The sequence below is a fragment of the Rhinolophus sinicus genome, linkage group LG05, assembly GCF_036562045.2.
Source record: "Rhinolophus sinicus isolate RSC01 linkage group LG05, ASM3656204v1, whole genome shotgun sequence".
NCBI classification, from domain to species: Eukaryota; Metazoa; Chordata; class Mammalia; order Chiroptera; family Rhinolophidae; genus Rhinolophus; species Rhinolophus sinicus.
The window spans coordinates 176,809,432-176,881,520 of NC_133755.1; the positions used below are offsets into that span (position 1 = coordinate 176,809,432).

Here is a 72,089-nt window from a genome sequence, read left to right on the forward strand (position 1 = left end):
CCTTTCATATCTTTTACTTAGCTCTTAAGATACTACTTTGGGAGACCTCTGATACTTTTAAACTCATGTTTGTTACATTCTGTCTGGTTTTCTAATTGTTCTTGGTAGGAGTGTTGGTCCAAAAACAACTCAGTTTTGCCAGAAATGGAAGTTTTACCACCATTTTTAAAATGATTATTGATCTTACCTAAATTGCTTAGGCTGCATGGGAAATCCAAAGAGAGTTTATCTTATATAACAAATGAAATTAGAAAAGTAACGGTGCATACAAAAACAATGAAAAACTAGTATGTAGTTATATGAAAATGGGGCTTTGGAAACAAAATTCAAGTGGAATCTTTTTCAGGGGTGGGAGCTCATTTCACTTGACTACTACACCTAATCAATGGTTTTGTCTGCATAAGGAATTGCATTTCACAAATGTGAGCTGTTCTTTTACTTTTCTCAAAAGCAGAAAATCCACAATGACTTTGTTATCAGACAAGAGTATTTTCTTCTTCTAGAACTTTAGTAGAATTAAATTAACTCTAAACCAGAAAAGAAAAAAAAAAAACTACTCATAGTTCTGTGTGTTCTTTTAGAAGTACTGTGTCTTTACAGTATAAAATCCATAAAAGTGTAATTTGTATGCATAGCAAAGCTGTTGGATTTTCCAGGAAATCCCCATCTAAAGCACTTTGTCATATTGTCTGATTATACCACGGAGAATGTAGTCTTGGAATGTACATAATACTTTTCTTTTCAGTCTTCTTTCATCTGTAATAGCTGACCATAGTCAATAACATTTTTCATTAATGATTCAAAACGACAAAAAGAGATTTTCTATTAAGCAGTCAGAATCCTACAGCACTCTCTTTACAGCATTCCCCCAGAAGGCGCATTGCCACTAACACAGGATTTTGGGAGTGTCCGAACCTCAAGTCTAGAGAACGAACTGAAAACCTCATTTCTGTTTTTGCAATTTACTTTTGATTTCAGTTAAGTATGCTAGACCCACCACTTTGTTTATCAAAATCTATTGACTACTTCTCTTTTGTTAAATGGTACATTTACAAAATTGCTATAAAGCAAAATTATGGATTACACTGTCTTGTTGGTAAATGAGTCAAATTGATTCTATTATTTTTAAATCTGTAGAGACTTGCTTTTAGCAGAGCATTGTTATGTAATTTCAGAATCTTTGGTCCCAAAGATTTAAATGCTAGCAGCAGTCAGCTCAGTTATCTGTGTCCCCTGTGTCACTGCCCTGGGCCCCTCGGGCTAACATCCTGCGATCTGTGTTCTGTGTGACCAAGCAGGTAACTTATACTGGTTCTTTTGTTAACCTTACTCTGTAGATGAAATTGAATTCAATTGAGCAAACTATCTGAGGCCTCTTTCCCAGAATCTCAGAGACTCAGAAAAGGGGTTCAGGGTTGAGTAGTTCCCAGCCTCAGCCTAACTGCTCTGCCTCCAGACACTGCTGAGCTGACCTGATGCAGCCTCTTTGGTCTGAAAGAGTTAATGTGCCGATGGAAGGGCCTGTTCCCAGGGAGTGTTTGCTGCAGTCCTCAGGAAGTATCAGAATATTTTAGCAGGTGGTTTACAGTGTCTCTTACCGTGGATTCTTCAGTCAGTGAAGTATCTGAAGCCGACAAAAGAGCACTGGTGAAATACAATGCCTCCTCCCGCTGGGCTCTGGGGAGGGGCGCGTTTGTGGGTAATGCAATTAACAGCCACAATATTTCTAATCACCATAAAGCACATGCTCCCAGACTTACTGAGATACTAAACAGTAACCACGCTTCAAAAACTAGTCCTCTTTCCTAAATGAACTTATTTGTAAATGCTAGTTTTAGATATTTAAACAGTAGCATTTGACGTTTACAAAGTCTTTCCACTTTTTTTTTTTTTTTTTTTTTTTGCCGTCAGATGGACATACTTTTAACCTTACTACCACATTTAAACCCTCTGCCATTGTTAATTCAGTTCGAAATGCTGAATACTGGCTAAGTCCCCATCCACCCGCGCATGCCCCTAGTCGTGGCATTTGTGCTCAATCCTGGGCACGTTTTGTTTTGCAGGGAAACAAAGGTCTAAGCTCTGGAAAGGCAGGGACCCTGTCTGGCTCTTTCATCCTTGTGTCTCAAAAGCCTCGGAGCCCGATAAATGTTTGCTGAAGACATGACTGTGTGGAGAAAAGAAATTTATCAACGGTCTCTGACAAGTTTCAAGTAGATTAGACAGGCAAAAGTGGTTTTCCTTAAGACTCGTGTCTTCCCCTTGGTTCTCACAGACAGCAATTTAAAATATCTACTACGGTTTGCTTAATTTGGAAGTTCTAGATCAGGGGTGTCCAAACTTTTTTCAACGTTTTTCACCAAGGGCCATATGCGGTAAAATACACAAACAGCCGGGCCACTCACTCGAGGTGAAGTACGTATTGCCTCGCCTGGTTTATTTAAGTAAACTAAATATATTTTTGGAATTTGCTGCGGGCCAATTAAAAATGGATTGCAGGCCGCAGTTTGGACACCCCTGCTCTAGATAGAGATTCTATCTTTTAAAGTAGTACTATATTCTGCAATGAGTATGTCTTGGTATTTACAAAAGTTTTAAAGACATGATATGAGGTTTTCAGTCAATAAGCTAAATGTCAGGAGTGGTCAGGTCATACTATACACACCGTGAGGCTTTAGCACTGTCAGATTCATTACAGTGTTGGTGCATTTGCAGCTTAGAAGCTCGTAAACTATCTTTTATTAAAATTACATTTTCCACCAAAGCAAGTTATGGGTCATAAAAAGCATTGTAGGAATGATACGTATATTTTTATCACACTAAAAAATGGATCAATTAAAACGTGTAACTCAAACTTGAGGGTTTAATACTTCATTGATTTTCATTATATAATATTATTTTAGCATGACAATATTTGCTGAATATTACCTGAAAATAAATCTATGACTATATTCTTAATACGTATATATCACCTAAATTTCTGAATAAAAGGGATAGATTGTTGTTTTCACATAATGTTGTAAAATTATTTTTACCATTCACCAAAGTAAATAAGATACCATTTGGTTATAGCCATTTAATTATAAATAAGACACATTTTGGACATTTTTCCCCAATGGGCATGGACTCTCATCCGTGTTTTTTTTTTTTTTTATATAAATTTTTTTGGGGAATATTGGGGAACAGTGTGTTTCTCCAGGGCCCATCAGCTCCAAGTTGTTGTCCTTCAATCTAGTTGTGGAGGGTGCAGTTCACTGGCCCACATGTGAATCAAACCGGCAGCGCTGTTCAGAGCTCGTGCTCTAACCAACTGAGCCATCTCGCCACCTCTGATCCGTGTTTTGAACTGGACACTTAATGCAGCAGGTGGCTGGAGAAGGAGAGTGGGGTTAGTGATGACCTTATTCCCCTGAGTGCTGTGGCTGTGGCCCATGCTCCCCCAGCCTGTGTCCTCTGGGGGCTGTGAGAGCGGCAGGGATTGCTAGGGTCTGCAGCAACTCCTGATTCCCTGGGCCCAATTCCACTCTTTCTGTAATGTTGGGAAGTACATCCTGGGTCAAATGGCAACAAAGAAACCACCGTTTATGAAAGAGTCCAAAGAAACAATGCTCAGAGGTTTTCAACTTTCCACCTGTGTGTGGGTAACTGTACATCCCACTAATTTGCGAAGCTTTTAAAAAAATAGCAGCTGGGCGCTGCCCCAGACCAGCTGAATCACCATGCATATGCACTGAAAGAGGTTGTTTAAAGAAGTTCTTGTAGGTGTGTTTTATAATGATCCTAACGGGGCTGACCGAGTTTGCTAATTGAGGGTGGGCAGGATTTTATTTAATTCCAGGAGATGCAGAAGTGAGGGCAGCAACTTTGTCTGTTTGTTCACCATTGTTTCCTACTCACAGACCCAGAGCCTAATACACAGTATGTGCTAAATAAATATTTGTTGAATAAATCAGTGACAAAGGATGTTTTCTTCCCAAGCCATAGATATGCTGTCTAGGTTCTTCCTTCAAACATGCAGTGGGCCTCTCCCTAACCATTCTACCAATAAATTGTCATCTCTTTGACAGGAGATAGCTTAAGCCTTTTCTTATTGAATGTTATCTTTTTATGTTGTTTTTTCTTTATTCTGGAAGGATTAGGTAGTGGTTTTATGATTCTTCTGACTCACAAATAACAATGACAAAGGTAAAAGAAGCGTTTTATGACTAACCTATAAATTGGATAAATCAACCATAAAAATAGAAACCTTTACATTAGCATTTATGCTTTCTGCCGTCATCCAAAAAGTGAACAGATGATTCAAAACATTGAGGTAAGAATCTCCCTGATGCAAAGGATAAAGAATGATCTTGGATAAAGCAGGTCCCCTTGATGATTCATGTACAGTATATAAAAATCACGTTTAATATAAGGCAGTCATCTCACTGAAAACCTAGAACACTGACCACAATACAATTTTTCATGGAATCCACTTTTCAGATAACAGGAAGAAAGACCCAGCTAAGGGAGTCTGATGGAAATAAGTTGGCTGACACACCTCTGATAGGAGGAAATACATGATCCTTTCTTTAAGAACTTAATGAACATTACTAAGGTAATGACTAATACTTTACACATGAATGATATTGAAGCAATTAAAACACTGTAATCTCTAGATCTAATTTTATTTTATAATTTTTAATAGGTGTGCCATTATAAACATTTCAGTTATCTGGAATTTTGTTAGAAATATTTTTTTTTTTAAAGATTTTATTGGGGAAAGGGAACAGGACTTTATTGGGGAACAGTGTGTACTTCCAGGACTTTTTTCCAAGTCAAGTTGTTGTCCTTTCAGTCTTAGTTGTGGAGGGCGCAGCTCAGCTCCAGGTCCAGTTGCAGTTGCTAGTTGTAGGGGGCACTGCCCACCATCTCTTGCAGGAGTCCAACCAGCAACCTTGTGGTTGAGAGGATGCGCTCCAACCAACTGAGCCATCCGGGAGGCAGCTCAGCTCAAGGTGCCGTGTTCAATCTTAGTTGCAGGGGGGGCTGCCCACCATCCCTTGCAGGACTTCAGGAATTGAACTGGCAACCTTGTGGTTGAGAGCCCAAGCTCCAACCAACTGAGCCAACTGAGCCATCCGGGAGGCAGCTCAGCTCAGGGTGCCGTGTTCAATCTTAGTTGCAGGGAGCGGAGCCCACCATCCTTTGCGGGACTCAAGTAGTTGAACCGGCAACCTTGTGGTTGGGAGCCCACTGGCCAGTGTGGGAATCAAACCAGCAGCCTTCGGAGTTAGGAGCATGGAGCTCTAACCACCTGAGCCACTGGGCCGGCCCTAGAAATAATTTTAGCAGATACTACACAAAGAAGTGAAAACTATTAGAAATAACAAATTTGTGTATTTATGAGTCCTTTGTATAATTTGTTATATGTAGCTTAAAAATTTTAATTAAATTTTTCTAATTTTCCTTAATAGAGGAAATAAGACTTTCAAAAAGTGATCAGAAGTTGATGAGTCATTTCAGGCATCTTTAGTTGCCTCTAATAACTGAAGAATGGGAACCTGAATCTTCAGAAAATTTTAAATGATAAATTTCCATTGGGATTAGGGGCGTATTTGTTTATGAATACCTCTAGGAAAAATCCAAGCATAGCAACTTATTGCATACTACTAAAAAAGTAAATAAAAAAAGGTAACATACATTACATACATATAAACCAACTACTCTCTCTTGACATTCTGGAAAGACTACAATATTCTAGTGTCATGTAAACTGTTATCCCATTTTTAAAATTTATATGGAACTAGCTCTATAATTAATTAAATCCCGTGTTAAAGAAGTAGGATAAATACTAAGAAGTAAATGTAGACACTTTTTACTTTAAAGTGATGCAAACTTTCTGAGGTTCTGTGTGGTAGAAATATGACCAGAAAAGTAGCGGCAGTGTTAACCTGAAAACCCCCCTGCTGACATATCCCCCTCTTTATGCAGTGTCAGGTCTCTTGAAAAATTGGCAAGGAAACATAATTTCTGGAGGTCAGCTTCCTATTTCCTAGTTAGCTGGTAATTGTGAAGCTGATTGTCATTGGCCAGCTCAATGGGAGGCAATACCGGGAGGGGACCGCCACAGCCAGACTGATGGGTGTGAATCCTGGCCCTGGCTCTGAATAGTTGTGTGACCTTGAGACAAATTACTTAGCCTGTGTGGTCTTGGTTCCCAGGTATGGGGTGTGTGTGTGTTTGTGGGGGGGGATGATGACAGTGCTCACCCCGGGGTGAGCGAGGAGGCTGCGTCTGGGGCGTCTAGGAGGCTGCAGTCCCACACTAAGGGTGTGTATAGAGAGCTTAGCCTGCTCAGTCCTACCCACTTCAGCAGTTACTCTGCACACTTGGCGAAGCCTTACACACTTCTGGCTTTATGTTTTTCCGGGCACTTGGCACCTTTAAGTGTCTGTTACAGATGTCTAGAATGGCAGTGGCCAGGATCCTGTCGCATTTGTGCATGAAGTCCCACTGTGCTGCCAGTTCAAGCCCTGCAAAGAAGGTTTCTTGGAGAATGTTCAGGAGGCTTCGAGGCAGGTGATGTTTATATTGACAAAAAAATGGACATTTGAAGGAGGGTCACAGATGAAAATGGTGGAGGATTTTTGACACTGTCTTTTACATTCATCACTGAGCAGTAAACAAGAGTGAGCGGGACGCTGTCATTCACAGTAACTGGAAATTAGATTGAGTAAATAACTCATCTAGCTGAGGCCCTCACTGGACAAATGAAGGAAGCGAAATGAGAGATCTAGGGCTGTCCCCTTCCATAGCCACTCAGCAAGGGCTAGGACGAGGGCCCCGTGTTCCCGGCTGGGACTCACACTGCTCATTTACTCAACAGATGTGTACTGAGTGCCCACCGTGTACAGGCTGCGCTGCCAACGTGGGGAGCAATCATTGACATGTGCTTACAGTGGAATGGGTCCACTTCTTACATGACATTTGAACTCAGAAGAAGAAAAGACATCAAATGAATCTGAACTGATATGAACAGTAAGACAAATGCCAACACCCAAGAGTTTCTAAGCCACAAAGGCACAGAATTCTTGTGGACTAGACGGTGGGGGCGATCCCGGTGCCGTCAATAACAACAGAACAACAAGCACGTCAATTACCAACGTACTCTCGAACACAGGTTTGCTTTTTGTTATGTTTTTAGGTAGCCTATGCAAGGGATCCCTGAAGTTTTAGAAATTTAAACAATTTATTCATTTGACTTTGTAGGTCTCTCTTCCCCTAAAAATATTTGCCAAGTGTATAAGTTTCCTGTTGCTGCTGTAACAAATTAACGCAAATTTAGTGACTTTGGAATAGCACGTTTATTAACTCACAGCCTCCTCGAGGACGTTTCCTCACAACTCACAGCCACCATGTCCCTCCTCTGCAAGCTGGCAGCTCTTCTTTCTTCCTTGTTCCTGTCACAAGTACCACCATTCTTCTCGTCCTCCACTGTCTCTACTCAGAAGCAGGGTATGTCCCAAAGGTTGTCCCTATGTCTCTTGATGCTAGAGTGGGAGCTTTGTGAGGGCAGGGCTCTGGTCTGTAACCACTATGCCTAGCATGTGGCAAGGACGTGGTGTATATTTATTGCACAAATGACTGTTGGCTCTATCTGTTGGCGACGTACTTTTGCTTTGACACATGGGTTTTAAAAAAATCTATTACAGGGGATAATAATAACCAATATTTGTGTATCACTTTTGAAAGTACAAAGCCTATTTTATTTCTTACAAATACCTTGTGGTGAAGCTGAGGGAATGTATTGCTAAATCTCCATTTTAGAAATGTGAAAACTGTGACTCAATGAGTAATTAGTGTAATTTCTTCACCTGAATTTCATTTCATCTTCTCTTCCTTCTTAAGTGACAGGCTTTGCTTTGTGTATAATCTCTCAGCTGTGTCTCGCATGACGGTCCCTTACTTTCAACCCCCGCCTTCTCGATACCTCACTGTCTCTAGACAATTGGAATTGTACCTCCCTGTTTCCAATCTTACCAAAAATCTATTTTAAAGTTCTGCTAGAATTATCTTAACACACACACACACACACACACACACACACACACACACACGTCTGTGTCATTCCTCTCTTGAAAACTACTATTGCTCTCTCTTGCTCTCCCAGAATGAGACAATTTCTACAGTCCAGATGGAAGAGCAAAGAAAAAGTGAAATTGTATACAGAATTTTACTTAGCCTTCATGGAGCCCATAGCATGGTTTCAGTATCTTTTGAAAGTACTATGTTATTTCTCTGTATAATTATTTAAAAGAGGCACACTTCAAGTGGCATTCCCTTATATGTATATAATGGTATTAGCATAGCAACAGCAATACATTTAACTGAGTTCTGGTGTGTCTGGCTGAAGGCAATAGTTCTTATTCAGTACTGTCCTTACATTAAAAATGAACACTCAAAAAAAAAAAAAAAAAAAATGAACACTCAGCAGACACACACTATGTGCTAGAATGGTATTGAGCAACCCAGACTGAGGTCGCCCATTTAATAATGTTGTCTAATTCGTAGGCCTCGTGAAAGTAGGACTTGACTGTTTTGTTACTTCAGTGTCTGAAGTTAGACAAGGTCCAGCATAGCAGGCTAACAGTGGGCCATGTCATGCGTTGCTTGATACAGTATCAGTGCACTGATGTTGAGTTGTCAGATGTCACCGCCAAAGCCAGCGTGGTGGGGGCCTGTTGTGTATCTCCTCAGAACTCGCCGAGGCCTTTAGTGTGATTTTCTGTGGTTCAGCTGTCAAGGAACTCAAGCTTTAGGGGAGGGCCTTTTAGTTCTACTACTTTATATATACTTTTAAATATAAAATAGTAGAACTAAAAGGCTCTCATTTTCTGTTCTCTGTTCTCATTTTCTGATAGACTTTTAAAAACAAGATAACTAGATATGGCTTTTTGAAGATAAATATTTAGAACACTCTCAATCTAATTCAGCATTGTGCAAATGCTATGGATTCCTGTCACTTTGGGAAGCATTTAAATGTCTAAGGGGCGGCCAATTGGCTCAGTGGTTGGAGCACAGTGCTCATAACACCAAGGTCGCCAGTTCGATTCCCACATGGGCCAGTGAGCTGTACCTTCCCCAACGAGACTGAAAACAATGACTTGACTTGGAGCTGATGGGTCCTGGAAAAATACACTGTTCCCCAATTTAAAAAATCAGGGAAAAAACAATGTCTAGGGACTCTTCCTAAGAGGAATCAGAATACAAGATGTGAAGTCACTACCTTATATTTTCTATCAATGACGGTAGCTTCAGTTATAGTCACGGATCTGCTGAGACCCTGCTGGCAGCCAAAGTACTAAAATTTACCCTGGCAAGATGGCAACCTGCTCATATGTCTGTTTACAAACACCATGATCTATAAACCTGGATGTTGGCTTTCCCTTCGTGTGATGTTTAGAGAAAGATAAACCATTGTGCAACAAAACAAAAGACACTATGCAGCGTGATAATATCAGGAATTCACCTTCATAACATTTCAGGAATACGGTTTCCTCCTACACAGTGTAACTGGACTATTGTGCCAGCTGGGCTCCATGCGGCAGGCAGAACTCACCTTTAGTCTCCCCCACTGGCTTGTTAAGCCCACTCTGTGGACTTGTTTCCCCTCGGAGCTTGGATGAAATCTTGGGCAGATTCTCTAGCATGTCTGGTCACTCTTCAGGTATTTCAACCTGTAGTCTGATAATTAAGTGAGTCTACTGCAGTGCAGTCGTCAAATCCAGACTCTGCCTTTCAGTTTGCTAAGCAGGAAATGGCGCATCTGTCTGCCACTGGCCGACCAACACATGGTGCTGAATGTGGTTAGCACCAGTGCTGAGGAAGACAAATCTGTCTCCCACGTACAAGACTATGATGTGCCCGGGAACGCCGTGGACAGGCCTGGTACAAAGTGAAAATGTGGGGCCCTTGTTGAAAAATGATTAAAAGTTCCAAGACAGTGACAGCAGAGCATTAAATCAAATTCGGAGGCCCTATGAGCAGGGGGTCCTGTGCGGCTGCCCAGGTCCCACATCAGACACCTTGCAGCCTCTTTTCTTGGCTGGATCTGGATCCTGTGGCTCTGGTCTGTTCTGCAATGGCTCTTTAGAGTGGTGTCAAGCCTGCCGCCTGGACCTTGTGGTTGGAATGTATGAGATGCTGATGGAACACGAATGAGGTGCCCTTTGAATTTAGGGAGGTGAACTGAGAGGTAAGGATCAACTTGTCCAGGACCCACCATTGCAGATTAGCCTTCCAGAGATGGCGTTGGCCGGCTGGGGTCAGGACTGTGGGACATGGACTCTGCCCCACGGAAACTGGCCACAGCTGAACGCTTAGGGCAGTGCGGTCAATCCTGATAGAATGTTGAGCGGCAGATCAGGGCTGGAAGTCATCGGTCCTACAAGACGTGGGTCCCAGACCTGCTCATGCCTGGGGAGGACCTGGGAGTTGCCCTATTACGCAGCTGATCAGACGCCTGGAGAAATGCAGGGTTGAGGTTTCTCTCCTGGAGTGTAATGTCAGCTCTGCTCAATCTCTGTAAGCCACCTGGGTTGTGAAGGAGAATGGGGAAATTGCACTGTCTCTAAGTTTTCCTGGCATGTGTGCTGCTAGAATGCTGGAGGAAGGTTCATAGCGTGAGTACGTAAGGATGGGAAGTTTGCTGAGTAGACAGATGGTGGCAGTACGTGTCAGGGTGGGTGGGTGGAGGGGTGGGGATTATAGGCAAGAGGAACAGCAGGTGCAAAAGCAGGGAAGGCAGAAAAGATAAAAACCAGGAAACTGTTAGTAATTCGATTTGGTAAGAACAAAGAGTGTGTGGGGGAGAGTTCTGGGAAACGAGCCTGGCCAGATAGGAAGGGACCAGATTATAGAGAGCCGTTATGTTCTATCGAGGAGTTTGGACTTCTTACCTTGTACATAATGGTAAGAGAACATTTTCCAGGCAGCTTTCAGGGTAAAAGTAGCACAATCAGATGTAAAGTTTTGATGAGTTGCTGTAGAAGTGAGAGGACAGGAAGCCTGGAGGCAGGGAGTTGCAGTGATCTAGGGGAAAATGGTGAGGGGGAACCCTGCTGAGTTGGCTGGAGGACTGCACTTGGGACTGTCCAGCGAGACCCTAACCCCCAGATGGTGCAGCCACAGGCAGAAGCAGCATGGGTTCTTGATTTATTATTTGGAAGGAGAGTCAGCATCCCAGGAGCAGCTGAGCCGGGTCTGTATAAGAGTAATACAGAGTTTTATTGTGTTGAAGCCATTGAGATTTTGGATTTCTTTTGCAAGTATGTTTTCAGCTTTTAGCCTATATTGAGGTATAGAAGTAAGGAACTCCGTGGTAGTCCCACTGGGACAATGGAAGAGATGCAGAAGACAATGACAAATTTGGTTCAAGTGTGTATTGAACTTAAGAGGCCAATGGGATAGCAAAATGCTATCTGGCTCCAATTTACTTTTCTAAACCAATTTCACACCAGTTTCCAGCAGGAAATAGTAGTATATTAGGTTGGTGCAAAAGTCATTGTGGTTTAAAAGGTTAAAAATAATTGCGAAAACTGCAATGATTTTTGCACTAACCTAATAAATCTAAGAGATTTACTAATGCCATACTTCCCCAAAACATTTCTCTTATTCCTACCTTAATGCCTATACAAACCCCAACTACTGTTAAGACCCTATTAAAAATCTCCCTTTCTTTGTTAGGGCTTTCCCTGTTTCTTGCAGCCCGCATGGATCTCTCGTCTCTCTAACAATGCAGGCTCTTGTTGTCTGTATCTCTTTCCTGACAGTTCCTAAGGTATTTCCAGGTGTGTCTCAAATCTTGCAGTCCAAACAGATGGGTTCTTCCAGAGGCGGTATAGTAGAAGCAGTTGAGAGCCTGGCTTCAGCATCAGACAGAATTGGGACCAGGCACTGGCTCTGCTATGCACGAGCCGAGCAGGCAGACATAGGCAAGCCATCGGGACATTCTCAGAGTCTCAGTTTCCTCTACTGCAAAATGGAGATGCTCGTCTTACAGAGCTATGCTGATTGTCCAATCGGTGCACACAAATGGCTGGATGTGGCAGTGCCTGGCTTGAAATTAGTATGTAAGTTTGTCCATACAGGTACTCATAAACATCTGCTGAATAAATATTTAACTTTTTTGATCAAGAACAATTTTTTAAATAATTTTTGCTTTGAACAACCATATGACTTAACAGAATTTCCAAGGGGAAAAAGCAGAAGAAAACCCTGTCTTTCGCGTATCTCCAGCTATTATCTTTTCTCATCCTTTTTATTACTTTTTGAGGATCCAACTATCTCGTATCATTTCCCTTCAGCATGAAGAACTTCCTTTAGCATTTCTTGTAATGTAGGTTTCTTGGTGATAAGTTTTAAGTTTTCTTTTATCTGAAAACGCCTTTGTTTCACCTTCATTCTTGAAGAATAAAGAATTCTAGGTTGATCATTTCTTTCATTCTTTCAAGATGTTGGTCCATTCTTTTCTGACCAGAATAGCTTCTGATCTGAATTCATTTGTTAATTAAATCATTATTTCCCAGTATGTAATGTATCATTTTTCTCTACTGCTTTCAAGGTTTGCTATTTATTTTTGGCTTTCAACAACTTGACTACAATGTGTCCTGGTGTGAGGTTTGTTCTGTTTATTATTCTGACTCGTGTTCATTGACCATTTTGTATTTTTCATTTTTTCCTTTCAATTTTTATTGATCTCCAAGTACTTACTTTTTCCTTGTCATTTCCCTTTGCCTGATAAGTCTATCTAATAATTTTTAAACTTCAGATATATTTTTCAGTTTTAGAATTTCATTTTTTTTCTTTTATCACTTATATTTCTCTCCTGAGATTTCTTATTTTTTACTCTTTGAAAGCATATTTTATTTTACTTCATGAGAAGAGTTCTAATAACTGTAAAATGATCACCTGCTAGTCCCAGTATCTGGAATATCTTGGCATTGGACTTAGTTGATTTTATTTTCTCTTGAGAATTTGTCCCACTTTCTTGGTTCTTTATATGATAGTTTTTAAAATTATATCCTGGACATTATGACTGTTAAATTGTGGACGTTATAGGTTCTGTTGTTTTTCTCTCATAATTATTGTTTCTTTGTTTAAGCAGGGAATTACTGTGTCTGTGCTTGAATTGCAAAGTATTTTTTGGGTGACTGCTCCAATCTCAGTTCAGATACTTTTGTCTTTAGATACTCTGCTGAGTTTGTTTCACACATACATGGTTCAGGGATCACTCAGAAATGTGGGCAGACATATTTGGTGAAACCCTCTCCTGCTCTTTCCCTTCCAAGATTCCTCTACGCTCTTCAGTGGCCATATTTCCCTAGCTTTGAGTTTTTCTGGCCATCCCCCTTCCAAGCCCATGTACTCTGCACAGACTACATTTAGCCCCAGGCTTGAAGCCATGAGAACAGGGAACTGTTATACTTAGTACAGCTCCTCTCCTCTCCTCCTCTGAGCCTGGCCTCTCTACCAGGCTCTGTCTGCTCTTTTCTCTCCATTTCACTGAGATCGTTGCTGTTTGCATTGCGTCCAGGGCTTACAGTTGTTTTCTGTGGGGAATCCTCAGTCGGGTCTTATTCTGTCCTGAAGAGGTGGAAATTACTATTTATCTTTTAGCATAAAGGGCCATTTATTACAAGAAGTCAAAAATATAACTTATCCAAATGACCTTGATGGGAGGATAAAAGCTAGTACAACCTTTCTGGAAAGCAGTTAACATCAAAGTGTATTGAGAGCCTAAAATTCTTCAATGACCAACAGTAGGATACTGTTAAACTAATAATTGCACTTTAGGTACCGTTTGTAAAGAACACTGAATAATATGGGAAAATGCAAGATAGATTAAATGATAAAAGTGGAAAACAAAACTACGTTCAACATGATCACAATTTGGTGAAATTATAAACATACATATTCACATTAATATGTATTAATATGGAAGGAAATTTACAGGTGATAACCCATATTAACTTTTGGTGGTAAAATTATAGGTACTTTTTCCTTTTTAATAATTTTAATAACTTCCAAATACTCTCAGTGAAATAAAACTAATATAATCAGCAGTAACAAAATTTATTTTCAAATGTCTATCGATCTTAAAAACTGATATAATAGAAAGTAGATTTTCTATGCCTCCTCTCACCCCCAATAGAAAGAATTTTTGCCAGCTTCATTTGATAGGACAAGAATGATCAGGAATTAATATATGTACCCTAATCAAATGATGAGAGAGGTGTGGACATATATTCCTACATTCTTGAAATGCAGGAATGTAAGACCCATAACTTTTCAAAAACCTGTTTAAGAATGAACAAGTAGAGGGAAAACTCCCAGGCAATCACTCTTTATTATCTTTATTTCACTTTCTTATACCACCCCTTCCCAAACATAATTTCAGAATAAAAGAAAGTCCTGTAAATGGGATAAACTTACAGCATTGTCTTTATTTTTTTATTTCCGCCATGATTGATGACAACTTTTTGTGGACTGAATTAAAATTTCAGATCCACAAGGTTAGAGAAGTTCTCTCGAGTCTCTCTCTGTACTGTGATTACTGTACGGTCTTCAAGTCATATTCAGGGCCTGGAATCCAGACATGATCAGTGTCCTGTCATAAATCACTAGCTTTGTTTGCTTGGTGAATTTTGGTAGCCCCCCAAATTCTTTCAACTTGAAATGCAGGAATTCTGCTGGTAAGGTCACAGTGAACGCGTAGAACGGGTTAGAAATCATCGTGTGGTAAGAAGGATTGATTTGTAGAAAAGCTGTTCTTGTATCTCAGTCACCTCTAGCATTTAAAACTTTAATGTGAGTTTTTCTTTATTCTCTTGGAATTTTAATAATTCTGCTCTGATAGGTAATTTTCTAATGGATTTAAATATTTCCCAAATGACTAAGATATAGTCATATACCCTGAGGCAGGAGAGAATATTTGCAAAAAACAATTCTACTTGAAGAATATTAATGCATATGTTTGCTGTTTATTTTTTTCTATAAATATTTTGTTGTTTTATAGGAGAAAGCTTATTAGTTATTGGTTACTTACTAGGTGGTGGAAATATGCTCATTTGAAACTCATCCTGAGTTAGAAATGTTTTAAGGAGCAGTAATTCGAAAGACTGAGAGTATGTGCTCTCTTCATGGGATGACAGCAAAAACTAGTTTATCTACAGGAAGCTTGAATTACTGAACATCAAAGTCACACATTTTGGGCTGAAAAATAGAGTAACATTTCACCTATTCAGGAAGACTGAAGAATGAATTATTATGGATAGAAAAGCTGTGCAGTTGTCTGACCTCCTTTACATTTTTTTAAAATAAAGGATTATACACTGAGAGTCTTACATAGAATCCACTGAACATAATTTCACAAATTTTTGATGATTCAAGTCATCCTTATAAACATTAACTTTTCAATGACAGCTTTATAGCGACACAATTTACACATAATAAAACTCACCCTTTTAAAGTATACAATTCAGTTGTTTTTAGTATAGCCACAGAATTATGCAACTATCACATTTAATTTTAGAACATTTTCGTTTCTCATAAAACGAGTTCTGTGCCCATTGGCAGGCATTCTCCATGATCCCCTGCATGACACAGCTCTGGCTGCCACCAACCTACTTTCTGCCTCTAGGATTTGCCTATTCTGGTCATTTCATATAAGTAGAATGATGCAATGTGACCTTTATGACTGGCTTCTTTCATGTGGTTAGTTTTCAAGGTTCATCCATATTATAGCATATAGTACTTCTTTCTTTTTATTGCTAATAATATTGCATTGTTTGGATATGCTACATTTTGTTTATCCATTCATCGGTTGATAAATATTTAGGTTGTTTCCATTTGGGGTTTTTTATGAATAATGCTGTTATGAACATTCATGCACAAGATTTTGTGTGGATATGTTTTCATTTCTCCTGGGTACATATACCTAGGAGTGGAGTTGAAGCATCATATGTAACTATGTTTAACATTTTAAGAAATGGTCAAACTGTTTCCCAAAGTGGCTGTACCATTTTACAATCCCATCAGCAATAGTGGAGCTTTCCAATTTCTCCTTATCCTCACCAACGCTTGCCATTGCTGGTCTTTTTTATTTTAGCCACCTTAGTGGGTATGAAGTAGTATAATAACGTGATTTTGGTTTGCATTTCCTTGATGACTAATGATGTTGAATACTTTTTATGCACTTATTAGCCATTTGTTTAAATTCTTCAGAGAAATGTCTATTCAAATCTTTTGCCCATTTTCAAATTGGGTTGTCATTTTATTGTTGAGTTGTAAGAATTCTTTGTATATTCTGGATATAAGTCCCTTATTTGATATTTAGTTTGAAAACATTTTCTCCCATTCATGTGGTTTGTCTTTTTATTTCATTTTATTTTTTAAATTTGGTCTGATGATCTGAATTCTTTTTCTTTTCTTTTTTTTTTATTGGGGAATATTGGGGAACTGGGTTTTTCCAAGGCCCATCAGCTCCAAGTCATTGTCCTTCAATCTAGTCGTGGAGGGTGCAGCTCAGTTCCAAGTCCAGTCACCGTTTTCAGTCTTTAGTTGCAGGGGGTGCAGCCCACCATCCCATGTGGGATTTGAACCGGCAAACTTGTTGTTAAGAGCTTGTGCTCTAACCAACTGAGACATCTGGCTGCCCTGTCTTTGCATTTTCTTGATGGTGCCCTTTGATGCACAAATGTTTTAAATTTTGATGAAATCCAATTTATGTAATTATTTTCTTTTGTCTTTGTGCTTTTGATGTCATTTTCTAATCCGTGGCTACACAGTTATACTCCTATGTTTTCGTCTAAGAGTTTTAAAGTTTTAGCTCTTACATTTAGGTTCATGACCCAAGTCCAAATGAGTTAATCCACTTTGAGCTAATTTTCGCATATGTTGTGAAGTAGGAGTCCAACTTCATTCTTTCCCACGTGGATATCAAGTTGTCCCAAAACCAGGTGTTGAAAAGACTATTCTTTCCCTATTGAATGTCTTTGAACTTGTCAAAAATCAATTGACCATAGATGTACAATTTATTTCTCGACTCTCAGTTCTATTCCATTGATTTATACGTCTACTTTATCCCACACCATACTGTTTTGATTACTATAGCTTTGTAGTAAGTTTTGAAACTGGGAAGTGTAAATCCTACAACTTTGTTCTTCTTTTACAAGATTATTTAGCTTTTTGGGGTTCTTCTGCAATTCCATATGAATTGTAGGATTGGCTTTTCAACTTATGCAAAAAAGACTTGGGATTTTGATTGGGATTGCATTGAATTTGTAGATCACTTTGGGGAGTAATACCATCTTCACAATATTAAGTCTTCCACCATGAACATGCAATGTCTTCCTATTATTTAGGTCTTTAATTTCTTTCATCAGAGTTTCGTAGTTTTTGGTGTGTAAGTTTTGCAACTCGTAGGCTAAATTTATAGTTAACTATTTTATTCTTTTTGACGCTATTATAAATGGAATTGTTTTCTTAATTTCCTTTCGGATTGTTCATTGCTAGTGTATAGAAATATAATTGATTTTTGTATACTATTGTTTTTTCATTGATTTTGTAGCCACTTGTTGAACTCATTTATTCTAGTCTTTTTGTAGATTCCTTAACATTTTTATATACAAGACCACATTTTCTGCAATTACAGATCATTTTACATTTCCTTTCCAATTTGGATCCTGGATGCCTTTCCATTTTCTTGCCTGTCATGGTTGAGTTTCCAGTACAATGTTGAAGTGGCAAGAGTAGACATCTTTGTCTTGTTCCTGATCTTAGGGATAAAACATTCAATCTTTCATATTAAATATGATGTTAGCTATGCGGTTTTCCTAGATACCTTTTATAAGGCTGAGAAAGTTCCCTTCTATTCCTAGTATCATTGGCTGCTTTAATTATGAGTGTATTGAATTTTGTAAAATGTTATTTCTGCATCTATTGAGATGATCATGTGGTTTTGTTCTTTATTCTATTAATATGGTATATTACATTGATTGATTTGCAGATTTCACAACTTTGCATCCCTGGGATAATTTCCACTTGGTCATGATATATTATAATTCTTTTTATATGTTGCTGGATTCAATTTGCTAGTATTTTGTTAAGGATTATTGCATCTGTGTTTTAAAGGGATGTTGGTCTGTAGTTTTCTTTTGATGTCTTTGGTTTGCTATCAAAGTAAACTAGTCTCATACAATGATTTGAGAAGTGTTCCCTCTTCTATGTTTTGAAGAATTTGTGAAGGATCAGTATCAATCTTTCTTTAAAGGCTTGTTAGAATTCATCCGGGTCTGAGATTTCCTTTGTGGGGAGTTTTTAAAATTAATAATTCAATCTCTTTGTTATAGGTCTATTCAGGTTTTCTATTTCTTCTTGAGTCAGTTTTGGTAGTTTGTGTCTTTCTAGGAATTTGACCATTTCATCTAGATTATTTAACTTGGTGGCATACAGTTGTGCAAAATATTCCCATAATAATCCTTTTTACTCATATTACTGTAAGGTTGGTAGTGATAACCTCTCTTTCACTTCTAATTTTAGTATTTTGAGTCTTTTTTTTCTTGGTCAATCTAGATAAGGGGTTGTCAAATTTGTTGTTCTTTGTGAAGAACCAACTTAATGGTTTTATTGATTCTCTATGGTTTTTCTATTCTCTATTTCATTGATTTCTTCTCTGTACTTTATTATTTTATTCCTTCTGCTTGCTTTGGGTTTGTTTTACTCTTCATCTTTTAGTTTCTTAAGGTGGAAGTTTAGGTTATTAATTTAAGATCTTTCTTCTTTTTAAATACAGGCCTTTACAGCTGTAAATTTCCCTCTAAGCACTGCTTTAGTTGCATCTCATAAGTTTTGCTAGTTATGTTTTTGTTTTGATTCATCTCCAATTACTTTCTAACTTCCCTGTGGTTTTTTCTTTGACCAACTTATTTAGGAATGTGTTGGTTAGTTTTTACATATTTGTGAATTCCCCACATTTATTTCTGTTATTCATTTCTAGTTTATGTGCATTGTGGTTGGATAAAATACTTTGTATGACTTTAATATTTTAAATTTATTAAGACTTATTTTATGGCCTAACATCATCTGTCCTGGAGAATGTTCCATGTACATTTAAGAAGAATGTGTATTCTGTTGCTGGATGGAGTGTTCTATCGATGTGTAAGGCTAGTTAGATTATAATGTAGTGCACATCTTCTACTTTTTTCTTGATCTACTGTCTAGTTGTTCTATCCATTATTGAAAGTGGGGTTTTGAAGTCTTCAACTGTTGTTTTTGTATTGTTTATTTCTCACTTCAGTTTTGTCAGTTTTTGTTTCATCTATTTTGGGGCTCTATTGTCAAGTTCATACGCATTTATAATTGTTATGCCTGCCTGATGATTGATCCTTTTATCGTCATAAAATACACTTTAGCTCTTAAAAATATTTCTGACTTAAAGCCTGTTTTGTCTAATATTAGTATAGCCAGTCCAGTTTTCTTTTGGTTACTGCTTGTGTGTCATATCTTTCTTTACTCTTTAACTTCCAACCCATTTATGTCTTTGAATCTAAATTATATCTTATAGATAGGATAATTGGATTATATTTTTTTAATCCATTTTGCTAATCTTTGCCTTTTGTTTACAGTGTTTAAACCATGTAGTTTTGATGTAATTACTGATCAATTAGTATTTCTATTAGCCATTTCATTGTTTTTTAAATGTCATATCTTTTTTGTGCCTCAACTCTTCCATTACTGTCTTCTTTTGCATTAAATCTTTCAGTGTACCATTGTAATTTCTTCTTGTTTTGTTTTCATTTTTTTAAAAATTATTTTCTTAATAGTTGTTCTGGGGATTATAATTAGTATCTTAATTTAACAAAATCTATTTCAGAATAATAACAATTTAATTTCAATAGCATACAAAAATTTTTCTCCAATATTATTCTGTTATCTTTGTATTATTAGTCTATAAACTGCATCTTTACACATTAGAAGCCTATCAACACAGTTTTATGATTATTATTATGCACTCAACTGTTAAATGAGAAGAAAAAAGTAACAGAGAAAAATACATTAGTACTGTCTTTTATATACATATACACTGTCTTTATTGCTGCTCTTTACTTCTTTTATGTGTATTTTAGTTACTGACTAGTGTTCTGTCATTTCAGCCTGAACGACTTTCTTTAATATAATAATTCTTGTAGGCAGGTCTGCTAGTGATAAGTTCTCTCAGCTTTTGTCTGGGAATGTCTTAATTTGTCCTTCATGTTTTAATTAAAGGTTTATCAATTTTTTAATTAAAAAAATTTCAATTATAGTTGACATTTAGTATTATTTTATATTGGTTTCAGGAATACAGCATAGTGGTTAGACATTTACATAATTTATGAAGTGATCTCCCTGATTAGTCTGGTGCCCACCTGACACTATACATAGTTATTACAATATTGACTATATTCTCTATGCTGTACTTTACATCCCTGTGACTATTTTGTAACTACCAATTGGTACTTCTTAATCCCTTCACCTTTTTCACCCAGTCCTCCAACCCTCCTTGCATCTGCTGTCCATCAGTTTGTTCTCTGTATCTATGAGTCTGTTTGTGTTTTTGTTGTTTTATTTTGTCCTTTAGATTTTACATATTAGTGAGACCATATGATATTTGTATTTCTCTGTCTGACTTACTTCACTTAGCATAATACCATCGAGGTCCATCCGTGTTGTTACAAATGGTAAGATTTCATTCTTTTTTTTTTTAATGGCAGAGTCCATTTTTTGGTCAAATTTTAAAAATACGTTTTATTTTTAGAGTTTTAGGTTCACAGCAAAATTGCAGTAAGGGTACAGATTGCCCATATCTACCCTGCCCTTACACATACATAGCTTCACCCACTGAGAAATTCCCCTAACAGAGAGTTACATTTGTTACAGTTGATGAACCTACATTGACACATCGTGACCCAAAGTCCATAGTTTACATAATGCATGGTTCACTCTTAGCATTGTACATTTTATGGGTTTTGACAAATGTATAATAATATAGATCCATCATCCTGGTATCATATATTTTTACTGCCCTAACAATCCACCGAGCTTCCTATTCATCCCTCTCTCCCTTATAATCCTTGGGAACCATTATTTTTTTTTACTTAAGTCTCCATAGTTTTGCCTTTTCCAGAATGTCATATAATTGGAATCATACAGTATGTAGCCTTTTCAGATTGGCTTCTTTCACTTAGAAATATGCATTTAAGTTTCCTCCATGTCTTTTTACAGCTTCATAGCTCATTTCCTTTTAGCACTAAATAATGTTCCATTGTCTGGATATATCACAGTTTATCCATTTGCCTACTGAAGAACATCTTGGTTGCTTCCAGTTTGGGAAATTATTTTATTTTTTAAAAACTTTTTTATTTATTTGTGTTTTTCCAGGACCCATGAGCTCCAAGTCAAGTACTGCCTTTCCCCGAAAATAAGACCTAGCCAGAAAATAAGCTCTAACGTGTCTTTTGGAACAAAAATTAATATAAGACCCATTCTTATTTTACTATAAGACCAGGTATACTATACTATACTATACTATACTATACTATACTATACTATACTATACTATACTATACTATACTATACTACTGGGTATAATATAATAAATATAATATAATACAGTTTTATATTAATTTTTGCTCCAAAAGATGCCTTAGAGCTGTCTGGCTAAGTCTTATTTTCGGGGAAACGCGGTAGTTGTTTCAGTCTAGTTGTGGAGGGCGCAGCTCAGTGGCCTATGTGAGGATCGAATCGGCAACCTTGTTAAGAGCACCACACTCTAACCAACTGAGCTAATCGCTGCCCCCCAGTTTTGGCAATTATTAATAAAGCTGATATACACATCCATGTGCAGGTTTTTGTGTGGACATAAGTTTTCATCTCCTTTGGGTAAATATCAAGGAGTATGATTACTGGACCATAGGTAAGAGTATGTGTAGTTCTGTAAGAAATCAGCAAACTGTCCTGCAAAGTGTCTGTATCATTTGCAGTCCCATCAGCAATGAACAAGAGGTCTTGTTGCTCCACATTCTCATCAGCACTTGGTGCTGTCTGTGCTCTGGATTCTGGTCATTCTAGTAGGTGTGTAGTGGTAGGTTGTTGTTCTAGTTTGCATTTCCCTGATGACATACGATGTGGAGCATCTTTTCATATGCTTATTTGCTGTCTGTGTATCTTCTTTGATGAGGTGCCTTATAAGGTTTTTGGCCTATTTATTAATTGGGTTGTTTGTTTTCTTATTGTTTAAAGAGTTTTTTTTATGTATTTTGGATAACAGTCCTTTATCAGACATGTCTTTTGCAAAATATTTTCTCCCAGCCTGTGGCTTATTTTTCCATTCTCTTGACTGTGTTTTGCAGAGCAGAAATATTTAATTTTAATGAAGTCCAGCTTACCAATTCTTTCTCTCATGGAATGTGCCTTTGGTGTTGTATTAAACATTATCACCAAACTCAAGGTCAACTAGATTTTCTCCTATGTTACAGAAAAGTTTTATAGTTTTGCAATTTACATCTAGGTCTGTGATCAACTTGGAGTTAATTTTTGTAAAAGGTGTAAAGTCTGTGTCTAGATTCATTTTTTGCATGTGGATGTACAGTTGTTCCCACTCCATTTGCTGAAAAGGCTAGGCATCCTCCACTGTGTTGCCTTTGCTCTTTATCAGGATAAGTTGACTGTACTTACATGGCTTTATTTCTGGGCTCTCAATTCTGCTCCATTGATCTATTCTGTCACCAATACCACACTACCTTGATCACTGTAGCTTTTTGGTAAGTCTTGAAGTCAGGTAGTGCCAACTTTAGTCTCATCCTTCAATATTGTGTTGGCTTTGCTGGGTCTTTTGCCTCTCCATATAAACTTTAGAATCAGTTTGTTGATATCCACAAAATAATTTGCTGGGATATTAATTGGGATTACATTGAATCTCTAGATCAAGATGGGAAGAACGGACATCTTGACAACATTGAGCCTTCCTCTCCATCAATATGGACTGTCTCTCTGTGTATTTAGTTCTTTGGTTTTATTCATCAGAGTTTTGTCATTTTCCTCAACTAGATTTTGTACATATTTTGTTAGATTTTTACCTAAGTATTTCATTTTTGGGGGTGCTAATGTAAATGGCATTGTTTTCAATTTCGAATTCCACTTGTTAAATGCTGGTATGTAGAAAAGTGACTGACTTTTGTATATTAACCTTGCATCTTGCAACCTTGCTATCATTGCTTATTAGTTCTGGTCTGGGATTTTTGTTGTTCCTGATTTTTTTCAGATTTTCTACATAGACAATCATGTCATCTATAAACAAAGGTAGTTTTATTTATTCATTTCCAGTCTGTATGCTTTTTATTTCCTTTTCTTTTCTTATTGCATTAGGACTTCCAGTACGATATTGAAAGACATGACATCCTTACCTTGTACCTGATCTTAGTAGGAAAGATTTCTAATTTCTTCCAGTTTCTCACAATTAAGTATGTCACCATAATGGTAGCTGTAGGTTTTTTGTAGATACTCTTTATCAAGTTGATGATTTCCCCTCTATTTCTAGTTCACTGAGCACTTGTTTTATAATCATGAGTGGGTGTTGAATTTTGTCAAATGAATGGGTGTTGAATTTTATCAAATGTTTTTCCTGCATTTATTGCTATGATAATGTGACTTTTCTTTTTTAGCCTGTTGATGTGATGGATTACATTAATTTATTTTCAAATGTTAAACTAGCCTTGCATACCTGGATAAATCCCACTAAATCAAGATAGATAATTCTTTGACTATATTGTTGGATTCAATTTGCTAATATTTTGTTGCAGCTTTTTGCTCATGAGAAATACTGGTCTGTACTTTTATTTTCTTGTAATGTCTGTGTCTGATTTTGGTATCTGGGTAATGCTGACGTCATAAAATGAATTAGGAAGTATTCCCACTGCTTCTATTACATCATCTGAAAGAAATTGTAGAGAACTGGTATAATTTCTGTATTATGTTTGGTATAATTGAACCCACCTGGGCTTGGAGCTTCTGTTTTATTATTAATTATTGATTCAATTTCTTTGATTTAGGCCTATTCAGCTTGTCTATTTCCTCCATTTTAAAGAATAGTTTTTTTGGATATAGAATTCTTGAATGGCAGCCTTTTTCTTTTAGCACTTTAAATACATCAACCCGTTGCCTTCTAGCCTCCTCTGATGAGAAGTGAGCTGTTAATCTTATTGAGGAGTTATTTTTGTCTTGCTGCTCTCAAGAGTCTCTTTATCTTTGCCTCTTGACAATTTGACTATGATGTGCATAGTTGTGGGTCTCTTAAGTTTATCTTACATGGAACATTTTTCTACAATTTGAGGAAGTTTTCAGCATGGTTTCTTTGAGTATTCTTTTTGCCCCTTTCTTCCCTCACTTTCTGGGATTCCCATTATGTGTCTGTTAGTATGCTTATGATATCCCACTCATCTCTGAGGCTTTGTTCACTTTCTTTTTTTTCACTCATTTTCCCCTCTGTTCCTTTGAGTGGATAATCTCAATTCAGTTAACTTCAATTTCATGGATTCTTTTTTCTACCAGATCAAATCTGCCCTTGAGGTTTGTAGGGAAATTTTCATTTCAGTTATTTTACTTTCCAACAGCAGAATTTCTGTGGTTTGTTTTTATGATATCTATTCTTGATATTCATTATTTGGTGACACATCATTCTCATACTTTAATTCTGTAGACATGGTTTCCTTTAGTTCTTTGAACATATCTATAATACCTGATTAATGTCTTTGTCTAGTGAGGTCAAAATCTGTATTTCCTCAGGAATAGTTTCTATTGACTGCATTTTTCTTGTGCATGGACTTTCCTATTTTTTGTTGTCTTGCATTTTTTTGGGTTAAAATGTGGACATTTTAAAGAATTAAAATGTAGTAATTCTGGACATCAGATTCTTGCTCCACCCCCCAACCTGGGTTTCTTGCTTCTGTTTGTTTTAGTTGCTGTTTGTCTGTTTCAGGGTCTTCCTGACCAAATTCTGTAAAGTCTGTATTCTTTGTTGTGTGCTGCCACTGAAGTCTCTGTTCAGTTAGCTTAATCACCAGCTAATGATTTGACAGAGATTTTTTAAATGCCCTGAATCAGTAAGCTTTTCACACTTTGCTGACAGGCTCTATGTGTGTTGGGACATGCCTTCAATTTCAGGCAGTTTACAACTCTGACTTAGCTTTCAATTCCTGCTTATGAAGAGCCTCAAGGTCATCCAGAAATGAGAAATTAGGGTCTTCTCTGGTCTTTCCTGGGCATGCACACAGATCTACAAAGCACTCTACATATAGATTCCAGGCCTGTATTAAAGCTTTTCAAAGCCCCCTCATGAACATCTCATTCCCGATTTCCCTTTGAAGGTTTTTGGCCGGACTCCTGTTTGTTCCAACTGGTAGTTATCCCTCAGGCAGTTGTGATGTTAAACAATTGCTGTGTTTTTTTTTTTTTTTTTTTGTTTTTTTTTTTTTTTTAATAAATGCCCTAGTATTAGGACTTTCCTCACTGAGCAAGATCTGAGTCAGGTCAAATAAAGGTAAGCCCTGTAAATGAACTTTCCCAGGGAGCTGCCAGATTGGTCAAATAGTGATAATTTTCTGGGGATGTGGCTTTTTGGGGAGCTCTAAGCCTATTTTGCTTTCTCTAGCAGCTGCTACACTGCTGAAACCTCAATTACTGTGGTTCTCAGTCTGTTGTTTTTCAAGGTTATCATGGAGCTGGGAAGACTGAGATAGAAATAGCACAAGTTAAAATACCACAAAGCTTATAGTTCTTACTGAGATTTAGCTATTTTTCTTGAATAAGTGCTTTTCATTGTTGTAAACCTTTGGTTAATTTCCAGAGTTCTGAAAATGTTGATTTTTGACAATCTTGGCTTGTGTTCTCATTGCTTTTATGGAGGAGCAGATATTCAGAGGTCCCTACTCCACCACTCTAGGAGTGCTCCTCCATAAACATTAATTTCTGTACTGTGCTATAAAATAATGCATTCAGGACCTGATGAGGAATATTCAATGTTGGCCTCAGACTGCTGTGCTTTTTGAGTATCTATTTTTACCTGCTTGTTTTCTGCCTTTTTGTTTAGAAATGTTAACTTATGGGTCTTCCCATAGCAGTCTCTCTCCTTGTTAATGTGCTACTTCTAATATGCTGTGGGGTTAATAATCAAATAGCTAAACTGGTTAGCAGTATGTTAGCATAGGATTGGATGGTCCGCTGCAAAGCATGTGAACTTTGTGACACTGTGACTGCTCAGAAGTATTTTGGCTTCTTCTCTCCTATGTTCTGAAGTTTCTATATATCTGAATTTACAGGAAGTGAGTTGATGATGAAAGATGACAGTCCAACAATATTCCTTGCTGAGTCAGATTACATCTATACATCTGGGAAATGTTTCAAGATGACTGTGACCAAATAGGAGTTTCAAGGTAACAGTAACCAGGATAGAGAATGCGGAAGTTCTGAAACTATGCCATATAAGGAATAATTGGGAAGAGTGGTGATACTTCATTGGGAAAAAGAAAAACTTAGAAAAAAGGAAAAACTTATTGGAGTATAGGACAGGGCTATTATAGTAATAAAATTATTCTGTCTCCCTCCACCATAGTCATGATTATGACTACAAAACATAAGTTATAATGGGACAGATTTTGACTCAGTGTAAAAGAAATTTCTAATAATGGGGACTGTCCAACAATGGAATTGATTAAGCATTTACCGTAGCCCAGGCCTGGGAGACAAAACTAAAGACAGAATCGCTATTCTAGAGCAGCTCATGAAGTGAAAGCTCGGTCCTTAAAGGAACTAAACAAAGACTAAATGATCACCTGTTAAGGATGCTATATTGGATGAAAGACTGGAGAACATGACCGGTAAGGTCCATTCTGAGATACAGGCTGGAGTCCACTAGCACCTCTATGGGGCTGCAGATGACTTTAGGGAAAGATAAAATATTCAGTGTGAGGCTAGACACTCCCAGGAGTACAATCTATTTTTGAACTCTTTGTCTACCACGGTCTCTCTATGGTCATTGAATTATGTGTGAAGTTGGAGGCAAGTTAACTTTACTCTAGGGTTTTACTGACACCTAGTGGTAAACATGGCTATCAATGTAATCTAAAATGTTAGAAGATAATATATACAATTATGAAATAAAAATGTTCAATATTTATAGAAGTTATAAATGCATATAGTGATACAAATTTATTCATTTTGAACTATTTTCAAAACTATTTAAAATAGTTGAAATGTTATCTTTAAGATATCTTTCTTTATCCTTCAACAAACAAGTGTTTGCAAAGATGTGGAAAAAAGGGAACTCTTATGTACTGTTGGTGGGATTACAAGTTGGTGCAGGCACTGTGGAAAACATTATGGAGGCTCCTAAAAAAATTAAAAATACAAATACCTTATGGCCCACCAATTCCACTCCTGGGTATTTATCTAAAGAAATCTGAAACACTAATTTGAAAAAATATATGCACCCCTATGTTTACTTCAGCACTATTCACAATAGCCAAAATATAGAAACAACCGAAATACCCATCAGTATACGACTGGATAAAGAAATTGTGGTACAATGGAGTATCACTCTGACATAAAAAAAAATAATAAAAAATAAATCTTATCATTTGCAACAACATGGATGGACTTAGAAGGTATTATGCTAAGTGAAATAAGTCAGGCTGAGAAAGACAAATATATGATCTCACTCGTATATGTGGAATCTAAAGAACAGAATAAATGAACAAACAAAACAGAAATATACTCATACATACAGAGAACAAACTAATGGCTGCTAGATGGAAGGGGGTTGGGGGGATGGGTGAGAAAGGTGAAGGGATTAGGAAGTACAAATTGGTAGTCACAAAATAGTCATGTGAAATAGAGTATGAGGAATATAATCAATAATGTAAAAACTATGTATGGTGTCAGATGGGCACTAGACTTATTAAGGGGATCACTTCATAAATTATATAAATGCCTAACCACTGTGCTGTACACCTGAAATTAATATCAAATAATATTGAATGTCAAGTATAATTAATATACGAGGTCAGACAATTAAGTTTGCGAACTCATCCTAGAAAAAGTGCTACATATACCATTGCTGAATGTCACTACGGTGAGGACTCAAGCCCAGGCGGTCTGGCTCAGGTGTCTGTGCTTTTGATCACCTGTGCCGCTCTGAGGGACTTCTCGGGCCACACCAACAGAAGTCAGAAGGGCTTAGGTGCCATGATGCCCACACCACAGAAAATTACTTCTACCTCTCTGATCGATTTTAGTGACATGGGAATTTATGTCAGGGATGACAAGCTATAAATTTATTACATTTTATTACTATTTAGTTTCTGTTAGCTTAGTGTTAAACAACAGAAAGGGACAGTAAGAAGAATATTAGCAAATGCGGGCAAAGGCAATAAAAATATGAAGACTTTTATGCATTCAACCCATTTGCAGTTGCTTAGTTACAAAAGATCTAGACATATGGAACCTAAGCATATTGCCTTATGATTCACCATACAATCTTTCCTATGCTTGAAGAAATGCTTCATAAACTTGGATAAAATTTAAAGTTTCTATTCAATATATATTTTCTCCAGATAATAATAATATATATATATATATCCTATTTCTCTCAAGTTTTTTCACAGGGACAGTGCCTTAATCTATCAATAACTTGTTTCTCTCTAGAATGGAATAGGATGGCAGTTAGGCTTAACCAATTTCAGTGTGGAGTCTACAGATTTCTGTATATTTTCACAAATTGAGTTAACTCATGGAATTATGGAGCACAGGTCTGGATGTTTAGCAAAACATCCGCGAAGTGCTTAATGGACTGGATTATTGCAAAGAAGAATTAGAAGATAATCTCAAATCAATTTTGAAAGCATTCTTAAAATTGTAGGTATCTTTAAAATCAATAATAATAATGATCAGCAACAATCCTAATTTAAAAAAGTTTTGGTTTTCTTGCCAAAATTAGTATCTTATAAATTTTAGGATTATCATAAAGACTGATTAACAAGATGGAACTCAACCAACAATGGATAACAGGTGTAATTCCATTTTTTAAAATGCTGTTAATGCAATAATTTACTTAAAGTTATTCTTTAGCATTAGTCAGGAAGACTCCAAGCCTGTTAGATGCCCCTGTGTCCCATTGTTTGAGCTGTCCGGCAAGTTTCCCTGCCATGTATGTTCGGCTCTTCCTTAACCACCTGTAAGTCGCTCACTCTCACTTTTGAAATCTAATACCTCGTCCCCCTACTTTTTCCCTTTGTCCAAAAATGTCTTATATACCCAATGTTGCCTCACTGTCTTGGGAATTTGCATGCTTCTGTGAATTCCTCACACACGTATTAAAATTTTGTCTTTTTCCTGTTAAAAAAAAAAGTTATTCTTTGTGCCTCGCAAGGGCTCAAGGGTGTTTAGAAGATAGCACACTAGATTAGAAGAAGATTTGGGTTCCAGCTTTCATCCTATCAGCAGGCTTGCCACGATGGCAAATCACTTTAAATCTCAGGGCTGTGGTTTCCTCGTTTACACCCCTACTTCTGTATCTGCAGCCTCGTGCATGGCCTGACACAGAGCAGGCATTCAGTTAATGCTCGTGGGCTGACCGAATTAATGACTGACTGAAAATTAAAATTAAAATATTGTCACACATACCTCAGAAGGGGTGCCATGAAGTGCAAATGATACCGTGATGTGATATATGGAAAAATGGTTTGAGAACCGTATAATGTTATATTATCATACAGTACAAGTCCTTTTTGGACTGGAGAAAAGATATTCTTTCTCCATTGTTAAAATGTGCATACATTTTTGTTGCCTAATTTAAAAAGAAATTAAGGTAAAAGTGTTAATAGTGGCAAGTTATTTCAAATTACTACAGCTTATATATCTAGGAATATTCTGAGACAAATAGGCTACATCAACCTAAAGTGTCAGAGTCCGTGATTGCTTAAGATTAACATGACTTTAGAGATAAAATATCTGTGATTTTCAATAGTGCAAGTAAATCCTCCAAACAAGTTCAGATTAAAAAGTCAAATGTGAATTCCCTATACTATAATACAGTCACAATATGTAACATCTTACCATGTGTTTAAAAGATATTTAAATGTACAAATGTTGAAAGGTCTAAGATATACCGTTAGGTGAAAAATGCAAACAATACATTTTATATTTATATAAAGAAAAATCAACCCATGCATTTCTAGGTGTTCAAATATATACATATATAAATATCTTCCAAAAGGCATAAAAGGTACTCACCTAATTAATAACAGTGGTTATCTTTGAGGAAGGGAGTGGACTTGCATAGGGTGAGTATGGATTTTAGCTTTATTGACATTGCCTGAAATTTTTTAATAGCAGAAATGTGAAAAAATAGATGAGAGCATATTATTAAGTCACAGAATCCCTTGTGCCTTATTTGAATATTGGAGATGGAAGGGGTAACTATTTGTTTAATGTTATACAAATACAAGTATATTTTTCTTGGCCCTTAAAGGAGGGTGCACTACATACAGCTTTTAGTAAATATGTTTAGGAATTCTTTCATAGAGTGAGTTACACAGTTTTCCTACAGAGAAGAAAAGCTCAGTGGCTGATAGCACTGATAACAAAAAAAATAACTAACCCACAAATTAGAAAGATTAAGGAAAAATATATTTGTTAGTTGTATATAGTGATAATGGGAAGCTTGTAATTAAGCATAATTCTCAGAGTTACAATATAGCGTCTAGATATTCTATTAAATAAACGAAGTACTTAAGTTTCACTTTTTATTAGTTTTATTATTTCAGAATATTTGATTTGCCCAGTCCATGACACAAAAAAGACATGTTGACTAAATACAACCTAATTTCCATAGCCTGGGAGGATTCGTGCATCATTACCTGATTGACTGCAATACTGTTGATAGGTTTCATGGCTCCCAAACTTCGCTCGGTTGTGACAGTTCTTCCCTCCCTGAGAATTTCTTCGTTTCTATTGTTTCATCATCTTCTTCTTCCATAAGCATCCTTTCTTGGGGTGACATTTTCTCCATATAACTTTCGTCATATAGTGTTCTTTGCAGAGGGTCTCTATCCGGAAGTGATCTCTGTGACTGGGATGCGTTTTGTTCCGGGAATTCGTCGCCCACCAGTGGGTCTCTCATCGCTCCAGGACCGCCGAGCCCGTTCTCAGGTTTCGGAGGCTGCTGCTTCTCCTTATGCTCATACGTGGTCAGTCTCCTCTCAATCACCTCACGAATTAACACTGAAAAATTGTATTACAGAAGTCACTGTGATTTTTTTTTTTGGAGTTTAGTAGTTATAATGCTGACTTATAGATGAGTATAAAACAGTCACCAGACCTCACCTCTCCCCTATATCATAACCTTTTATATAAAGTCAGCGTACTTGACTTCTGTGCTACTTAATGAATATGAATTATATTCAATGCCTGTTTTAACAAGATATCATTTATGAAGTAATGACAAAAGATATTAATTCTGATCAAATTATAGAAGATCCAAAAATAATATTGATAAAAATCTGCACCTTTGTTAATGTAATTGATATGCTGAAAAATTAAGAACTAAAACTGTAAAATTAACATGTTTCTATTTATTCTTTCTACTGAAAAATTTTAGAGATGACTTAAATAAAAGAACATACTGTCAAGGACTGTTCTTCCCACCATGGTGTATTCCATCGTTTTGTCAACTTCATTCATTAGCCATGGAAGGAATCCTATCTCAATATCTATGATAAATAAAAAATTAATTTTAATCATTAAGTAATTTTTATGAATCATTATAGATAGGAAGAATCTGTGATTTCCCCCTAATGTTACAGATACATCAACATTTGTTTTCTTAACACAAAATGCTAAACAGACTCATACAGCATTACTTTTGCTATATTCTCTATATATGTTCGGGTCCATTTCCTTTCTATTGCAGTAGAAATAGTATTTTAAAAACTGGCCTTCGTTGGAGCCAAAGCCTTTAGAGCTGACTTTATAGGTGCAATCTACGATGGGTCACGGAGGTGGGGTGTGGGGTGGGGATGTGCAATCTAAATGCACTGCCAACCTGGGATGGAGTGATGCCTGTAAAAAGAATGCCCCCACCTGAAGCCTGGGCCTTAACAGCAGCTGATCAAGACTCAGAGGATACAGGTCAGAGGGCATCTGAGAGCAAGGCTATCTAGAAATGGGTCAGAAAGCAGGTGTTTCCGTTAGTGATAAAATTTGTTCAAACTGAAATAGAAATCTACTCTACTACTGTATAAGCCTTTTAAAGATATGGTCCATTACAATATACATTTTAATGTTCCCAAATGGCTTTTTTGGGGGCAAGCATCTAATTTTTATTTTTCAACAGGTGACATAGTATGATAGAATATTATATTCACTACTATAAATAATTTTAAGCTACTGTGTTTCCCCGAAAATAAGACCGGGTTTTATATTAATTTTTGCCACATTAGGGCTTATTTTCAGGGGATGTCTTATTTTTTCATGTACAACAATCTACATTTATTCAAACACAGTCACGTCATCTTCTTCTGGAACATCGTCATAATGTACTAAATGCGTCCATTGGGCTGAGATCTTAATTGGGGCTTATTTTCAAGGTAGGTCTTATTTTTGGGGAAACACGGTAGGCATGAATCTCATTTATAGTCTTTTAAATGATCTATAACTTTCAGAAATTCATGAGAACAAAAGGTTGCTGGTGTCTGTGACTAAAACAGCAAGAAGGTGGCCAGGCAGCATGGCAAGAGCACTGGGCCTGAGTCCAAGTTCTGGTTGGTCTGAGAACTAAAGGCTTCCCTGCCTGAGTGAGCGTTCAGGAGCAAAGCTCTAAGCTTCCATTTCTACTTCTGAAAAATGGGCATTAATCTGCCCTATCCAGTCCTCAGGGTTACTGGGAGGGTCAAATGGCATCGTGTATGAAAAACACTATATAAATTAGGAAGTACAATATAATATAAACTAATAATATTTGTCTGTAATCTGACCTCTATGTATTGAATTGAATATGTAATCAGTGAAAATTAACATTACTAACATCTGCCCCCAACTACAACAGGACCACCTGAAATAGGACCCATGCACAAAGCTTTGTGGACTCAAGCACTTTTGAGTCCGACAAAGGAGGGTGGCAGTGAGAAAATGGCAACCTTTACCCTTCATTTGGCCAGACTAGCTGAGGAGAGGTGGCTCTGAGGGGATGCTAACAGGCAGCTAACAGCTGTGGTATGGGTTCTGTAAAGGCAGAGATCAGATCTCCAACACCTAAAACAGCCCATGGATCATGTAAGCCTAATTACTAAAAACAACCTTGCTGGCTGCCCCCAAAGGGTTTTTTATTAGAATAGGAAATCAGCTTAGGAAAAGTAACAACTGACACATAATAGTGCTTTACAGCTTACAAAAGTTTCATATATATTATGACAGTTAATTCCTTAAATAATCCTCATTTCACACATAGGGTAACTGAAGGTCATAAAGCTTGTTCATGATGAAAGTAGGACCCAAACTCAAAGTTTTTGACATGAAGTCCATGTTTCTTTCTACTATCCAATGTTGCTTCTCCATAAAGACAAACTAACATCCTAAAATCAAGATCTTTATAATACACTTACTAGTAACAGCATTTACTTAAAACAACTATAATTGGCTTTTTAATTTGCTTCAGAGAAAGATTCCAATTCAAAATACAAAAGGGCATGAGATAAATTTGAACTATTAGATTTTAACAGAGTTAATCTAATAAAAACCTCCACAAACCTCTTTCAATGGGATCAAAAAAGTAGCCACCATCCCTGAGGCTGCCAAAAACAGAAGGGAGCAGGTCGGCCAGGTACCACTGCGCGAACGCCCGGGCAGCGATTTTCTGTGAGGTCTCACTGCGCTTGTGCACCACGTCCCACTGCTGCTGCTTCCGACGTTCCTGCCCAGAGAAAAACACTCTCACCGATGGTTACTGAGCTATTACGGCCTCCCCAACTACTGATGCTAGTGAGTGGAAGACTTTCCACTCGCATTCGTATCAAAAAATGGACAGCAAGGTGTCTATTAAAGATTCATATTTTTCATCAAGGTTTTAATGAATTCCAACAACTAGTCGGTACTGAACTCAGGAAAGAGCTGGAGCTTAAGGTAAAATGCATCTCCTGATCCATTTTCAAGTAAAACAATTTCAAGGTATACATGTTTGACTATATGGATGGTATCAAAGGATTATAATAGTGATATGTATTTTTACTTAGTATCATAAAGTATTGCTGATAAGAAAATTAGTTGCTTAGACGTCTTCAGTAAAGAACTTGGGCCAGTGAATTGTCTCATTTGTAACGATTCTTTAAATTCAGAAAGTTCTAAAAATTATAAAACCTCTCTTTTTTTGTTGTTACTTCTTGTAGACCATATATATCTATAAAGCTAATGAACCGTCTTCTCTACTCCCATGTAGAAGTGGGAGCATTAATATATTTTCTAATTAAGTCTATTTTCAAAGTTTAAGCAAATATAAATCTAGATGATTTGTATTCTTTTTTTCATAATATATTTCCTAAAAGTAAATAAACTAACAAATAAGTATTGTTTCATAAAGATTTCACTGATTAATTCAACAAAGCTAATTTTGTTAGTGTTCATTTTATATTGTAAATAAATAGTCCTGCATTTGTACCATCTTTACCATAAGCCTTATGCTCTTTACACAATTATTCATTTTGGAGGAAAACTGAAAGTCCATTTGAGTAGATATTGAGTAGGATATCCCAACAACTAAGACTTTCTGTGTAGTAAGTTGGACTCTTTGGGAAGTTATTTTAATTCTTTTAGGTATTCAGGCACTTCTTTATAATTTATTATTTCAGTGTACAAGATAGGGTGACAGTTATTGCCAGACTTAGAAAGACCCTTAAAGACGACTGAGCCTAGTGGTTCCTAATTAGAGGTTATTGGCATATTTTAAAAACTGGATTCTAAAACTTTTCTTACTAAAGATTCTAAAAACCTATAATCTAAGAAATATTCTATAAGGACCCAAGTGGTTCTGGTGTATCCTTAAGGGTATAGAGAAAGGCCAGGCCACTGAGAAAAGACCCAGGATTCTATCCAGATCCTCTTCTGCTTATCCCTCACGTCTCTCAGATTTATTCCACTTTTTCCTTCCACCTTTTCTGCTACTGACTCATGGCAAACTGATGCATTTCTTTCATTAGGACTTTTGATATTTAAGAGTCCTTTTCAGTTGGGACATATGTAATTTAAATTATTCCATTTAGGAACTTTTTGGAACTCTGGGTACATTTATATATGCTGGAATTTAAAAGATGTAATTCGTTTCATGAAAGATCTATGATCTATAGAACAGGAGAACAATAGATCAACAAATACTGAACAACAAATACTATAGGTCTTTTCTAACATTTTCCAAAGATCGTTAGCTCTATGACACGCCACATGTAATTTTGAATATAATCTGTTAAATACCCAAATGACTGTCTAAAAAAGAAAAATAGAATTCTATACTTTTTCCTCTCGGTGTCGTTTCTCTTGCTCTTCAAGCCTCTGAATTTCAGCAAGTTCGACATTGTGTAACTCTTCATACACAAACTGACTGGTCCGTAGATTAGCCAACTCTTCCTCTTCCATTACTTCCAGAAGAGACTGCTCAATAGTCTTTCCCACCAAAACTTCTAACATTGGTTTAACTTCAAGGTCAAAGTCAAAGAGCTTAAACGCACAAAACAAAGCAAATTTCAAATTATAATCATGAACCAACTGCTCAAAGAAAAAATATCCAGAACAGTAGCAATAACAAGATACTATATATTCAGTGTCTTTTGTGTATGAAACACCATGCGGGTGCTTTATTTATGGTTTCCAATCCTCCAAACAGCCCTGTAAAGCACACAGAATAGCATTTTGTTTACAGGTAAAAATTGTCAGTTATAAAAAGACCTACACAGTCATCAAATGAACCCTGATACTCAACAATTTTAAGATCAAACTCTGAAACCCAAGGGAAATGTCCTTGTCTTTTTTATTCCTTGCCTTTCCTGCTCAATTTTTACTCGCTGTTTTTGGTAACAGTTTGAAAAAACTAAGGAACAAGAATAATGGCTATTATGGCGATTCATCTCCAAGATTTAGAGGCAAATATACTTTTTGTGTAATTTATGAAGACTTATTTCTCATTATCAATGACAGTTCTTTCAAGTTCCTTCAAGTCTTACACCTCATTTAAGTCATTATACACATAAGCATTGCCTTCTCTTCTTCAATTTCATAAACTGGCCAATTTATACATTCCACATTGATTATGAAAATGTAATTATTTTAGAATTTTTTAAACGCAGATTATCTTCATAAAATTTATGTAATCTCTAAGCAGCTAATAATAGAATCTTTTCTACCAGAGGTATTATTTTTCCTTATTTGGTACAAATCTACTTATATTTATACATTAGGCAAGTATGCAGACACATACATTTCAAATGTATAAATACTCTAAAAACATTTCTAATGATTTTCATTTCTGATCAGCAAAGAGGGGAAATCAGAACATGGTATTTAAAAACATTTCTGAGTATTTCATGATAAAACTTTTAGAGACACATTTGGAAAGAAATCTAGTAAGTAGAATCTTTCTGATTGTATAGTGGTTTGCACTCATATTAAGCTTTTAACTAGACCTAACTTTACTTATTTATAATGAAGATAGAGGGAAGTCCAAATAATATACTGTACCTCTCCTTCTAGTATTTGGGTGGCCACATCTTTGCCAGTTTTGGCAGGAATAAAGAGTGGTGTTGGTGGTCTGTCCAAAAACGCATCTGTTTGGCATTCCACATCAACTTCTATTATGCGGTCAGCAATTTCTTCAAGGTATAATTCTAAGAGAATACCATATACATCGATTTTGAAATTCTGGTCTATTTCAAGATTATGTGTGTATCTGAAACTTCAGTTTCTTCAAAATAGCATTAAATGGATCAGAAAATAAGTCTTGGGAAGAAAACACTCAAATGTGGGGTTCAATTCACATATTGTACTAAGCATTTTTATATATTTGGAAGACCATAGAGTCAGTCAGGCTAGAATATTTATTGAATGTCAAGAAAGCACTGAGCTTTGTGTTTAAAAATAAAACTAAAGAAGAACTTAAAACCATGTATGTAAGATGCAAAGTGTAATAGGGAATGGAAAGTTAATAATCTATGTAATTGAGTCCTAAGAGAGTAAACGTATAAAGATTTGAAAATTCCTGGATATTTAAAAAAATTATGCACCACGTTACCATGTTACTTGATGCTCCCTCTAGCCTATAGATTATAAATAGATATATAAAAGCAAATTTCACCTTGGGAAATATATATGAGGCCAGGGCAGTGTGGTATCACGCAAAGAACATGAGACCTGCAGTCAGATGTGGAACATAGGACCTAGCCAAATTACGTCCTCTTTGGGCCTCAGTTTCTTTGTAAAAGGGATCATAATTATCTGTCACATGTGTTTGAAATAATAAAGGAGATACATAGGTCCAGGACCTGGCATAGTCTCTGAGATACAGGAAATAGTTAAAAGGCAGCTGCTCTTGTATCACTTAATATTCTGATGGTAGAAATAAACATTCAAATTTAGCTCTCGCAGAATTACAACTATACTGGCTAATCACAGACACAGTCATTCGAGGCTTGGCCTCAAGGTAGGGGAAAGAGCATGGAATGGTTCTTTTCCTTTCACTCTTACTACTCAGAAATAACTGATGAATTCACTCACCATCTTGGCAGGGAGCAAGGTGAATCCTGAGTGTTACATCGGTCCAAGGAAAACACCAAGTACAGTCTGAATACCAAGATTCTGTTAACGACACAGCTAGACCCTATAGGTCCAGGAGGCCTCGCTAGCTGAGAACAGTTAGACAAGTAGGGAAAGCCTGGCACTGGCCTAGAAGAGCCTGAGTGGCTCTGGGGAATATGCAACGTGAAAGGAGAACAAAGGAGAGAACAGCAGAGGCCATGGTGAGAGAGGATGAGGACCTAGAGCTGAAGGGTTTACTCTTCTCAAAAGACAAATAAAATGCCAAAATAGAAACTACATTGCTCTCCTCTCCTGGAAGTCCAGCCATGATTCATGTTGGGCTATAAAAATGAGAACTAATCCCAGTTTGAAAGTAACTATGTGAAAAGGGCTAAGGGAGAATCTGGTCATAAAATTGTTATTACTTTTTTAAAAACCCATCTCACACTTCCTTGTATACCCAATATAATAATAGTAATACATAGTCTGAATTTTCTAAAAAACTTTTATTTATTTTAAGTGTGTTTTTCCAGGACCCATCAACTCCAAGTCAAGTAGTTGTCTCAATCTAGTTGTGGAGGGCGCAGCTCAGTGGCCCATGTGGGGATCAAACCGGCAACCTTGTTAAGAGCATCGTGCTCTAAACAACTGAGCTAACCCACTGCCCCCAGTCTGAATTTTCTTAATGAATGGACTTCTTCTACCAACTCACAGGAGAAGTACTGGATAGCATAATAGCTACGTACATAATATAGAGGTCAAATAAAAAAGGACTTAGAAACCCGAGCAAGCCCAGGAGCCACGATGCCAACGGTCACACACCTGTTTGCACATCCACATGCTTTCTGCCTTCCACAGGTTCCGGCGTTTGTGGTCTGAACTGCTCTTGGATTCGTTTTCTGGCAAGAGCCCTCTTCTTAGCTTGCTGTTGTCTCTGAATCTCTATACTCCCAGGCTGCCCAGACAGAGTGACAGAAAAAGCATCTCAAGTTTAGAAGATATTCCTCTTACATAGAGCTGTCACTCCAAAAGTGATTCCTGGATAGTGTAAAAGCGCCTGCCATCTTTGGCTTCCTGATTATCAGTCACCTGGTGATTAAGATTTTATTTGAGCTACCCAGATAATTATAAAGGTGTCTGACAACACATAAAAGTAACTGCAAAGTGTGACTGTTAACTGGGATACATGGGTACAGAATCTTATCTAATGAACTATTCTTCCTCATTCAAGTATTTTTACCATGAATTCCTCTTGTGCCTAGTAACCTAGTATACTTATGTAACCATTTAGTTATAATAAATTTTAATATGCAGTTAAGAAATTGAAAAGCATTAGAATTTTTTTTTAAATCTGAATTTTACTTGGACAGGATTTCCTTAAAAAATGTTTTAGTTCACAAAGAAAATATCTCTAGTCCAAACAAAGCCTGTCCAAGTGCATGAAACAATAGCTAAGGGATTAAAAATGTAATTATTCACAGTAGTTTGCACTATTTGGAGGTCTTTGATTTTGTATCTGCATCTCATTTTGAAAACATTCTCTAGTAAATCTGTCTTATCTCAAGGCAAATATGAAAACAGTGGGGAAACATGAAGGTACTTTAATATTTAAAATCAGAATTCTAAGAACATTTTACCTGAAATGGCAATGTAACCCTATAATCAATACCCTAATGCAATGGCTATTGTCATTGAAACGTGTAGGTTTTGAAGTCGTGATGATACCATGCTTTTTACACTATTTTTCTAGTGTAACATCCGTCACACACTTTCCCCATATTTGCATTATATAGTGGGAAGAAGAGCACTGGCTCTGAAGCTCAAGTTCCAAGTCTTCGATTTATTGATTACTAGGATTAGTAAAGCTTGGACTAATAACCTAAGTTTTCAGACATTCAGTTTTAGCATCTGTACAATAGGAATACCGACAGCACCTATCTACGGTTTTGGTTGTAAGGAACAAATCAAATGAGATGTAACAAGCCTAACAATACCTGACATGGAATAGCTCTTCCCGTACATAGTTAATCATTTCCTTTTATTTTAAAATAATACAGCCACTTTACCCCCCACCCGTCATGTATAATTCCATTTTTCTAATACAATTACTAGTATCATTTTGTGAAGAATTTTTTTTTTAACTTTTTAAAATTTAAGTGTGTTTTTCTAGGACCCATCAGCTCCAAGTCAAGCAGTTGTTTCAATCTAGTTGTGGCCCATGTGGGGATTGAACCGGCAACCTTGTTGTTAAGAGCACCTTGCTCTAACCAACTGAGCTAACCAGCCACCTGGCTTTTTTTCTTTGTGTATATATTCTACATTATTATAAATATGCTTGATTTATTTCCATTTTCTTAATGGAACAGAATTACAGTCATGAGCTATAACAACATTTTGGTCAATGATGGACCACATATATGATGGTGGTCCCATAAGATTATAATGGAGCTGAAAAATTCCTATCACCTAGTGACATTGTAACACTGTCACTTTGTAACATTGTAGTGCAATGTATTACTCACGTTTGTGGTGATGCTGTTGTACACAAATGTATAGCACTGCCAGTTGTATAAAAGTATAGCACAATATATACAGCACATAACACTTATTATGGTAATAAATGACTGTTACTGGTTTAAGTGTTTACCACACTATACCTTTTATTGTTATTTTAGAATCTACTCTTTCTACTTACAAAAAAATGTTTGCTGTAACACAGTATGCTGTGTTATGCTGGTATCAGCCCTATATATCTCGTGTTTACAGTGTCTCTTAATTGCATCATTTTCCCTTGTGCGTGACTTAATCTCGTGTTGTTTCATATAGTCATGTGCTCTACAGGCTTGTAGCCCAGGAGCAATAGGCTATGCCACATGGCCTGGGTGTGTAGTAGGCGCTACCATCCAGGATTGCATGAGCGCACTCTGTGATGTTCGCACAATGATGAAATCGTTTAAAGATGCATTTCTTAGAACATACCTGTGGCTAAGTGGGGCATGTTAAGCATCAACTCTTGAATGATTTGGGAGTAACATAAATAAAACAAGTTCATTTTAGAAACACATTGCCCAACTTAACTGTTTCAGGGTCTAGTTAAAATATATTTTAAAAAGTTTTATTTTGAAATAACTCACAGGAGTTTGCAAAAACAGTAGATAGAGTCCTGTGTACCCTTCACCCACTTTTTTCCAATGGTGACATTTTATATAATTGTAGCGTTAACATCAACATCAGGAAATTAACACTAGTAAAATATTAATAGATCTTATTCAGTTTTCACATTTTTTCCATGCATTGATTTGTGTTTGTGTCTGTGTATATAGTTCCATGTGATTTTATCCCTACCACAGATTTGTAACCACCACCACAGTCAATATAGAGGCCTGTTTCATTCCTTTATACAAGTCCCACCTTTGTCCCTGTCCCCTGGCAACCACTAATTTGTTCTCCATCTGTAGTTTTGTCTTTTTGAGAATGTTATATACAAGGAACATAAACTTTAGAGACTGGCTTTTTTCACTAAGCAAAATGCTCTGTCTGATATCCATCTAGGATGTTAAGTGTATCAATAGTTCAGTCTTTTTGTAACTGAGTAGTAAGTACTTGATTGTACAGATGTGCCAGGTTTGTTTAACCATTTACCTACTGAAAGACACTTAGGATGTGTTTTCAGTTTTTGGCTATACAAATAAAGCTGCTATTAATGTTCAATCATGTACAAGTTTATATGTTAATATAAGTTCCCATTCTCTGGGATAAAGAGTGCAACTGTGGAGTCAAAAGGTAAATGCTTCTTAGTTTTAATAAGTAGCTACTGAACAATTTTCTAGAGTGGATGTGCCATTTTACATTCTCATCGCCAATGTACGAGAGTTCCAGTTGCTCCACATCCTCACAAGCACTTATTATTATCACTATTTAAAAATTTTAGGGAGGCTGGATGGCTCAGTTGGTTAGAGCGCGAGGGTAGCCGGTTCAATTCCCACATGGGCCAGTGAGCTGCACCCTCCACAACTAGGTTGAAGGACAACGACTTGGAGCTGATGGGCCCTGGAGAAACACACTGTTCCCCAATATTCCCCAATACAATTAAAAAAAAATTTTTTTTTTTAGCTTTTCTCACAGTTGTGTAGTTGTGGTTTTAATTTGCATTTCCCAAATGACTAATAAGGTTGATACATTTTTTTAATGTGTTTATTTGCCATCTACATCTCTTCTTCGGTGAAATATATGTTCATATCTTTTGACCTTTTTCTAATTGAATTATTATTTTTACTTTTGAGAGTTGTTTATATATTCCAAACACATATAAGACCTTTATTGGCTATGTGGTTTGCAAATATTTTCTTCATTTGTAGCTTGTCTGTTTGTCCTCTTAAAGTTTTCAATTTTCATGAAGTCCAATTTATCATGTCTTCTTCTCTGGATTGTGCTTTGGGTGTCATATCTAAGAACTCTGCTTAGCCCTAGATTCTGAAGATTTTTTTCCTTAAAAGTTTATAGTTTTACATTTGAAAATTAAACCCATGATCCATTTGAATTAATTTTTGTACATGGTGTAAGGTTTAGGTCGTGGTTCATTTAACTTCCCCAATTTGTCCAATTGCTCCAACACCATTTGTTGAAAAGCAATCTTTCCTTCACTGAATTGCATTTGTCCAGTTGTCAAAAATTAGTTGGGTGTACCATGTTTCTCCAAAAATAAGACCTAGCCGGACAATCAGCTCTAATGAATCTTTTGGAGCAAAAATTAATGTATAAGACCCAGTCTTACTTTACTATAAAACCGGATATAATATAATACCAGGTATAATGTAATGCAAGGTATAACATCATATAATATAATATATAATATAATATAATATATAATGTAATACCGGATCTTATATTAATTTTTGCTCCAAAAGACGCATTAGAGCTGATTGTCCGGCTAAGTCTTATTTTCGGGGAAACATGGTATATGAGCTGGTATATTTCTGAGTTCTCTATTCTGTTCCATTGCTCCATGTATCTGTTTTTCCACCAATACCACCCTGGTTTGATACAATCACTAATATTATATACAGTAAGTCTTAAGATAGGGTAGAGTGGTTCTTCCCATTTAATTCTTTTACAAAACATTTAACTATTTTAGTTCACTTTCCATATAAATTTTAGAATAAGCTTGTTTAAATCTACATAAATCTTGGTGGAATTTTGATAGGAATTGTGTTATGCTTATAGATCAATTTGGGGAGAATTAACATCTTTACTGTGGTCAGTCTTTGCTACGCTATGTGATGAGTCCATGCACATGCTGTGTCTCTCCATTTCTTTAGCTTGTCTTTAACTTCTTTCATTAGCATTTTGTGATTTTTATCTTACAAATCCTATACATGTTTTGTTATAACAGATTTATAACTAGGTATTCCAGGGTTTTGAAGTGATTGTAAATGGTATTGCATTTAAAATTTTGTGTTCCACTTGTTCTTTTCCAGTATACAGAAATATGACTAACTTTTGTGTTGATCTTGTATCCTGCAATGTTGCTCAACTCAATTATCAGTTCTAGGTCTTTTTGTAGATTCAATGGGATTTTCTGTGTAGACAATCACATCATCTGTAATTAGAGTCAGTTCTCTTTCTTTCTTTCTGATCTGGGTCTAACAGTGGCTAGAACTCCTAGGACTATGTTGAGTAAGAGTGGTGAGAGTGGACATCCTTGCCTTGTTCCCAGTCTAAGGGAAAAGCATTCATTCTTTCACCATTAAGTATGATATTTGCTGTAGGTATTTTGTGGATGCTCTTCATCAAGCTAGGAAAATTCCCCTCAATTCTTAATTTGTTGTGTTTATTATAAATGAGTGTTGAATTCTGTTGAATACTTTTTCTGTATCAATGAATATGATCATGGGATTTTTCTTCTTTAACCTGTTGATATGGTGATTTACAAATGCTGGAACACCCTTGCATTCCAGGAATCAATCCTACTTGGTCATGTTCTAATATATATCGTGTTTCCCTAAAAATAAGACCTAGCTGGACACTCAGCTGTAATGCGTCTTTTGGAGCAAAAATTAATATAAGACCTGGTATTATATTATATTATATTATACTATACCCGGTTTTATAGTAAAATAAGACTGGGTCTTACATTAATTTTTGCTCCAAAAGACGCATTAGACCTGACTATCCGGCTAGGTCTTATTTTCGGGGAAACACGGTAGCTTTTTTTATGTATTGCTGGATTTCATTTGCTAATATTTTGTTGAGGATTTTTGTGTCTACATTCTTGATAGCTATTAGCTTATTGTTTTTTTTATCCCCTTCTCCCCCTCCACCCCCCCAACTCCGAGTCAAGCCACTGTTCTCAGTCAGGTTGTGGAGGGTGCAGCTCACTGGTCCATGTTGGTATTATGAGCATTGCGCTCTATCAACCTGAGCCACCCGGCCACTCCCCTTAGCCTACTGTTTTGTTATTATTATCTTTGTTTGATTTGGGTATCAGGGTAATACTGGCCTCATTAAGTAAGTTGGGGTGTGTTCCCTCTTTCATTTTCTGGAAAAGATTGTATAGAATTAATGCAAATTCTTTTTTTAAATGTTTGGTAGAATTCTTCACTGAAACCATCTGGGCCTGGAGATTTCTTTTTGGGAAACCTTTTAAATAAGAAATTCAGTTTCCTTAACAGTTATAGGACTATTCAGAAACTTTCATGTTAGGTGAATTTTGGTAGCTTGTAGTTTGAATAATTAGTCCATTTCATCTCTGTTGTTGAATTTACATGTGTATATTTGTTTGTAGTATTTAATCATTATCCTTTTAATCTTTTAATAGATGCAGAATCTGTAGTTATATCCTGATATTCAGACGTGATATATACTACTTGTTTCTCTTTTTTCTCTGACAGTCTTACTAGAAGTTTATCAATTTTATTGATCTTTTCAAAGAACCAACTTTTGGTTTCATTGATTTTTCTCTATTGATTTTTTAAATTTAATTGATTTCTACTTTTATCTTTATTTTCTTTGTTCTGCTTACTTTGGGTTTATTTTGCTCATCTTTTTCCAGTTTATTGAGTTAGGACCTTGGATTTTTTATTTAAGGTCTTTTTCCCCCCTCTCAGCACTCTTTTGGCTGCATCCCACACTTTTGGTATGCTGTATTTTCATTCAGTTCTAAGTATTTTTTCAAAATTTCCTTTAATGCTCCTCTATGGATTATTTGAAAGTATACTGCTTAATTTTCAAGTGTTTGAAGATTTTCCTGTTATCTTCCATTACTGATTTCTAGTTTGATTCCAGTGTGGTCAGAGAACCATATTCTGTATGATTTCAATTATTTTAAATGTATTGAAATTTGTTTGATGACCTAGGGTATGTTCTCTCCTGGTGAATATTTTACAGGTGCTTCAAAGAAGTATGTATTCTGTTGTTGTCAGGTGAAATGCTCTATATAGAACATTTTGGTTGACAGTGTTGTCTAGTTCTACATCCTTGCTGATTGTCTGAGAAGACACTGAAGTCCCCAACTAAAATTGTTGATTTGTCTATTTATTTTACTTTTATCAGTTTTTACTTCATGTATTTTCAAGCTCTGTTGTTTGGTGCATGCACATTTAAGATTGCTATGTCTTCTTGGTATATTGTGACCCTTTTACCATAATGTCCCTCTTTGTCCCTGGGAATCCTGTTTTCCCTGAAGTCTACTTTATCTGATATTAATATAGCCATATTACTTTTTTTTTTTTTTTTAAAGATTTTATTAGGGAAGGGGAATAGAACTTTATTGGGGAACAGTGTGTACTTCCAGGATTTTTTTTCCCAAGTCAAGTTGTTGTCCTTTCAGTTGTAGTTGTGGAGGGCACTGCTCAGCTCCAGGTCCAGTTGCTGTTGTTAGTTGCAGGGGGTGCAGCCCACCATCCCTTGCAGGAGTCAAGGAGTCAAACAGGCAACCTTGTGGTTGAGAGCCCACTGGTCCATGTGGGAATTGAAGCAGCAGCCTTCAGCATTAGGAGCACAGAGCTCCAACCGCCTGAGCCACCTGGCTGGCCCTAGCCACATTACTTTTTAAAAATTAATGTTTGTATGGTATATCTTTTCCTTTCAATCTACCTACATCATTGTAATTGAAATGAGTTTCTTGTAGACAGTATATAGTTGGGTCAATTTTTTAAATCTACTCTGCCAAACTCTGTCTTTTAATTGGTTTATTCAGATAATTTACATATATAACAATTATTGCTATGTTAGGGCTTTGCCATTTTACAGTTTTTGTTAGTTTCTTATTTCTGTTTTCTTTTTCTTGCCTCTCTATGGGTTGCTTGACCATATTTTAGAATTCCTTTTTTATCTATCTATAATATTATGTCTGTATCTCTTTGTGTACCTTAAAAAAATAGTTGCTCCAGGTGCTACAATATACTATGTACCTGATCATGGCCAACATTTAGTACTGACATTTTACCACTTCAGGTGAAGTGTAGAAAACTTACGTCCATTTAGATCCTCTATTTTTAAAATATAATTTGCCCTATTTTAAAATACATATTTGCCTATTTTTTAATATATTTGACCTATTTTGAAAATATAATTTTAAATATTTCATCTACATACATTAAGCATTACATCAGATGATAATTTTTCTTCAACCATTAAACATAATTTTTAAAACACATGAAAAAGAGTTTATCATATTTACACTTATTTCTCATTCCATTGTTCTATCTTCTTTCCTGAAATCCCAAACCTCCTTCTGTTAACATTTTCTTTCTTTTGAGAACTTGCTTCAGTTCTTTAAGGGTTGGTCTGCTGGTGACAAATCCTCTTTTGACACCAACCATCTCAGCAAAGTAGGGCACCCACTTGTTTTCCTTCATCTGAAAATGACTTGATTTCCTTTTTATTCCTGAAGAATATTTCCACTGGATTAGAATTAGGGCTTGATAGTTCTTTTCTTTCAGGACTTGAAAAATATTGTACTGCTTCTTTCTGAACTCCATGTTTTCAGATGAGAAATCCAGTAATTCAAATAATTGTTCCCCTTCCAGTACTGTGTCCTATCTCTATAGTTGCTTTTGAGTTTTTGTTTTTAGAAATTTGAGTTTGATGTGTCTTGGTATGAATTTCTTTGGGCTTATCTTGCTTGGGGATCTATCAACTTTTTGGATCTATAGGTTTATGCCCTTTGCCAAATTTGTGGGATTTCCAGGCACTGTTTCTTTAAATATTTTTTCAGTTACACACTTTTTCTCCTCTTCTTCAGAGCCTTGGATAACATGAATGTTAGTTTGCTATAGATCCTCATCTCTCTGATGCCCTTTTTTGTTTTCTATCTGTTGTTCAGACTGGATAATTTCCATTTATTTGTCTTTGAATTCATTGATTGTTTCCTATGTCACCTCCAATGAGTATTTTATTTTGGTTATTGTATTTTTCAGTTCTATATTTTCCATTTGGTTCATTTTTATATCTTCTATTTCTTTACTAAGAGTTTGTTTTTTCATTTGTTTCAAGAATATTCATATTCACTTTTGATTGAAACACTTTTTATGATTGCTGCTTTAAAATCCTTGTCAGGTTCCTACATCTGAATCATCTTGGTGTCATCTCTGGATTGATTTTTCTCATTCAAGCTGTGACTGCCCTGGTTCTTGGTGTGGCATTTTTTTACTGTATCCTAAACATTTTGGGTATTATTTTGTGAGACCTTGGATCTTATTTAATCTTTTTAGTAGGAAGTCACCTCTTTTTGTTTTAGCACGCAGGCATGGGTGGAGATGGAAGTTCAATATCCTGTTGGGCCCCATGGACATCATCCCAGTGAAAGTGAAGGGTCAATGTGTATTGCCTTATTGGTGCCTGGTGGGGGTGGTATTTCAGCTCCTTGCTATGCTCTGCTGATGCTAGTGTTGGGGTACAGAGGAGTGGAGCTCTGACTAGCACTGCCTTATATCACCTTGTTCCTCCCTGTTGCTGCCAGATAGTGTTGAACTTCAACTTCCTCCTGGCTCTGCTGACACCATGCCATCTCTTACCACTTCACTGCCCCTGGGTGAAGATGGAAGTTCAACTTCCTGCTCCACCTTGTTGGCACCACCTCAGTGGGTGAATGAGAGCACTGATTAGTAGTGCAATGTTGCTGCCATGTGGGGATGGAAGTCCAGCTCCCCTCTGCAGCCTCACTGATGCAATGGGGAAGGGCAGGGAGGTTTTTCCATTGGTGCTCGGCTGGAGGAGGGCTAATATTGTAAAAGGGTTTCTGTTCTATTAGGCTGCCATTTTCCCAGTCTTTTAGATAGAGGGAGCAGGCTTTTTTTTTTTTAGGGTATGCGGGTTGGTGGTTCCAGGTTGCAGGCTTCTCCAGTGCTCTGAATGGGATATGTGGGAGGCAAAAAGAAAAGCCAGGGAACTCACCACCATGGTGTTCAAATCCTGAGGTCCCTGGCCAGGCCATTTTCTTCTTTCCACCTTTCAGAGTCTTACTATGTTTGTTTGTTGTGTTATGTCCAGGGTTTTTTAGTTGTAAGAGGAAGGAATAGGAAGGAACTGGTGAATTCCTGCTTGTCTGGAGGAAGTCTCGGTGTAGACTTTTAAAGGTGTTCATTGCTACTGCCACAAGAAAATACATGAAACATGTCTGTATCACACATTTGAGCTGCTGTTTCCAAACGCTGGCCCCTAAACTGACTATATCAGAACTGCCCAGAGAGGTTTATTAATAATACACATTCCTGGATGCAACTCTTGGAGGTTCTAATAGTAGAGCCAGGGTATAGCTGAAGCATACATATTTTTAATGAATTTTCTACGTGGTTTTTATGTACACTGCTTTGGAATGTCTAACATTCCATATATCATTCCATGTAGTTTTAAGCACTTATGTCATATAGTGTTTACAGATTAACTTAACTATATTTCTTTTCTGTGATAAGAAATCATCACTCTTAATATCATGCCACATCTTACTCATCTCTGTATACTAGGTACCCAGCACAGGACCTAAAACTCAATAAATATTTGTTGAGTGAATTAAAGAAGCATAATTCAGAATTTTTGATTAGATAATGATAATAGTATTGGAGTATAAGATAATTTAAACAAATCTAAATATATAAGATCAGTGCTACTTAAAGTGTGGTCCTCAGACTAGTGATATCTGTGAACTATTTGAATTGGTCTGTAACAATTTAATTATAGAAGATGAGAGTAAAAGTTTAGAAACTTTTAAAGTAGTTTTCCAGAGTTCTATTAATCTAAAAAAAATTGAGGCCTATATTTCAATTTGGGGTAAAATATACACATGAAATATATCATCTTACCACCATTTTTAAGTGTACAGTTCAGTGGTATTAAGTACATTCACACTGTGGTACAACCATCACCACTATCCAGCTACAGAACTCTTCTCATCTTGTAAAACTGGAACTCTGTACTGTATTAAATAATAACTCCCTATTCCCCCATGCTCCCAGCCTCTGGCAACCACTGTCAGGCTTGTATTTTGCGTGTCTTTTTCTTTTTTTCCCCTTTTTTCTAGTAATCCATATTTATTTTATTTTAGTCTGCAACAGACTAGAAATTTAAAGAAAGAAACTAACAAACTGGTCCTTCACCACGTGTAGTGAAAAGCTCTGTGTTGTGTTAGGCTATTTGAATTCTACTTACCAGTGGTCCTGTTTGTAGAGCGTAAGTGTTGCCTCGGATCACCCTTCTGTCATACATTATGTTTCCATATTGCATAGGTTCTTCAGCTCTGTGAGACAGCAAATTCTAAATAACTGCTCTAATAGACTATTGGTATCTATGAAGTCAACTCATTTTTAATAAGTCTTAGACTAAGATGAAAATATTTTAAGAAAACAGAATTTTGTTTTAGCACAGTCCATAAAATAAATGATAGCCATTTATGGAGTGTTCATTATATACCGGACCTTTCACAGGTTATTTTATTTATTGCTCACAATAAGCTTCAAGTTGGGAACTATGATGTCCATTTGACAGAAGAGACAGTAAACTCAGAAAAGAATCTGCCGAAAGTCACCTAGCTAGTAAGTGGCAGAGCTGGATTTGGGCTGTAAAATACTAACTACTTAACACTGAAAATGGCCCACTTAACACTGAAAAGTGGCCTGCCTTAAAGAACTGACAAAAGTTTGATTCAAGGGTTGAAAAGAATTACATTAATAGAATCAGGCTTGGCAAAAACACATTTCTCATTGTTCTTTAACCTTAAAGATCTTTTAAAATTATATTGTTTTAAATACAGTATTAATACAATTTTAATTTTGGGCATCATCATGATCAATAGTGAAAAATATAGTTGTTATTTGCATTTAAAGTTCTTTAAATGATATCCTATTTATGGTTATGAAACCAAATATCGAACTATAATATACCACGAACAGTACTCTATCAGAAGTGATTTTCAGAGGGGTAGGAAGTAGCTTATTAATCATATATTGAAATCACTATTGGATAACCAGACTTCATACGTAAAACGCAGGCATGCTGCACTGCTCATCTTACTTGACCTCTGCGCAGTCTTCAGCTTAGCTGGCTGCTCCTTCACTGAAGCACTCTCTTTTCTAAGCTTCTGTGATGCAACCATATTCTTCTGATTGTGTTCCTCTAACCTCTCTTTGTCGGCCTGTGTTTGCTAGCTCCTTCTGTACTGGAGGATTTCCTCAGAGCTCAGCCTTCTCTTGTCCTTAGTCAACCTCATCCATTCTCAAGGCTTCACTTGTGACCCATATACCTGAAACTCCCAATTTTATCTTTAGCTCAGAACTCTCCTCTGAGCGCCAGGCATGTATCTCCAATTGATGTGCTCAATGACATCTCACTAAGGTATCTCAAAGGCAACCTCAAAATTGAACTAATTATCATTTTCCCACTCCAAGTTGTTACTTCTTTACTGCTCCCTATTTCATTAAATGGTACCACTAACCACACAATGGCCTTAATCTAGAAGCTGTGGAGTCATCCACGATTCTTCTTCCCTACTCCCTACATCCAGCAAGTGCTATTGATTCTACCCGCCGCCCCCTAAATCTTTCTCACATCTATCGTTTGCTCACTGCCCCCACTATCTTTTACCTGGACTACTGTAAAAGTTTCTCAACTGTCTGGAACAAAATTTCTCCCTCAATCTGTTCTATACATTGTAGCCAGTGATCTGTTAGAACAGAAAAATCCAAACATAACCCTTACTTGATTAAAGCCTCCCAGTGTTAATTAATAATGAGGAAAAACTCTGGTTTAGTTTTTATGCTATCAAAATCCAAAAAGAAATAAAAAACCCATTAACACCTATTGCAGGTGAGGCTGTAGAGAAAAGGATATGTTTAAACATTTCTGGAGAAAAGGTATATTGTTCCATCTGTTCATATTAAAAATATACATGACCTAACAATGCCACCCTGGGAATCTAACTCAAAAATAAAGAGGCCAGTACATAAAGTTATTTATTGGAACCTCCTTCTTTGTGGTAAAAACTTGAAGCAAACTGAGTATCTATCAACAGTAGAAAATTTTAATAACTTATGGTATATCCATACAAGGGGATAATGCTATTAAAAATAATTAGAGAGATTTCCACAAAGAATTAAGTGAGAAAAGGAAGATGTTGAGAATTGTGTATGTTACCATTGCTAGGAGGTGGACAAAGCCCTTATATGTGTGTATCTGTATGTATATATTAATACATTTGTACATACATTGGTGGAGAACAGTACAGAAGCATTCATGCAAGGTCATTCACCTTGACAGCAGGAGAGGAAGAGCAGGTTTGCAAGGGAAGGGGATGGGGCACTACGAATGCACTCGAGCATGAATGTTAAGATAGGTAACGAAAAACGATAAACATATTTATATAAAATAAATATGTATGTGTAGGTATACATAAAATTAAAAAGGAAATTAGAACTTGTAGAACGGGAGAAAGCCAATCACAGATTAATATATGTATTATGATTCTATTTTGGAACTAAACCTTCTATATAAATGTACGTATGCTCGTGTGTATGTGTGTGTGTGTGTGTGTGTGTGTGTGTGTGTGTACAAGCAAGGAGGTTGTAGAATAATAATATAAGACTGTTAAATTTGGTTACAACAGGGAAATGGGAGTAGAGGTGGGCAGGAGATAACTAACATTGCCTTTATTCAACCTTATTTTGTATTTTTCATTTGCTTCATGCATATTTTACTTTTGTAAATTGATAATCAGCCCTAAGGATAATTTTAAACTGAGAAATCAAATACACATACATATCCTACTCCTTCCAATGGCTGAATCAACAGATTTGCTAAACATAAGCAAGGTCCTGCAACCTGCTTATCAATTAATGCTACAAAAAAATAGTTCCTAATGAACCACCATTGATTCTTATTTCATCTGTTGGTCAGATTTAACAGTAATGATTAGTAAGCAACCATTTAAAGGCACCAGAAAGCATTTTTGAAAGGAGTCCCTTTTTAAATTGAATCCTTTTATAATATAAATAATCCCTCTCTAAATTTAAATTTTCTATTTTGGTTTTCTTAAAAGTGATAAGTATTTATTTTTAAAAAGTCTTTGTCAGAATAAAATAATTGTGAATTTGGGCTCTTTTTGAAATAAGCATCAAGAGTTACACATTGCTGATGTTCAACCATTAATTCAACAGTTTGTATTGAGTGCTTGCTAGTATGTCTCCGGCACGGTCCTAGGTGGACCAGACACACAGGCTGCTGCTTCCATGGAGCCTTCATTCTTGCGAAGTTCTGCTGATTCCAAAATTTGAGGCTTACAGAAAGAACTTCAAGAGAACCATAATGTTTGCAGTCCTTTCTAATATGGATATTTGAATACTTGCAAATATTCATTAATGTAAAAATACAATTTGAGGTCCAGCATGAAAGGAAAACCCGATTCCTGATCAAAGACTGGTGTGCAAAGAGCTTTAGTTGGCTCCCATTTTGGACGTGCGATTACTGTGACACTTTTGTACCTCAGTTTTCTTATTTGCATAATGCAGTTATAAACTAACTTCACAGCGCTGTGGACTAAGTAAGAAAAGCATGTAAATGCCCCTAGTAAAGTGCCTGGCACATAGTTGGCCAACAATAAACATTAGTTGGCTCCAACTTCGTGAAATAAGTCGGTTCCGTGTACATGTTATCGATCTTGCCAGCAATTCATTGTCCCTAAATGTTAACTAAGGGAGGCTACCCAGGCCCCTTCTTGCTTCATTCCTCCACACGAGAGAGTTCTTTAGGGAAGAAATTTTATTTCGGCAGAGTAGAGAAGGGAAAGCAGCATAGGCAGATTTTACCAGGGCGAAAGGGCTAGGTTTCCGAGGCCCAGGATGGGGAATAGGTGGGACCGCACATGGGCTGGTAGGTAGGCGCACTCACGGCTGCGTTAGGTTGTCTCGGTAACGGCGGCGCTGGCAGGGCAGGGGCCGGGGCCGGCTGGTGTAGGTGTAGGTGCCCACGGTCCGAGAGGCGTGGTTAGTCAACATGGAGGCCGCGACCGGGATCGGACAACCTAGCTTTCGATGGAGTTTGGCTTTGAAGCAGGTGGGCGCTAAGGCGTCGTGGGAGCCAAAGAGGTTTACGTCGTGCCAAGGGCAGGGATTCCGGGATGCAAGGAGAGGCGGCAAGAAGGGACGCGAGCAGCACCGGAAGTTGCCAGGGTAAGAGGGGAGAGCTACAGTCTCCAGGAAACAGTTGCACAGCAACCACGAGTTCCGCCTGGGGCGGGTTCCTGGGCAAGGCCCGCGCGCCGGCGCCCTTCCGGCTCTTGACTCCGCCCACCTGCGCCTCCCTGGTAGATGCGCCTGCGCTTTAGGAGCACTGTGGTTAATAGGCGGTCGCAGCGTCCTCCGTGGTGGCCATGGTAACTCACGGCCGCGGTTCTTGTCCCCACGTTGGAGTTTGGCTTTGCGGGCAGATGTTGGCGCCATTCCCCGCTCGTTAGGGGGTCCCCTGGGCGGTTTCTCCTGCTGCCCTGCTGCGTCGCTTCCCCGAGCTGCCCACAGACGATTGCACACGTGTGGCCCCCGGGCTCCCAGCTGTGTTACGTGCCGGGGCGGGCGAGGGCTCCCCGGTGCCGTCCAGCACCCCTGCCTCTCCCGCCCGAGGCGCAGGCTGCCGCCGCGCTCCCCAGCCTTGTCTGCGTTTCCGCTTACCGCTCTGTTGCTGGCACCTCAGAGGACACTCGGTCCACGGAGCGACAAGGGCTTCCCCGCAGACGTAATTTGGGGAAGGGGTGGGCGCTTTGTTGAGTATTTTAGGCCCCCTATAACCAAATCTGTCAGGCCGCAGACTCTGAAGAATTAGGTATTATGGGGTGGGTTTGCGCTTAGAAACGCAGAGGCTTTGGTTTTTGTCTTAGCAATGTTAAAAATATTGTAGTTTGTGTAAGTCAAGTGTTTGTATCCCTGAGCGATCAATTATTCGCAGTTACTCCTTCAGTCAAGCTGTATGCTGCCTGGATTTGAATCCAGGTTCTACAATATACTGGCCCCATAACTTTCCTCAAGTTAATGCTTTTGTGCTGCGTCATCTGTAGAATGGGAGGACAGGAATTTATCTCTCAGGGTTTGTGCTGAAGATTAAAAGCGTTCATAAATGTGAGAAAGTTAGAAGCCATTGTATTGAGATCTAGGTTCCTCCTGAAGCTTGTGGTCTAAAGCAGATTGTGGGCATTGTATGCCTAGCACAATATAGAGGTGGATGGTATGTGCTGGAGGGAAGAACACCGCATGTGATGACAATACTGATTTTCAAAAAGCATTTCTGTTGTAGTTGCGAGGTTGAGAATAGACTGCAGTGGAGCAAAGGCAGAAGCAGACACCACACAGAGGGCTGTTACCCAGTAAGCCTGGCTGAGAGAGTGTCTTGGCTCCGACCAGGCGGTGGAGGGGTGACAGGTGGTCAGAGATGTCCAGATCTATTTTGAAGGCAGAAACGGATGGATTAGAAGTGGGGCATTAGAGAGAGAAAGGTGTCAAAGATCATTAAGGTTTTTGATTCAATGTTGGACATTGTGTAGAAAAAATGGCAGAGAGGCTCTGGCTGGTATTTTCTTCAGAGGATTTAATTTTATTCTGGCTGGCAGAGTAGGAGCAGATGAACTTCAATCAAGATCTCATATTTTGGGAGGGCTAATCACTTTGTGGTTTGCCATTATTCCAGAGCATAGGCCTTTAGGAATCTCAACAGGAAGCCTGGGGTCAGAGGTGGAGGGGGACTGTGGAATGGCATGATGTTGGCGAGGAGGACCAGCCGGGCTCTTGCCCACAAGTGGAGGGTGGGCCTTGTCTAGAAATGTGGATGTCCATAGCAATGGGAGGAAGGGTGGCTACATGACCACAAATACAGGGAGATTGATAGCAACTTTTAAATTTCTTACTAATTAATGGGTGTTTCTGATAGGGCAGGCACTGCGCTAAGCACTTTACATACATGATTTCATTTAATTCTTACAATGACCCTGTGAGGTAGGTTCTTACACTGTTTCTGTTTAACTTACGAGGAAACCGAAGTCTAAAGAAGCCAGTGGGACTTAAGCCCTTGTCTGATTCTGGAACCTGTGGACTCTCAGCTTATGGTGCTCGTCTTCCGACTCCTAAACCTCTTTGCTGTGTTTCTCTCTCACTTTCGCCCTCGCTTTCTCATCCTCCGTATCTCAAATACCAAGTCCTGCCCAGTTGACCTCCTAAATCTCTTGATTCTGCGTCCTCTTCTTTGCATTCATACTACTCTTTCCAGCCTTTGACCTGATCCAGACCGCCTAAGTTGGCTCTCCTGTGCAACTGCAGAATGATAAAACTGAAATGCAACTCTGATCATGTCAATTGCCTCCTCAAATATTTCTGTAACTGCTTTACCCTATTGAGCTCAAGCTCCTTAAACGTGCTAAAAGCCCTTCTCGTTACTGCCTGTTTTTCTGGTTCAAATCTTGTTAGTTTCTCCTTGAACTTTTTTTTTCCCCCCCAGCAAAGCTGAATCCTTGTGGTCTCCTGATAGAAAAACTGTGTTTTCTAACTCTGTATCTATGATTTATGCTTTCCTTTATTCCCTTCTCCTGGATGATTTTCTGCTCATCCATTAACCCATAGCTCCAGTTTTCTCCAGGAACACATTTATGATGCCTCTAACTAGGGCTCACATAGTCCTCTGCCATATTTCCATTTTGTATTTACCATGTGACATGTGTAATGACTTGTTAACACGTTTACCCCCACAACCAAGCCATGAGTTCCTTAAGCGTAGGGATTTGTCCTAGTCATGTTTGTAGCCCAACCACATAACTTAATGTTGGGCTGGAATAGTTTGTTGAATGAATGAATGAATGAATGAATGAATGAATGAATGAATAGCACAGGTTTACATTTTGTCCAAGGAAAAGAAGAGGGAGCATCTTTACCTCTTAGACTGTGAAAAAAGTGAGGGAATGGCTATGGTTTCTGAAATATTTCTAGGCATAGATAAGAGAGTGCAAGAGAGACCTTAAGACAGTTCTTTATTCAACAAACATCAAACACCTTCCTTATACCAGGCCCGTTAGTAAGAACTAAGGATAGATGATGCTTTCATCGTAGTGAAAAAAGGCAAATAATACACAACTAAATCAAAAAAGAAAGAAGAAAATGTCAGTGAATGATAAAAGCTAGGATGAAAACCAAACAGGCAGTTTTGATAAGGGCTCCTGAGCTACTGCTTTAGATTAGGTCATAGAAAAGGCCTGAGAAGGTAATATTTAACTTGAGACCGTGTGACATAAGAAGGAACCCACCACATCAGCTTCTGGGGAGAGCAGCACAGGCAGAGGGGAGTAGCTTGTGTACTGTCCTGAAGGCAGGAGCAAGTCTGTCATGTTTAACCAACAGAAGGAAGGCCAGTGTGGCTAAGACCTGGAAAGCAAGGGGGAGAGTGGTTGGAAGTGAGATTTTAGCGGTAGCTACCATGTTTCCCCGAAAATAAGACTGGGTCTTATACTGTATTTCCCCCAAAATAAGACCGGGTCTTATATTTTTTGCTCCAAAAGACACATTAGGGCGTATTTTCAGGGGATGTCTTATTTTTTCATGTACAACAATCTACATTTACTCAAATACAATCATGTCATCTTCTTGGAACATCGTCATAAAGTACTAAATGCGTCCATCTGGCTGACCATCTTAACTGGGGCTTATTTTCAGGGTAGGTCTTATTTTCGGAGAAACACGGTAGGAGTCAAATCATGTAGGGCCTTGTAGGATAGGGAGGCTTTGGGATTATGGGGAGACAGCCAAGGGTTTTAAGGTGGGAGAACTGATATGACCTGAGTTATCTTTTACAAAGGTCACCGATTGCTATGTGAAGAATGGATTGTAAGAGGTGAGTAAAACTAGTGAAGAAGGTGTTAGATTAGAGAGAGGATGTGGCTTGAGTTAGGGAAAATGGAGAGAGGAAGTGCATTTGGCATATTTTGGAGAATGAATTTACATAACTTACTGATTGATTAGGTGGAGGGGAAGGAATAGAGGAATGAAGGATGGCCACGAAGTTTTGGGCTTGAGCAAAATGCCATAACCATGCTGTTTCCTGAGATGCAGTTGACTGGGAGGAAGGAGTGACAAATGAAGACTTCTGTGGGGGACATGTTCATTTGAGATGCTATTGGACATCAAATGGATGTGTCAAGTTGGCAGGTGAGAGATGCGAGTCTGGAGTTCAGTGGAAAGGTCGAGGCTAGAGGTATAAATTTGGTACTCAGGAGCATTTAGGGTGCTTTCAAGGCTTGAAAGGTAGAAGGGAAATAGCGTGGTCTTGCTGAAACCAAGGGTTTCGACAGTCAACCGGGTCAAATATTACGAGAGGTTAAGTAAGATGTGAATTGAGAACCACTGGTTTTGCCAACATGGACGTCAGCTGTGAACTTGACAATGATAGCAGTTTCTGTGAAGCGGTGAGGACCGAGGCCCAAGTAATTTGAGGAGAGATCTCTTATGAGAGGAAGAGTCCGAAACCATAGATGATTCTTCCCAGGGATTTTGCTGTTAACTACTTAGTGAAGTGCACAAGTCCTTTGGACAAGCCTCTCATTGAACATGCGTGGTAGCAGCACATGAATTAATATGTTTCTGCCAGAAGGTGTCACTAATTATTAGCTTTTAGTGAGTGAAATAATTGCCACACACGTGTGTACCTTGCATTAAAGAAATACTATTAGAAAAAAATCACGTTACAAAATAGACTAATTAGAAGGCAGTTATTTACATGGTGGAAAGGTCTCTTTTCAAGAGCCGGCCTCTCTAGAATATTTGACACGTGTATACAGGTGTGAAGGGACGATGCATTGAGCGCTAGTCAGGAGTCAGCAGACCAGGGCTTTGAACACTGGATTTGGAGTTAGGGACTGGAGTTCAACTCCAGTTTTGCACTTACTAGCTGTGTGACCTCAGGCAAAATTTAAATGATTCTCTGTCTTACCCACAAAGACAACCTTTTTTGTTGTTATTTTAAAATAACAGAGATAGCTGATGCTGCTTTACCCATCTCACCCAATTATTTTTACATATCACAAGAGATAATGTGTATAATAATGTTTAGAAAATCATGAAGTGCTATGTAAATTATTTTACCCAACTTTATAAAAATATACGTATGACGTTAAACAATTGTACTGGTGGACTCTCGGTTGCACATGATTGAAACCCAGTTTGAACTTGCTTGGTAAGAAGGGAATGTTTTCAAGTTTATCAGCGTAGTTCATGTGACTTCCAGAATGGCAGTGTTTTAGGGAAAGGTTGGGGCGAGCGGCTTCAGGCCTCACTGGAATCGGGGGCGTTCCCTGTTTTCTTCTTTGCTTCTGTCTGAGGTCTTCATTCTCTTCCGCTCCAACTAGCTTCCTCCACCTTCCTTCATAATAACATTTTGATATTATGGAGGTTGTAGGACATCCACACGACAGCGTGCTATAGACTGAGAAGGTGAAAAGCCAGAGATGTAGAAGTAAGCACTATAGAATTACCTTGATTTGGTGAGGAAAATGCTAATATGGGATTTATAAAAGCCATTGTCAGTTAATAGTAACCTTCAAATAAAAAAAAAACACACCAAATGTTCTGAAATAATCTAATATCCTTGGGTCTGCATCTCTTTATTTTTAAAAAATAATGTTGCATTACTATTTTTCTTCAATAAATTAACATTGTAATGGGTTAAGATAAAGATACCTAATTTAAAGAAATCAAAGATGCTTATAAAATGAAAATTTACCATAAAAAATAGGTATAATTTTTTTTTAATAAAAGGAAGCTTCATTTAAAACATTTCACAGTGGTCTTTTAAAAGGCATCTGATCTGGAATATGTTAATTGTAAACCTTTTTTTTGCATAACTCTTCAGGAGAGTATGTACCACAATGTTGTGAGGTGCACATGCTAGTTATAGACGATACATTTAACTTCTTTTAAAACCCAACAGATATGCTAATTGCTTTCAACAAAAAATCTTAAATAGAACCCTTCCTGAATGTTTTTATTTCTGCACATACATTAATCAATCACAAGTCACTTTAGTTATCTGTGCGATTTTATCTGAAAATACATTCTCCTGACCTGAATTCCCTTAGCAGAAAGAAGAAGCAGGTTTTTATAAATTTTCTTATATTGAGTGGATGGAATCTTTCTTCCTAGCCCTGAAATTATGCTGAAATCCAGGAGATAGAGACACTGGCCGTTAAGCACCCTGCCCGCCAACAGGGAAACATCTGGAAAGTAGGGACCAGCCCCACACCTGGGAGGCGACTGTTCTCCTCCTCTCCGTGCAGCTCACCTAGTGTCTGAAAACACTGTCACATTGGTAGACTTGTGCTTTATTATACATATGCCTCAGCTATTTGTGAATATTTGTAAGTATTTATTTCTCTTCAATAAGAAAATAATATAATATATAGGTTATAACTAGGGCTTCTAAAGTGTCCAAGGATTCTACCCCAAATTACTATCTAATAATGTCCTACCATGTTTCCCCCAAAGTAAGACGGGGTCTTATATTAATTTTTGCTCTAAAAGATACATTAGGGTGTATGTTCAGGGGATGTCATCCTGAAAAATCATGCGTGGGCTTATTTTCGGGGAAACACAGTAGTCTCTGAGATTCATTTCAATAAGCAGGGTCAGGGACTCCTGGTTTAAAATGGCATTGACTGAAGTGGGAATTTCTGACTTTAAATACCCGTGGCAGCAGGGGTGCAGGATGTCCCCTGTCTGTCTGGAAGAGCACAGTAGATGTAGGCAAGGGGGAGGGGACAGGAGTCGGGCACAGCGGTCTGTTCCAGCCTGGGAAGATTCCAAATGCACCCAGGTAGGCAAAGAGTGAGGCCACGGGCAATATGATGCTGTGTTTGTTCGCAAACACCAGGTCTGGGTTTATGTCTCTTACTGGAGGAGAAGGGTGAGAAGGAAGGGGAGGAGGAGAAGGAGGGAGAAGAAGAGAAACATGAAGTCTGAAAAAAATGCCGTCAAGCAGGAGAAAGGGAGCATGCATTTGAACAGTCAGTGGAAGACCCATCTCTAGAAGTGAAACTGGCATCCCTAAAAATACACGTTGCGCATGAATAAGAGCAGAAAGCCGTAAGGAGAAGACTTCTTGAGAGTAAAAAAGACAATTAGATATGATTGAAAAGGTGTGCTATTATAGGCAAAAATGCTTTCTGAGTGTCAGTAATTGTGGTAGGGGCTGAGAATATAATGATAAATAAAATTACCATGGTTCTTGCCCTCACAATTTTAGTTGGGTAGCCAGAGGGAGAACAGGCACTTACAATTCAGTGTGATATGTGTGACAATAGGGTGAGACGGCACAGTAGAAGCACAAGGGCCCCTAACCCATAACTGGGGCGTGATGGCAAGCTTCCAAGATGCTGAAGCTCAGCTCACATGAAATTGTAGAAGTTTGCCAGCTGAAGTGAGGGGGGAAGTGTTGAGGAAAAGAATACTGTGTGTGAAGTCCTAGAGGTGAGGGGATGTCTAGATTTTTGAGGAATTTAGAGCTCAATGTGTACATATCAGAGTACCAGGAAGGGAATATCAGGAAATAAGGGATTAAAAGGAGGTTAGAGATGCAATAACAGAATTCAAATCCACATTGTAGAGAATGTTGAATGTTGAATCAGTGATTTAAAGAACCATCTTGGATGTGGAGTACAGCATAAGGAATAGAGTCAGTGGAACTGTGACAGCTGTATACGATGTCAGAGGGGTAGTAGATTGGGGGGGGTGGTTATCACTTTGTGAGGGGTGTAAATGTCTAACTATTACATTGTTTTTTACACCTGAAACTAAAAAAAAACAAAAACAAAAACAAGGGGCGGGCCTGGTGGCTCAGGCAGTTGGAGCTCCATGCTCCTAACTCTGAAGGCTGCCGGTTCAATTCCCACATGGGCCAGTGGGCTCTCAACCACAAGGTTGCCAGTTTAATTCCTCGAGTCCCGCAAGGGATGGTGGGCAGCGCCCCCTGCAACTAAGATTGAACACGGCACCTTGAGCTGAGCTGCCTCCCAGATGGCTCAGTTGGTTGGAGCTTGTCCTCTCAACCACAAGGTTGCCGGTTCGACTCCCACAAGGGATGGTGGGCTCTGCACCCTGCAACTAGCAATGGCAACTGGACCTGGAGCTGAGCTGCGCCCTCCACAACTAAGACTGAAAGGACAATTTGAAGCTGAACGGCACCCTCCACAACTAAGATTGAAAGGACAGCAACTTGAAAAAAAAAAACAAAAAAAAAAAAACAAAACCAAAGAAACAAAAACATTCTGAGAAATGTTCCCAGAATTTGGAGGAAAGGATTAAAAACATTGACCCATCATGGGAGATGATAAATATATAGGCGAGGGAATAAAATTAAATCTAAGACTCATATTCCTGCAGGAAAATAGAAGCAACAACTGAGATTTAATTTAACAAGTTTTTCCTCTGTTGAAAAAGTACTTGAATACATAGAGCAAAAGGATTCACCACATTCCAAGAAAAACTAATGACATTTTATATGACAAGGATATAGGAAACAGATCTTATGAGCAGTAAGGCAAAAAGAAGCAAGTTACCTTGCAAAAATAAAAGTCCACTGGCTTTAGGCTTTTCTGCAACACCCAAAATCGAAGACAATTAAACATCTAGTAGAGTTTTTAGGGGGCAATATCGGGAACAGCCTCACACCCAAATAAGGCCATTGTCTTTCAAAGTAATAGCACAATTTCAGATTTGCAAGAACTTGCACTGTAGACAATCCCACTTCTCAATAAAAAATACTTGAAGACTTCTGCTACCCGAAAGAGCAGTCAAAATGAAAAACTCAGTAATGAGGAATTTCTGATCCACAAGGACTTAGAAGACCAACCTGTTGACTTTGGACCAAAATACAGGTATTCCATTATCCTTCACGCGGTCTGGTCAGTTCTGCTGCCCAAGGATGACGCTTCACCTGCAGAGCTTCCCTGCGCTGTTCTTACTAAGGCTACTCCTTTTCCCAGAAAATATACTCGTATTTCTTGCACCACACGCATTACCCCATGTTTCAGAAGAAATGTCATCTTTGATGACCACTTAAAACGCTTTGGTTCCAGTGTCCGTTAATGTGGGTTTCACTATTTGCCTGGTTGAGATACAATGCCTAGAGGAATGAACACTCCTCCTTTCTCAAAAGGAGAGCTGAAGGGCACAGTATATTGGTCCTTTTTATCAGCAGGGGCCTCATAGTTTCTGCATCCTGAGAAGTCTGGTGTTTGCCGGCTTGTGACACCATGTATCAGTCCTTAAGCTTCACTTTATCTTTCTTCCACTGGGACTTCTGAACGTCCCCATGTTACCTATGGGTGGACGCAGTATTTCATTCTGTACATATGATGCTAATGTTTAGAATGTAGCTAATGTTTTCCTATTCCTCAAAGAAAATCTCAGAATCTCAGATAAACTATGTTTTCCTCTTGGTCTAAGAAGTTAGTGACTCACTTCAGTAAGAAATATATTCTTAAAGGCACAAGAGAAAAAAAATGTTATGGATCATAACATTTCCAGTTACTATTGCTGTGTAACTGGTAGTTTACCCAGAAATGAGGGGATTAAGTAATAACCATTTTCTTATGCTCCCAGGTTCTGTGGGTCAGGAACTGGAACAGGGTTTGTCTTTGCTCCGTGAGGCCTGGGGATGACTCAGCTAGTAAGATTCAAACTGGGGATGACTTGATAGCTGTGGGCTGGAATCATCTGGAAGTTCTTTTACTACCCAGTCTGGTGCCTGGGTTGTGATGACTTGAGTACTAAGACCACTGAGAAGAACAGTTGCCAGCTTGCCTCGACTCAAGGGAAGAAGACACAGATACCATTTAAAAAAAAAAAAATTAGTTTCAGGTGTACAAAGCAATGTAATAGTTAGACGTTGACACCGTCACAAAGTGATAACCATCCCCCGAATCTACTACCCCTCTGACATCATATACAGCTGTTACAATTCCATTGACTCATTCCCTATGCTGCACTCCACTTCCTGTGAATATATATATATATATATATATATATATATATATATATATATATAATTATAGTTGACATTCAATATTATTCAACTTCAGCTTCAGGTGTATAGCACAGTAGTCAGGCACATAGATATTAGGATGAGGTCATACTAGAGTGCAGTAGTCCAATATGACCAGTGTCCTTTTAACAAGGGGAAATGGGACACAAACCCACACACAGGGAGATCACTCTGTGAAGATAAAGACAGAGATCGACGTGATGTTTCTAGCAGCCAAGGGCTGCCAGTGAACCCCCAGAAGTCGGGAGAGAGGCCTGGAACAGACGCTCCCACATCGCCCTCAGGAGGAACCACCCTGACTGCCATCTAACTTTGGACTTCTACCTTCACAACGATGAGACAGGACATTTCTGCTGTTTAAACCACACATTCTGTTGTGTTTTGGTACAGCAGCCCTAGAAAACTAATACAAATTGTTTTTAGTTTCTTTATACTTTTCAACATTTTTAATATTTTTGACAGGCAACATGTTTCTTTAAAAATGAGGAAAAATATGTTTATTTAGTGTAACAATTTCAATTTCTATGTTCCATAAAACATGAAAATATATCAACATCTTATTATGGTTGTGTCTAGGTAATACAAGTATGGATAAATTAAAAAAAAATTCTTTCTACTTCTCTGTACTTGAAATGTTTTCTCTAATGAGTATGTGGCTACTTGAGGGAAAAGAGACAGTAGGAAGCAGCCATCAAAAGTAGAGTAAGGATTTCAGGGAGCTTGCCCTGGGCTCTGCTCTACTAGTTAGTAATTCTGAGTCTCTTTCCCAATCTGAATGTGGGGGAAATATTTCTCAGTGTTGCTGTGAGAAATAAATGAAAATATACGCGACACCACCTAACCAGTTGCCTGGTGTCTGTGCCTAATAAAAGTACTCCACCTCCACCCTCCACAATTTGTTTGACAAGCCCCATGGCTACGATTTTGGGGGTGGGTGGGTGGGTGGAAGGCTGAAGTACTTTAAGAGCTCATGCATGTTTTTTTGTTTTTTGTTTTCCCACTGATTGTTAGTGTGAGACTAAGGGCATAAAATAAACTAGGGAGCCCAGAGGTAGGTGGCTTTTACTCTGAAGCAACAGCAGCTTGAGCTAAGGGCCTCTCACCCAGATCCCTTCCAAGGCTTTGGGAAGGGTCAAGGTCAAAAATAGATCCATGTGGTCATGTGGCCCTGCAAACTTTGCAAAAGATTTTACAGTATAATCAATTAAGATAGCTGTCTCTTTCCACTCTGTCCCCTGCTTGGAGTGGCCATGGGGATTTTGTGACTGGGCTAAGGGAAAGATGACTTATGGATACTTTGAATTTGGGCTCAGTGAGATTTACTTGTGAGGTTTGCAGTCACGTCCTTGAATAGGTAAGCTCTTAATATTAGCGGAGCTGAGTGGGAGGGGCTTCCAGAAGTATTCCTACTGGCTACTGTGCCTACACACCTAGCTTTCCACATATCCCAGAACACGTGTAAGAATACAGTCTACAGAACCTAACAGTGAAAGATGTGGGTTGTGGAAGAGAAACAAGATTTTGAATATATGAAGCTAGAAAGTAGTCTGCGGAAAATTTTTTCCTTGATAGCGATTTCTCCAAATTTGACGATCTTACAACTTTACATGACGATGCAATAATGAGTTGAGAAGCTGAAGTAAATTTTTCTAAACTATTAATGTTGATGAGAACCCCAAATTTTAATCAAGTAAGCTAAAAAAAACATTTTCTCTGTAGAAAATATTACAAAATCTTTATTTATAGGAGGAAGTGACTAAAAAGGGTATGCAGCCAAAAACTAGAAAAATGAGCATTATTGAAATGTGTCAGGAGGTTGTTAATAAAAATACTCCGTAATTTTGAAGGGGGATTCTGTTATCAAAACAACTACAGCTTCATTAAATTTATAATTCATTTAATGTCAGCTTCATTACATTTATAATGTGATTTTGTTTCTTGTTCTATATAAATATTTGTGTTCATTCTTCAATTTATCTTGTAAGTTTGCATTCTTTTTCTTACAGGGGCCTCCAAAATATTTTAAGCATCAAGCCCCTCAAAACCTGGATCTGACTTGAAAGAGCCCAAGTTCCAGATCAATCCTTGTTCTCCAGCAAAGTTGTTATCTGAATCTGAGGCTAATATTTAGGATTGTAGCTTCTGTTTTTCCATTTCCTATAGAAGAACGCAGAATCGGAGAAGTGTTTACCAATCATTTCCTTTCGATCTAAGAGGTTTCAGTGGCTGTCGCTAGTCAGAGGTTGAGGATGCTGGTTGTGTAGTCAGAGGAAGACCATGACTCAGAGTGTGAGAAAACGGCTCTCAACTTCCTGGGAAGTTTTCAATATCAAAACATGTTGGGCTTTTCAATAAAAAGTAAAATTTAAAGCCAGTGGATGGAAATTTCTTGTAAGAACGTATAAAAACCCCCTACCTCTTCCTATTCTTAAAAATAAGAGTTGTTTTTGTCAAAGAATCAGACCAAACAGATTTTTTGAGATGAATTTGGTAGATGTGATTAGATCCAGGAGTCTGTGATTTCATTCCTCGGGTGCAGCCTGTCAACTGCCCTCCTCTACGCTCGCTGTGCTTGGGTGTCTTACAATTTAAACACAGGAAAATGGACTTGGCTAATAAAATTACTTTCACATCTATGTGGTTTTAATTTAAAGCCCCGAGTTTCTTTGCCTTTATCTCTGATCAAAGATAAGCTTCACCCATTTTGATGGAACTACTCTGTGGTTTTAAAAATATTTCAGGTCTATGAACTATAACAGATTTATTACAGAAAGGACATAAAACCAGCATCCAGCCTAGAATATTTGCCCCTTATGCCCATGCTGGAATGCAGAAAAGAGCATGTCTTTAGAATATGGTATATCAAATGCCAACTTCATCTCTCATTAGCTGTGTGACCATAGGCCAGTTACTTAATTTTCTCATCTATAAAAACATGGATATTAATATTCACCTCATGAAGTTATGAAAATTAAATAGCAGTGAATTAAAACAAAACAACTCCCCATCTAGTAATAGCACCTGGCACCAAGACGGAGCTCAGTAAATGCTTGAAGTGAAAAAGATGATAGTGCCTTAAATCTCCTCCCAAGGAGTTTGGAATCTAGAATATAGCAGAAAAGAAGGATCAAAGGGAAAGTACGAAATCCTGCAGCTTTTGAAGTTGATGAATATTGAAGGAAGTGGTAGAAAGATGAATGATTGTAGTGTGGAGAAATTCTAATTCAGAGAAAGTTTTGTGTGAAGTAAGTCTAAGCAGATGAACTATGTGTAGGGAAGCACTGATCTTTTTCTGGTTGAATTAAAGACTGTTTATTTTTATTGTTCTTTCATTAACTAAACAAACACATAACAAACATTTAACCTGTGTCAGGAAGTTTTTCAGGGCTGGGTACTACAAAGAGAAATGCGACTCACTTTTGACTTCAAAGAAGTTATAGTCTACTAGGGGGAGAAAAACGTGAAAAAAAATAAGGACATTAAGATGTGGGGTACAGAAGAGGAAGGGTCAGTTTTAAGGCAGAGGGGAGGTAGGCTCAGTGAGTGCTTCGTGGAAGAGGTAAGGTGTCTGCACGGCAGTGGAGGTGGGGGAGTGTGGACTGACAGTCCAGGTAGAGGAACAGGAGTGCGGCACAGGTGCGGGTGTGGGAGCTGCAGGGAGGGTACCACCTGGAGCAGTGGACTGCAGAAGTCGGCAGGGTCAGACGACAGAGGGCCTCGCCTGCCCGTCTTCGCTGGCAAGGCTATGAGGGGCCGTGTCCGTGAGTAATGACACTGGGTATGGAGGGGACTCTAGGAGCAGCTAGACATCCACTAGCACCAGAGAAGAGAGTTTGAAGGTTTTGGTAAACACGATGAAATGGGGTTTGAAAGATGAGGCTTCCAATCATTGTATGCTGGATCAGTTGCATGGGGAAGACAACTAAGGCAAGGATATTAAATAAGACATTTTTAAAGGTAGGACATTTAATGATGAGCTTGGACAAGTAGATTGTAGTTTAAATTTTGCCTTTCTATTCTCTAATTCTTTAATCTTTAAGGGATGGCTGGAAATTTTGATAAGTTACTATCTCTGCTGTGGGCATGGATAGTCAGGTACCAATGTTCACATATTAGACTTGAAACCTGACTCAAATAACTTGTTTAAAACTGATGTAGGGGGGTGGGGGGTGGGAGATGAGGGTAAGGGGGATCAAATATATGGTGATGGAAGGAGAACTGACCCTGGGTGGTGAACACACAATGGGATTTATAGATGATGTAATACAGAATTGTACACCTGAAATCTATGTAATTTTACTAACAATTGTCACCCCAATAAATTTAAAAAATAAATAAAATAAAAAAACTTATGTAGCACAAGGAATTTTACACATGCACATGAACACCTGTGAAAATTCTTAGACAAGAACTTCTAGATTTAGCAACACCAGTTTAGCAATTTAAGGATCTCTTTGGGGGCTAAATGCCTAATTTCACAGATTGTTTTGCTGCTTGGATCTGCTATAGTGTTCATTGAATAGACAAACAACTCCTATCTTTAAAGGAGTTATTGAACTGTCTTTGTAATAAAAAATCCTGAAAGGAATGAATTTAGATTGTATGTGCTCAGTGTGCTCTGGGGCCTGTAGATGTTTGCAGTCCCTTTAAGCTTTAGACTGAGATGTCTAAGTCTTGCCATACAACATTTTTCTTGGAAACTAAGTGCATGCAATTCAAGTTCGACCACCTACAGATTTGCCAGGAAGCAAGCTACACTTTTTCTGATCTCCAATCACAGTGAAAACCTCATCACTTTTGGCTACAGATTCATAGATAAAAATAATTGGGGTCATGAATGAAATGACCAGATGGCTTCTCCCCCATCACCCTATGGTGAGAGTATCCCACTTGACATATTTCTGGTTCCTTAAGACTTTAATATATGTGTTTCAAACATTTGTTTGAAAACATTTGCATCTTTGGACACTAGTTTCTACATATATCTAAACGGCTCCTTATATACTTGACAGTACCTTTAACATACTAAAAGAATTTGTCAAGATATGATCACATTTGATGCTTTTATATGCCTATTGGGAATCAGGGACACCAGCCCATGGCTGAGAACTCTTCACTTGGTGTTGCATATACAGTGTGGAAGAAGACACATAACCAGTGGAACAGCGGAGTAGGCTCCTAATAGACCAATCCGTCTACAAACTGCAACTATCAACTCTAGACAAACTACAAAAGCAGCTCCCTAAGGGATCTGGAGAGTTAACAAAAGCAGGCAGAGGGGAGTTGAATCTTGGGGGAGGGAATGAGTTTCCTGGTATTCAGCTTTGGCCAGAGGACAGCCCATAGTTGCAAAGTGTGTGTAGGTGGCTAATTATGCTCAATGGGGTAAAAAAAAGTGCTCCAATAAATGAGAGGACAGGAAATCTCATAAGAGAAAATTGAAAATATATACATTAAAATGGAAATTTTAGAACTGAAAAACTATGAAATAAAATTTACTGGATAGGTTTTAGTAGCATAATGAAGACAAAGAGGAAAGAACCAGTGAATTTGAAGATAGTACAATAGAAGTGATCCAATCCAATCCAATAATCCAAGAAGAAGAAAGAGGCAGAGGAGGAGCAGGAGGAGGAGGGAGGAGAAAAAGAAGAATGAAGAGTGAAAAACATTGTAGAGAGCCAAATGTGTGGGACAATATAAAAAAGGCTAGCATGTGAGTTGTCGGAGTCCCAGAAAGAGAAGGGAAAGAATGGGATGGAAAATATTGGAAGAAATAATGGCTGAGAACTTCCCGAATTTAATTAAACATTTAAACTTACTGTTTTAATAAGCTTAGTGAATCCCAAACAGGAGAAATACGAAGGAGAGCACACTTAGACATGTCACAGTCAAACTGCTGAAAAACAAAGACAAAGGGAAAATCTTGTAAGTGGCTAGAGAAAAATGACACGTTACATACAGGAGCACCAATTTGAATAGTAGTGGACTTCTCATCAGAAACTATGGAAGTCAGGTGACGGTAAATAAAATCTTTTCATGTATTTAAAGAAAAAACTGTACCCCTAGAATTCTAGATCTAGCAAAAGTATACTTTAAGAATTGAAACAAGACGAAGACATTTTCAAATAGAAGGAAAACTAAAAGTATTTGTCACCAGAAGTCTTACACTACAAGAAGCTAAAGGAAGTTCTTCGGGTTGAAGGGAAATGATATGTGAATTTGGATATGAAAACAGGAATAAAGAGCATAAAAGAGATAGCTATTTGGGTAAACACAAAGACTATGTTTCCTGTTAATTCCTTTAAAATGTACATTATTGTATAAAGCAACCATTATGACATTGACTTATAGGGTTTATATTGTATGTAGATGGAATATATATGGCAGCTATAGCAAAAAGGATGGTGATGGTGGTGGTGGGGTAGATGGACTTATACATGTATAGATGGACCTATACAATTATAAGTAGTCCATGAGAAGTCAAGGATTACATAGTAATCCCTAGAAGAACTGCTAAGAAATAATGCAAAAAAGCTAAAAATCCAATAGGTAAATATAAACGAAATTATAAAAATATTCAAATAATCCAAAAGCAGGTATGGAAAAGGAAATTAAGAAACTAAATGCAGAGGAGACAAACATAAAATAAATAATATAGTAGACCTAAATCCACCCATATCAATAATTAGAAACATGAAGATTATTAGGATGGAAAAAAAAAGACTACTATATGCTGCCTAGAGGTAAAACACATTAAATATGAAGACACAAAAAGATTGAAAATAACATGGATGGAAAACGACATATCATGCAAAAAAATAAGCATGAGAAGATTGAAGTGGCTATATTAGCATCAGATAAAATAGACTTCCAAACAAAGATAATCAAGACTATTACATAATGAATAAAAAACCAATTAGGATGATATAATAATCATAAATATGTATGTGCCTAAAACAGAGACTCTAAACAAAAATTGATAAGACAATATCATAGTTACAGTGGAAGATTTTAATATCTTTTGCTCAGTAGTTGATAGAACAACTAGATAAAATATCAGTAAAGATATGATCTGAACAACATTATCAATCATCTTGACCTGATTGATTTTTTAAAAGTATTTTTATTTAGACATTATTTTAACTGATGTACCCACATTAACACATCATCACCCAAACTCCACAGTTTACAATTCACTCTTGGTGGTGTACTTTCTGAATTTGGACAAATGTTTAATGGCGTGTATCCATCATTAGGTATCAAACAGTGTATTTTCACTGTCCTAAAAGTCCTATGTTCTCCATCTATTCATGCTCCCCTGCCTCACCCGTGGAAACCATGGGTGGTTTTACTGTCTCCATAGTTTTGTCTTTTTCAGAATGTCATATAGTTGGGATCATACAATATGTAGCCTTTTCAGACTGGTTTCTTTCACTTAGCAATATGCATTTAATATTCCTCCATGTCTTTTCATGGCTTGATAGCTCATTTCTTTTCAGTGATGAATAGTATTCCATTGTCTGGATCACAGTTTATCCATTCACGTATTGAAGGACATCGTCCAAGTTTTAGCACTCTGAGATTGTATGGGAATTTTACTTTCTTTCTCCTAAAACTTTGATTTTGTTCACTTTCCACATTTAAATCTTTGATCCTGCTAGGATTCATGCTGATATATACTGTGAAATATGGTTCCACATTTTTTTTTCACATGGCCACCCATTTATATCAATACCATTTATTGAATTATCCTTATATTCCCCACTGCTTTGAAATCCCACCTTTATATACTAAAGTCCTGTATGCTTTTGCCCCTGTTCTTGGGCTTTCCATTCTGTGTTGTTCATTTGCTGTCTGTTCTGCTCCAGGCCCCACCTGTTCATGTATTGAGTATGGCTCAAATCCGTAGGGATAGTTCCCCCTCACTGCTCCTTCTTTCCAGAGCTCTCTTTCCTGTTTGTGTTTACTGATATATATATTTTTAAAATGTAGTCTTCAGATTCAGTTTGTTTAGTTCCAGTAAGCAACAAAAGCAACCAAAACCCCTGAAACCTCCAGTTGGTCCTTTTATCATGGTCACTTTAAGTTTATAAATTAACTTAGGAAAACTTGACATAATTTATGATATTGCATTTTACTAAAAATACAGTAAGTTCTATTTTTATTCAACTCTACTGCTTTGTCCTGGAATTTCATATAGAAGCTCCTTCAAATAAGAAGTATGTTCTAAAATTGATTAGAACACAAAGAAATCATTCATTTTTGCTGTAGCACTTTATGTTGTTATCACTCATTTGCAACTTAACTTTGCCTTCAGGGATGTCTTATTTCTCTACTAGATTATAAATTCCTTATACAAGTACAGTATCGTTTATATTGTAGGAGTTCAATCCATGTTTGTTATTCATTTATTTTACTTAAAACTACTCTTGCATAATTATAAAATCTCATAATGTGCATATGAATAATTGAAATACTTTATATTATCCCATTTCATAGTCAACATTTTCATTTGCCTACTATACTAAATAGATAATCTGTGGTTTATCTTGTTTTCTATTAGGAGAGCAACTAAATTAGTATGTGTTGTACTATATCCATGCTGTCTTTTATTTGAGTTTTGTGTCAAGGCCTAATAGTTC

At 37.6% G+C, this 72,089-nt stretch overlaps 1 protein-coding gene across 1 annotated transcript; it reads right to left on the reverse strand.

Moving 5' to 3' along the window:
* Positions 1 to 30,863: 30,863 nt before the first annotated feature.
* RSPH3 (radial spoke head 3) lies at positions 30,864 to 53,757 on the reverse strand. Its single transcript, XM_074333969.1, has 9 exons — positions 53,737 to 53,757; positions 53,275 to 53,699; positions 49,546 to 49,633; positions 38,722 to 38,854; positions 36,847 to 36,992; positions 35,626 to 35,829; positions 33,874 to 34,036; positions 31,752 to 31,838; positions 30,864 to 31,350 (listed from the first exon to the last, which is right to left on the reverse strand). The coding sequence occupies exons 1-9, from the start codon at positions 53,755 to 53,757 to the stop codon at positions 31,016 to 31,018; spliced, it is 1,602 nt and encodes a 533-aa protein (XP_074190070.1). The 3' UTR covers positions 30,864 to 31,015.
* Positions 53,758 to 72,089: the final 18,332 nt, after the last annotated feature.

Bases quoted from the DNA above. Each gene is read 5' to 3' on its own strand.
- RSPH3 (XM_074333969.1), bottom strand. From the start codon at position 53,757: ATGGCCACCACGGAGGACGCT. The intron at 49,634-53,274 runs GTGAGTGCGCCT...GCTGTCTCACAG, and splicing joins CGAGACAACCTAACGCAGCC to AGCTGAAGAACCTATGCAAT. The intron at 31,839-33,873 runs GTTTGTGGAGGT...TATTTATCATAG, and splicing joins TTTTGATCCCATTGAAAGAG to ATATTGAGATAGGATTCCTT.